Genomic DNA, 72,089 nt, shown 5'->3' with positions numbered 1-72,089 from the left:
AATAACAGAAAAATAATTATGTTTGCATGTTCTGTTTTCCACAGCCTTGCACCGCCTCTTCTCCCTCGTCCCCTCTCCGTTCCACAGACGCCTTTATCCAGAGCCCGAGCGCTTAGAAAGCCGACTTCCTGCAGACAACTCAGACATTTCATTTATTTTATCAAGTTATGAATTCTGTTTGACTTCAGTAGTGGTATGAGAGCACCACAGGCTGCCGGAAACATTAGCGCCTTGTATGGGGGTAATGCCATTGGAGGAAAATGGTTTCTCATTTTAGGGAGGATCTTTTTGACATTAGTGACTCTCCACTTTTAGGAAGACTTCGGCATATTATGAAAATCGTATAATTGCGTTAACCCACTGTCATCCACTTCAGTGTACTTGAGAAGCAGATGTGAAGCAACTGTGGTCATTGCAACATCTTGCAAAATTTACATGCAACGGTGAAAGTTCAAATACCAGATGTATTCAGCACTACGTGCTCTAAGCCAAAATCACAAAAATCAACGGGTGACCAAATGTACTATCATGCGCAAAAGTATCCGAACGACTTGAATTGTGATCCGCATGATTTGCATGCAACCAGTATAACGTAGCTGACTAGCGGGTCCTCTAATCGCTTTTCGGTACAGTCGTTCGACTTTACAAAATGGATACCACGAGGGACCACTAGACAACACTGCTATTTAAGGCAATCAGTGCGATGTAACATCACACCATGATGCTGCAAAAACTAGAAAAACACGTTATTAGAGATGAGTTGGTCCCTGACGCTTGTACAGGTTACAATGATTTTCAAAAGCGTTACCATCTCATTAGAGACTGAAACAACTAACAATGGCACATAAACTATGTAGCAATCTTTAAACAAAGTAAATGTTTGCATGAACAAGATATTCTGAGACAATGTCTGGACTAATAAAGTTCTATGAGATTTCAAAGTATTTTTCCTCTGTATAAGGTTTTCCCTCACCTGCTAAATGACCCAGTGACGATTGGTTTTTGCATAAACTGGTCGTTAAAGGAACTAGTTAAAGAAAACGCGATAAACAACGGTAAACGCTCTATAGAAACCGCAATATTAATGGAGTATAATCAGCAATGTCACTGTAGTAATTATTTAAGAAAAATTCCTTGCCCACACGTTTGAACCGTAAATGGCATGACGAAATCTTTTGTTCTGGATCTGAACAGAAACCGATCAGACGTAGCCACTACTAACTAAAATACTCTTTGGCACCTGCTCTGGACGTGATCAAGGCAACGATCATCAATGCTGACTAGCAGTAAAGAGTCATGAAATATAAAGGTTTTCAACAGTATTAGTTGACATATATGATACTGTCCTCTTCACCCTCAGACCTTTCACTACTCGTTTGTAAAACTTGTCGTTTAACAGACTTTTCCTTTCCCTTTTCCATTTTCTTATGTTGTTTTACCTTTCCCTTTTTCTTTATTTTTTCTCACTTTTTCATTGTTGATGTTCACTTTCCTTTTATATCTTTGCTCTTCTGCTATGGTTTGTTTTACTGGAGTATAGGTTAAAATAGCGGTTTTTCTAAAACGTCACTTAACTAACTACACGATAGGTTATACCAACGACGAATGTAGTCTGTATTATTCTGAAAGTATGAGTGTCCAGAAAAAGTGTAGTGATATATTTAATTTGTTAATATGTATTGCTGCCACGTTCACGCCAATGTTTTTCGACGTTACGAACTCTTCCACGCACAAAGCACTCCTGGCTAGCTTCCACTTTCGTTTCACGTACATTGTTCTCAGCTACTGGCTGTGGACTGACCATCGTGTTGTGCAGTGGATCAATGGCTTCTGTTTCTCAATGCCCACATACCTCCCTGTAGCGGCTTTTGGGACAGAATTGTGGAACAGCGTCTCATTAAACAAGCAACTGGCGACTAGAGAGGTCAATAGGTACTGGAAAACCTTGTTCTGTCCGTTTGCATTAACACAAGAGGATAAATTTCATGTTTATTTTCGTACTAGGATATCCTCTTTTCAGTATCTGTCGATGAATCATAAAAATTACTGTACTGAATTGAAACAAATAAAAACAGTAACTTCTGCTATATCGCTGTAGACAAGAAAGTTCCTTGTGTTAACGATTTCTCAAGATACTTTCTTCTTTGTATGCTATTATTCTCCAAAATCTCGCTTCGCTATCTCGACCGGTTTATGCAACCTGGAGTTTACGTGCTACGTACGATCCACTTTCTCAAGATCAAAGACAGATAAAGACCTCCTTCCAACTACAAAGAAAAATTCAGTATGTTAGCTAAATTTCGTATGCAGCAACACATGCACCAAACGCAAAATGATTGTGACCCCTAATTTCCAATGCAAACTTTTCCAGTTTTACACAGTGTCTTAAGTAACTGTATGTATCGCAATAAGTACGACCATTAGCGAGATGGCGGTCACGTCACCATGGAACTGACACACGAAGTTACAAGTAACGCAAAAATAAATAATTTTACTGAATTGTTCCTGTAAAATAGTTTGAGATAAGTTACAGGGTTTCTGCTTCGATTCTGTCAGCGCTGTGCGTCGCCAACAGGTGCTGACACAGATGGCTTCCCGCCTCAATATCCGCAGGATCTGCTTGCATGTGAAAGTGAGAGGTGCCGGGGCTAGCAGTGTATTCAACACTAAATTCGTGTAGAATCTTCATATGGAAATGATGCTTTAAGCCCCCCTTTTCTAGCTCCGACTTTTGCTGTTGCACATGGATTAAGAAGAAATGCGAACTGACTGTAATCGACCCTGCAAGTGGAGTAGAAATGAGTTTGGCACCTGCAATAATTTATTTGGATAAAGCAAAGTTTCATTAACGTGGTGAGAAATGAAAGGAGTGCTGTACCGATCTACGGAATGAAAGTTCTGTCCAAAATAACAATTTGATTTATTGTGGCTAAACTAAAAATGTTAAACAAAACACATGAAACATTTACAATACGTCAAATTGGATACTCAAATAAATGCTCTGAAGGTGAAATTGACCGTAAACTAGCTTGTGACATTTATGACCAAGTGGAATGTGGAGCCAATTCCTTGCAACTCAAATCTTAAGAGAAACACCCACCCAACCCAACATTAATTGCTGTTACGGTAGTGAACTCAAACAATGAACACCCAAGACAGAACCACGTTAGGAAAGATGGGAAAATGCGCGCTCTGCTGAGCTCTGATTATCACATAGCAAAATTCCCTAATCTGCCGGTGCTGCGGGCATACATTACCAAGTTGTATTCTTAACTGCAAGCACACGATCTGGTGTACTGTAGGCGCACACGATCTGGTGTGCCGGAGGCGATGGCTGGTTGCTTCGACGTCCCGTCGTGATGATGATAATGTTGCGAGTATAGCCCGAAACAAATTATCCTGGTGTGATTGTTCCAGACTAAAGACTTCCTAGCAATACAAATGTGCCTCTGAGGGAGACGTAGAAGGCTCGCCACACAATCACTGATGGTACAGTGATTGATTTTAGCCAGCGAAGTCACACAGTAACTCCGATATAGTAAACTTTAGCCAAAACTGCTCAAGACGGGCAACATAGGCCACTTGTACGCTGAACACTCAAATGCCAACTGTACTCAAAAAGTTAGGTTGAAGTCGAAACTTCAGCATCTTCGTCAAACAGTTATAATTAAAATGAAATTATATTGCACAGCCAACGAAAGGCAGGCTGTCCAGAGCAGCGAGTCAGTGTTGTAACCTACTCCAACCAAAAGGCGAGAGCCGACTCCCTCAAGAGTGCCCATACAAGTCGAACACAGAACATTACCGCCCCCACAACAGAGGCCGTGGTTGAAAGCGCCAATCAGCAACTCGAAAACCGGCGGAAAATTCCACTCTATTGCCGAAACACTGCTATTCCACCAATGGAGATACTTGGCGACAGTTCCTGCGCCGATTTTCCTACGTCACGGAGATATTCCCTGTGCAAGCCAATCACAGTTATGATTTTGCAGAAAACGCGGGAATTTGCCCGCCAAGACTGCCTGGGAACACAAGTCATTCACACGCCTAGCTGGTAGCCCGTCAGAAAGTGTTGTCACTAAGTTTCTGCGAAGTAACGGAATCTCTAACCCCAGTCGCTCCTTCAGGCCTCTGGGGGCATGTTGCCCCCGCTCTTATGACAATGTCGGCGTCTGGACAGCGTCCACTCCATTCTCTGGCACCCGTCGGCATAACCCTTTCAAGACCAGCGGAACCGCCCTGTCACCGGACCACCCAGGTGACGATAGACGCTGCGTGGGAAATCCGCATGTGAATAGCAACTTTTCGCCGCATGCAATTAGAGAGGAAAATATTCATATCTCCTGAGTTCACAATACTAGCCTTGTAATGACCATACTCGGCTATACTTCCCCAAATCGAATTACTCAGAGTAAGATATAAATATGAGAGGGGGCAAGTCACTGTGTGCATCATAAAGACATGCCTCCTCTCAAAGGAACGTGCGCATTGAACTGCAGTCGTGTCATTTCACACATGCTATACGCGTCTCAGTCTACGCTTTGCCTAAGGGTCGTTGGATGAAGTCGAATACACGACTGGCAGAAGATTTAGGAGCGTGGCACTTTGCTTCTGCGTTGCACGCTCCGTGCTGATAGGGCCAACTATAAATACTGTCAAGTGTTGGCACATGCGGGAACGTGCGCGTCGCGCTGCAGAGTCGTGTCGTTTGACACGTGCTATAAGCGTCTCAGTCTAGACTTTACCTAAGGGTCGTTGGCTGAGGTCGAACAAACGACCCGCGGAAGATTTAGGAGCGCGGCGTCTTCGTTCTGCGTTGCGCGCTCTGTGCTGACATGGCCGACTACAGATACCGTCAAGTGTCGCCAACAGCGCCAGAGAAACATAAAGCAGCAGACTGCGATGCGCGGTTCCGGACTGCGACTTCTGCCGCTGGCGGCGCTGCTCGCATCGGCAGCGGCCGCTTTCTCCTACCGGGGGTGAGTCTCGTGTTGTTACTAGACGCTTAAGCCGTGCATCCGAACGTTGAGCGTGCCGAGTTTCTGACGTCATAGCGTGGAATAGCCCGTTCGGGAGTCTTTGCGAACGTGCAGAGCAATATCTGGCATGTCAGATATTCTGAGCATGCGTCTGAGCGCTGACCAACGCACAACGCCACCTACGTCACAGGCGCGCCATCTCCCTTCACTACTGTGTTGTAATGCGTCATATTGGCATTCATTTCAAGCCTATATGTATATATGCAGTTTCTGAGCACCAGCAAATTGAGAATAACTGAAAAACCCGTTGTTAGTTGTGTGATTCGTTCCAATAAAATAATGAGAAACATCGTATTCGTGGCAAAAGAACTGTTGTAACTTGCATATTATGAGAGTAGGCTATTTGAAGGCAGCGACACACTGAAGATCCACACAAAAAGCATTGCTCTTGGTACAATTTGTTATAATTTCAATTAGTAACTTAATTATCTACGATTAACGTTTTTATCAAGCGTTAAAACAATATGATTAATTATAAGAAGCGTGTTGTTGGTTTAGCGTAATAAGTATTTGTTGAGGCGGTGGTTCGCGTCTCAACACATCCAATTTTTTTTCCCTAACATTCGCGTTTTTATTAGGTTCTGATACTTTATTAATAGTTTAATATAAGTATATGCTATAAATATAAGTTCACCTTTCTTGAGGGGTGACTTTGTTTGATTGGCTTAATCTACAGGACAGCTTGCGCTACTTGTATAAAGATATTTTGCTCCTTTTTCTACTACGCTTCGTAATTCGCATATTGGAAAGGTTCTGCTACTGGGTAGGAACGGTGATCAAGTAGGACGGACCTTGGGGTTTTACTAAAATGTGGGAACCGCACGGGATTATCCGAGCGTTCTCAGGTGCTGCAGTCATGGACTGTGCGGCTGGTCCCGGCGGAGGTTCGAGTCCTCCCTCGGGCATGGGTGTGTGTGTTCGTCCTTAGGATAATTTAGGTTAAGTAGTGTGTAAGCTTAGGGACTGATGACCTTAGCAGTTCAGTCCCATAAGATTTCACATACATTTGAACATTTTTTTTAAAATGTGGGAATGATGAAATAATGTTTATCTTATGCGGATAAGTATTCCAAATTTGCACCGCACTGTTTGTAATGGAACTTTTATAAGCGTGTGTCCTTATTGATTAGACATGGTACTTTCCTTTTCGTGGACGATGGAGGAAATGTGCGTTTTAATAGAGCTAACAGACTTTTACGTGCGTCCGTTGAGTAAACAGTGTGATTTACGAACTAGAAACATACCTCAACTGCCGCTGGAGTGCGTTGCGATCGCGTACCCCACGTTGGGGCCCACGTACGGTATGCACAAGTTGCATCGTTCCTGAGCGTTCAGCAGCACGTTCAACTTGGCACGCTCAACGTTAACGTTCGACAATACGGTCCGTGTGCCGACGGCTTTACTGGGAGGTGGCGTCAGTGTCAACGTACGTACACTAGAAAGGGATGTCATTCTGGAGGTTACGCCCTAATTTGTCACAGACTCGTTACATCACTTGGCAGCCAGCGCTCGCGCAGTCGCGCAAGGCTGATGGGATTCCCACACAGTAAAACAATTTCTTCGCGTCTCTTCATTCGATTTTGTGTATCTCATTGGTAGTGTTAAAGGTGGACAAAAAGAATTAGTACTTGAAATATTCGAAAGGATATTTTAAGCGGCAAAATCACTCTCAACAACATTTTTCAATACCCATAGTTAGTTGCGCATGAATGCTTCTAATCCTTCCAGCTTAAGAATTGAATGTTTTACAGTTTTTTAAAAACTACTTTAGTTAAGACACATTTCGATAATATTACTATAGAGATGACAAATATTACCATCTGATGTTGATACAGAAAATTTGACTCGAAGTTGGTGAAGACGACGGAGTCCAGAGAGCATTTCTTTTCGTCGAGAACCTCTTCATTGCATCTCATTTGGCTCTGTTACATAAAAAAATGATGCGGATGAAAGTTCTCGTTTTTATGTACAAGTCAATGACTTTCTATTCGATCGTGGGAAATACTGATTCTACTAGTGCTGCTAATAATTCTATCATGCGTTTGCAAAGCGAAATATTTGTCCCTTGAAAAGATGCAAAAATAATCTCTAGATCTCATTTTGCAGCAAACTATTCGGACGATGGAAGAAGAAGCCTATCTTAAGAAAGGACACTTATCCAATGTTATTAAACTGTTAACTTTGCACCGACAAGGCATTTTGCTACTGTAATTAAATATCGATGCTTTTGTACTTGAATGTAATGTATCCCGCCAAGGACTTTAAAGTGTCGTGAGTAACGTCTTCACTGTAGCTCACTGCATCACTAAGATCCCAACCTGCAAGTAAATCTTCTTCAGCCGAAATATCGTCATGTGACGTGTCAGCTGCATTGTTAACACTAACTAGAAATAAAATTCTCGAACTCACCCAAAGTTCCTTTTGTAGAATTTTAATGTTTATTTTCTGCAGTGGAAACACCAAGGGACAAAGGTATATTCGTCGCATTGCCACCAAGTATTAGTAGGGGTACTTTGCTTTTCTCATCGAAGTGCGTGGGATGATTTTAAAATGCACCAAGCCCACGAATCCTGGAACAGAAACTTTCGAGGGAATCTTAATTCAGTCTGGCGATTCTTCCAGCATTTTTTTCACATCTGTGAAAAGTTCAAAACATGAATATCTTGATGTAACAAATCCTTTTTAAAACAGGAGGAGACTTTCTTTTCTGTACTCTCATATTCGAGTAAATTTCCAAAAACCTCTTCAGTGAATTTTCTTGGCTTCTGAGGATGAAGCCATAACCACTTCTCAGAGGTGCTTTCTATCTTGAGTGTACCTCCAGTTCAACACATGGAAAACATAGTTTATCAGTTCGATGAAGCCTCCTTCATGTCTTTATGGAGTAAACCCCACAGCTTGGGCAGTGTGACATGAAAATAGCTGTGCAACCATCCTGACGTTTTGGCATTCGCGTCGTCCTCTCATATTCGTGTGAGCTTCCAATATGTGATAGATGATCGAAAGATAACTTGTTTGGTGCCGCAGAATATATATTGCAGTCTTTGGAAATGCGGTACCGTTAGGCAAGCCAACGGCTTTGCCACAGTGATAACACCAGGTCCCGCCAGATCACCGAAGTTAAGCGCCATCGGACTGGGCTATCACTTGGATGGGTGACCGTCCGGTCTGCCGTGCCCTGTTGGCAAGCGGGGTGCCCCCAGCCCTTGTGAGGCAAACTGAGGAGCTACTTGACTGAAAAGTAGCGGCTACGGTCTTGTAAACTGACATACGGCGGGAGAGCGGTGTGATGACCACATGCTTCTCCGTATCGGCATCCAGGGACGCCTGTGACAAGAAGATCACACGCGGCCGGTCGGTACCGTTGGACCTTCATGGTCGTTTCCGAGGGAGTTTCGTTTCAGTTAGGCAAGGTGAGTCAGTTGTCAAGAAAATCATTTCTTAATACACTCCTGGAAATGGAAAAAAGAACACATTGACACCGGTGTGTCAGACCCACCATACTTCCTCCGGACACTGCGAGAGGGCTGTACAAGCAATGATCACACGCACGGCACAGCGGACACACCAGGAACCGCGGTGTTGGCCGTCGAATGGCGCTAGCTGCGCAGCATTTGTGCACCGCCGCCGTCAGTGTCAGCCAGTTTGCCGTGGCATACGGAGCTCCATCGCAGTCTTTAACACTGGTAGCATGACGCGACAGCGTGGACGTGAACCGTATGTGCAGTTGACGGACTTTGAGCGAGGGCGTATATTGGGCATGCGGGAGGCCGGGTGGACGTACCGCCGAATTGCTCAACACGTGGGGCGTGAGGTCTCCACAGTACATCGATGTTGTCGCCAGTGGTCGGCGGAAGGTGCACGTGCCCGTCGACCTGGGACCGGACCGCAGCGACGCACGGATGCACGCCAAGACCGTAGGATCCTACGCAGTGCCGTAGGGGACCGCACCGCCACTTCCCAGCAAATTAGGGACACTGTTGCTCCTGGGGTATCGGCGAGGACCATTCGCAACCGTCTCCATGAAGCTGGGCTACGGTCCCGCACACCGTTAGGCCGTCTTCCGCTCACGCCCCAACATCGTGCAGCCCGCCTCCAGTGGTGTCGCGACAGGCGTGAATGGAGGGACTAATGGAGACGTGTCGTCTTCAGCGATGAGAGTCGCTTCTGCCTTGGTGCCAATGATGGTCGTATGCGTGTTTGGCGCCGTGCAGGTGAGCGCCACAATCAGGATTGCATACGACCAAGGCACACAGGGTCAACACCCGGCATCATGGTGTGGGGAGCGATCTCCTACACTGGCCGTACACCACTGGTCATCGTCGAGGGGACACTGAATAGTGCACGGTACATCCAAACCGTCATCGAACCCATCGTTCTACCATTCCTAGACCGGCAAGGGAACTTGCTGTTCCAACAGGACAATGCACGTCCGCATGTATCCCGTGCCACCCAACGTGCTCTAGAAGGTGTAAGTCAACTACCCTGGCCAGCAAGATCTCCGGATCTGTCCCCCATTGAGCATGTTTGGGACTGGATGAAGCGTCGTCTCACGCGGTCTGCACGTCCAGCACGAACGCTGGTCCAACTGAGGCGCCAGGTGGAAATGGAATGGCAAGCCGTTCCACAGGACTACATCCAGCATCTCTACGATCGTCTCCATGGGAGAATAGCAGCCTGCATTGCTGCGAAAGGTGGATATACACTGTACTAGTGCCGACATTGTGCATGCTCTGTTGCCTTTGTCTATGTGCCTGTGGTTCTGTCAGTGTGATCATGTGATGTATCTGACCCCAGGAATGTGTCAATAAAGTTTCCCCTTCCTGGGACAATGAATTCACGGTGTTCTTAAAAAAAATGGCTCTGAGCACTATGGGACTCAACTGCTGAGGTCATTAGTCCCCTAGAACTTAGAACTAGTTAAACCTACCTAACCTAAGGACATCACAAACATCCATGCCCGAGGCAGGATACGAACCTGCGACCGTAGCGGTCTTGCGGTTCCAGACTGCAGCGCCTTTAACCGCACGGCCACTTCGGCCGGCCGGTGTTCTTATTTCAATTTCCAGGAGTGTAATTGTAGTAAACGGGTACGTGGTAATAAAAAACCTTATTTTCCCTGTATTCTCCACAGTGTTCGAAAAATGCTTGTTAGTTGTGGATTCACCAAACTGTTCCCACATCTTTGAATTTTTCGTTCCGATGTCGCAAATAATCGCTAACACACGAACCGTAACACAAGTAAGTTGTTTTAATGACTGTTTGTAACAAACTGCTTGTCATTGTGACATCAAAACCGTGATACATTGGCTGTTTTCACTTGAAAATGAGATTCTTATCATGTGAACTCGAATGCTCTTGTGTAGTCTAAGTGTGACATCGTTAGGTGAATTGTAGCTCACATGTCTATCATCAAAGCTTAGGAGAGCCATGACCTCAAGTGGTGTAAACATTGAGAGCTTAGGCCTGATTAAATCCAGTACTTTCTTTAAAATGCGTTCTTGTCACTTCAGTTGCTTTGTCCACTTTTGGAATGTTGACCGACAGGGCAAAGGATAGTTCTTTCTTCTTGAGTAAGCATATTTTTTTGGAGACAAAACACACAAAGTAGTCATTCCCAATGTCCTCCGAACTACACTTTACACGTTTTTTTTTTCTTTTTTTCTTCATAGGACCGAATTTGCCCATAGGTGTAACACTGGGACAGTACACTCCCAATGTCCTTATTTTCTCTTTCTATATTCTTACTAGCAGGTCGCCAGCCGGTGTGGCCGAGCGGTTCTAGGCGCCTCAGTCTGGAACCGCGCGACCGCTACAGTCGCAGTTTCGAATCCTGCCTCGGGAATGGATGTGTGTGATGTCCTTAGGTTAGTTAGGTTTAAGTAGTTCTAAGTCTAGGGAACTGATGACCTCAGATGTTAAGTCCCATAGTGCTCAGAGGAAATTGATCCATTTTGAACTAGCAGGGCAGATGTTGTGAGATGCACATTCCGTTTCTTAGCTTTCCTCACAGCTTTCTTCTCTGTTTCAGTAAAGCATTTCTGCTCTTTTAATAGCCATTTCTTTCTTCCACTCCTTAATTCCTTGCTCTTTGCTTAAAACGATCGGATCAGAAGGAGTTTTTGTGTCACTTGATGTGTCCAGTTCTGTTTTCTTGGAAGGTAAAACTTCCATTGTTTGGGAGCCCTCTACCACACTTTTCTAATGTTACTACGACATTCTCCTTCTCTTACGTCGTCTTCTGTGTGGTCAGATTCTGCAGCACCAGCTTATTTCCATGCCAGGTACTTTCTGAGAGGGAACTGCATCTACCGTCAGCAACTTTCTTGTAGGCAAACCCAACAAATCATTTCGCTTATCCTGTTTGTAATTCTGTGAACGAAAATGTTCAGAACCTATACTCAGGTTTTTAATATTCGCCTTCTCCTCATGCTTACGAGATAACCATTCAGGTTGGAATTCCAAGTCCTTGGTAATCGTGTGGTACAAGAACGCCCTCAGAAATGGCTCTGAGCACTATGGGACTCAACTGCTGAGGTCATTAGTCCCCTAGAACTCATAACTAGTTAAACCTAACTAACCTAAGGACATCACACACATCCATGCCCGAGGCAGGATTCGAACCTGCGACCGTAGCGGTCTCGCGGTTCCAGACTGCAGCGCCAGAACCGCGCGGCCACTTCGGCCGGCAGAACGCCCTCAGTTTTATGCTCAGAGATGCTGCACTCAGCAACAGCTCAGTAAGCGTGTTTTCGCTCAGTTCACTTGGAAAATACTGTGACGAACTCACGAGATTAGAAAAGATATCATTTCGTACCGGAATACGCCACACGCTACGGACTACAATCAAGGAAACGAAAACACAAAGCTACCAACACTGGCATTGAGTCCTGAGGGCAGCGTGCAGCAGCTGGCCAGCGGCGCCATGCCTCGCCGGGCAGTGCGAGGGAGTCCGGAGTTCAGCCCCCCCATGTCAGTATGACGCGTGCTTGTCCAGCACATTTGATGACTGCTGTGGAGTTCCATGTCTGCATCGAGTTTTACGGAAGTAATGTACGTGAAGGGGGAAATAACGTTGCTTCTACTGATTAACGCACCGTGATCGTGTTGATACGTGTTTGTAACGGAGAAGAAGTGTTACTTAAAGATTAGAATAATAATAAAAATATGGCGTGTGACGAGGGCCTCCCTTCGAGTAGACCGCTCGCCTGGTGCAAGTCTTTCGATTTGACGCCACTTCGGCGACTTGCGCGTCGTTGGGGATGAAACGATGATGATTAGGAGAACACAACACCCAGTCCCTGAGCGGAGAAAATCTCCGACCCACCCGGGAATCGAACCCGGGCCCTTAGGATTGACAGTCTGTCGCTCTGACCACGCAGCTACCGGGGGCGGACAGTTAAAGCTTAGAATCAAATGTCAGTTAATATCTTCGGTAACTGTCTGGAGTAAGTCCTGAGATAAGAGGCAACTGTCACAAGACAGAAAGAAAACCACGTAGTTGATACGTCAGTAATCATAAAGGTTTTGTTGTCATTATCGAATTAATTGTACTGTACATTACAGGCAGTATTTTAAAGAAATGCGTCTTTTCTGTTCTGAATATTATGCTTTTTATTTTACTTATGCGCCAAGACACGGTTTGCTCTATTCCCAAGGCATCTCTGGTGCGTGTCAGATCAGCATCTAATTACCATCTGGGAAACTGGTTGAAAGCTTGCAGTTTTCTTTTGGTCATTCCGTTTTTGAAACACACCACTGTGACTGGCATTTTCTGTGTCTAGAAATAGAAAATGGCAGCTACACTAAACTGCTGAATTATGTTACATGTCGTCAGTAACAAGTCTTTTCAATCACCTGAAAACGTAGCCTACCACAGAAGTGAATGAAGGAGCTAAAAAGTGACTAGAATCAACTATCCATTATAACATGTTTTGTAGCCATTTTTATATGAACATTGAGCAATAAAGTTGATATTATACGTATTGTGTGGATTAGGTGCATAACATGATTATACACGGTTATAATGCATTTTCTGTGTAATATCACGCTCAAGAAAGACGCAATCATTTTATATTATATTTATTGAGATAGAATTACTGTCATTTATTAATTATAAGTTCTTACTTTCGTGTAATGTAAATAAGTGGCTTAAGTATATTTGACTCCGCTTTTCTTGCTGTAAGGGTCGAGCGCCAGGTGATAAAAATCTTTAAGCAGTTACAAAATATTTCTCAATTAAAGTAATTTTGGTGTTACGCATTCCAGGAAATAAACACACAGTAGACAGAATTCGCAGTTAACTATCAAACAGATGGATGTAAAGGTTTTTTCTTCGTCCAGAATAATTTATCAAACGTGAGTTGCCCTCTTTTACAAATAAGCGAATCAAATGTCTCCCACCGCATGGGGTGGCACAGTGGTGAACACACTGGACTCGCATTTGGAAAGTGTACGGTTCAATCCCGCGACCAGCCATCGTGATTTAGGTTTTCTGTGATTTCACTAAATCGCTTAGGGCAAATACTGGGATGGTTCCTTTGAGAAGCACGCGGCCGCTCTCCTTCTCCATCATTATCTCTTCCGAGCTTGTGTTCCGTCTCTAATGACCTCATTGTCGACAGGTCGCCAATTAATAATCGCCTCTGCCTTTCAAATGACTCCCAGAAAAGTTTACATAATATTGCTTGCCCTCCATACCTGAGTAACGAAATACTCTATTAAGTACACCGACTCCAGAAACACCTGAAACTGCTTATGCAAAAAAAGAATTCAGGCAATTTGTTTCAAAGAATACACTGCAATCTGATTAAAAAAACGAATTTCCTCACATAACTCTAGCACTTTATTTGCAAGTGAATGTATGAAACCACTTATATTAACGCTTCATTGTCCACCCCCAGTAGCTGAGTGGACGCCGGCACGGTAACTCAGCGTGTTCGGTCAGATGGTTAACTGCCCTTTGCAATAAAAAAATAGTTAATGGATCAACGACGAACTAAAACGGGTGTTTTGCGACGTCCGCCACGAGCAGATGCAACGAACGAAAACGAGCAAAATGAGATTTAAAAAAAATGGTCAACGCGGCAAAACGTCAATCCTAAGGGCCCGGGTTCGATTCCCGGTTGTGTCAGAGATTTTCTCCGCTCAGGGACTGCTTGTTCTGTTGTCCTAATCATCATCATTTCATCCCCATCGACGCGCAAGTCACCGAAGTGGCGTCACATCGAAAGACTTACGCCCAGCGAAGGGTCTACTCGACGGGAGGCCCTCGTCACACGACATTCACATTTTTTAGCGCACCATTTATAACATTCATTATTATGTTAATTCCGCTATTTTCGAAGTTAATGTGGGTGTTGTTTAGAGGATCCTCCGTACAATCTGTTCGCCCATAGTTCCTGTCATGCTCACAAACTCACTCACTGTATTTATATAACACTGAAATTTTAATCTCCAGTTTTCTACTCCATTTGCGAGAACATTCTGTTGGCACTCACCTACTTAGGGAGAAACGATCATCACGATAAAATAAGATAAATGAGGGCACGCACAAAAAAATTTAAGTGCTCGTTTTTCCCGCACACCGTACGAGAGTACAATGGTACAGACACAGCTAGAAGGTGGTTCAGTGAACCCTCTGACAGGCACTCGTTGTGGATATCGGATTAATCACGTAGACGTAGGTGTAGGTGAGTGACGTGTTTACGACAGTGTATATTCATAGCCCGTAAATAAAAACAACGAAATCCAATACGGTGTCTCCAAAGTTATTCCTTTGTAGACAGCTGTCGATTTACGTGTTCGCGTCGAATGTTATGGAAGACACGTCATTCTGACGTCATTTACCAGTAATCTAGGAGTGATGCATACTTGTCTCGAGTCTTGCTGGCGTACGCAACTGCTCTTCTATTTTTAAGTTATTTTAACACATTTTTTGTCCCATAAAATGACGTAGCCAGTAAAGTCTGTTTATTTATCTACAAAATCGTAGCGTTACTCCTTTATGACGTATTACGTGATGATCACAGCACCTCGGAGGTGAGATGCAAAACTTTGAGTGCGTTAATAGGTATTTTACCAGATGCGTAAGAAGCGTCACGAAACCCACTACGCGCCGAAGTGACACATCGGAAGATGACAAGTCGGGTCGGTCTTTTTGCCATACAAGGTGTAGACAGAAATACGTAAGCCTTACAAACACGACACGTCGCCCTGCCTAATATGGTATAAGAAACCAGTTGGCACAAAGCAGCTTCCCGTCGTCTCGGAATGGATAAATACAATATTTTCAAGGGTATCTTACGCCATTCTTCCTGAAAAATAGTGGCAAATTCAGATAACGATGATTGAGGTGGATAGCGTTCAGGCATCCTTCTCTCCTAATCAGGCCACAAAGGTTCATAAATACTGAGATCTGGCGACTGTGGTGGTTCGTCGTCACCCTGGACGATGCGAACTGTGTGAACCTGGCAGGGGTCCTGTCTTCTTGGACCACGGCGCCGCTATTTCGACGCACCAGATCAGCCAAAATGGTAACTTAATCGTTGGCAGTATTACGAGCATGCAGCGTAACCTTAGGGCGGAAGCGATACCACTCCACGGCTGCCATGGCTCCAGAGTCCAGGTGCTATGGCTTCGGTAGCATGTCTTTCTGTTGGGGCTACTTGCATCACTGATGGGTGGTTTGGGAATTCCAGGCTTCCCTGCTTTTGGAGCTCCCTTCGTGTTGGTTTGGCACTGACAGGACTCACAAGTGCGACATTCAGTTTTGCAGTGACTTTTGCAGCTGTAATTCGCTTATTTTATATTGTGTATAAAACATAACTGGTCTCCATACTGCATCCACTGCATTGTCAACCAATATGTTAATGTTAAAAGTAATAGTGGATATTCAAAAACTAATATAATATGCCTGGGGGTAGTTTAATCATGTTTTCATTCTGGCGACTAGTACACAATACATACTTTTGCTCTTCTAACGCAAGTGAAAGAGGACAAAAATTATTTCCGTAAGTCGCATTGAAATGCTGGAGCAGTAAGGGGTTGGGTGACGAGGGACGGGTGAACAGGGGGAGGGGGAGGGGCAGTTGTAATCCGTAGCAGCTTTTGTTTTTATTATTTGGCCGGAAATTGTATTTAGTGGTAACACCGGTTCCCGTCAGATCGCGGCAGTTAAGCGCTGTCGGGCTGGGCTAGCACTTGGATGGGTGCACATCCGGTCTGCCGAGCGATGTTGGCAAGCGGGGTGCACTCGGCCCTTGTGAGGCACACTGAGGAGCTACTTGATTGAGAAGTAGCGGCTGCGGTCTCGTAAACTGACATGCTGCCAGGAGAGCGGTGTGGTCACCCTCAGCCCCTCCATATCCGCAACGAGTGGCGCCTGTGGGCTGGAGATGACATGGCGGCCGGTCGGTATCGCTGGGCCTCCCAAGGCCTGTTCGGACGGAGAAGAGTTTTCTTAAATTGTAATTAGAGGGAGGACCAAATTGTACACTTTCCTCTCTCTGACATTCCACGTGAACTTTATGGTTCAAATGGTTCAAATGGATCCGAGCAATATGGGACTTAACATCTGAGGTCACCAGTCCCCTAGAACTTATAACTGCTTAAACCTAACTAACCTAAGGACATCATACACATCCATATCCGAGGCAGGATTCGAACCTGCGACCGTAGCGGTCGCGCTGTTTCAGAATGGAGCGCCGGCAACCGCTCGGGTACCGTACTCTCTCCACAGTTTATTTACACAAGCTGTTCGTTGGGGATTATCGGGCTCAGTCTGATGTTCCACGCAGCGCCACACTGAACACCGAAAGTCCTGACTCGTTAGCACTTGGAAAGAAAAAGAAAGCATATTCATGGAGTACAGCATTCGCTGAGGCATTACCAAAGCAGAATACGGCATCGCTGGATACAGGAAACGCCGATAGCAGTGTACATGAAACAACCGGCTGCACCACTTCTCCAAGATAAATTCTTTGTAGCTGAAGTTGCACAAGCGACCTGCAATTGGTTTTCCTTTCATTAACTTTTTTGAACATTACGTTTTATAGGATTTTCATTTGTACACATTTACTAATTATAATTACGTAAAAAATGTAGTACCCGGGATGGTATTGCCTTGGAAGGATTTTTGAGAGTATTTAGGTTCAACGCCTAAAGACGAAAAGTTCGGTTTCTTTATGGTAGGGTGAAATTTGACGGTACCAAGTACGAGTACCTTCGACTTCTGTTTTATTTTTTTAAGACTAAACTTAGCAAGAAAAATACATACTTAAGCGACAAAAAAGGAGTGGCGTCTTTAAAGAAATTTAAAAATACAAATTAAAAAGCCATAAAGCGGCTGCGCCGTATTGCGTCCCTGTTTGACGACATAAATTTTCAGTATGCCTTAAATGTAATTTCCCCCCTCAATGCCGTGAACGACACGTGGTTTGCTTTCCACGTTAAAGTATGGGACACCTTTGTCCAGTTCGATGACAGTGACAGAGCAGGGCCACGCAAATCGCCGAAGTGGCGTCCTGCCGAACGACTTGCACCCAGCGATCGTGCCACACGCGTTTCCATTTATTTATTTATTTTCTTTTGCTGTTCCGTCTTGCTTCTTGAACTATTCCATATGAAGTGAGGCTATAAAATAACGGGACTATTGCTGTAAAACATTTTGTTTCAGAACCATACATACAGTTATTGTCTCCTTCAATACAGTGCACTCCTCTATCCCTGCAACGTTCCATGCGAGTTTCCCATTGATTGGAAACAGTGCTGGAAGTCTTACCCTGTGAGCTCCCTGATGACGCATACTGTTTTTCCTTTCATGTCCGTGACACTCTCTCCCCTATTTCTCGATAATTACAAAACGTGCTGCCCTTCTTTGAGTATTCTCGGTGTACTCCGTTAATCTTACCTGGTACGGACCCCGTACAGTGTAGCAGTACTCCAAAAGAGGACGGACAACCGTTGTGTACGCAGTCTCTTTAGTAGATCTGTTGCATCGTCTAAGTGTTCACGCAATAAATCGCAGTCTTTGGTTCGCCTTCCCCACAACATTTTCTATGGGTCCTTTCGTTTTTAAGTTGTCCGTACTTGCCGGCCGAAGTGGCCGTGCGGTTAAAGGCGCTGCAGTCTGGAACCGCAAGACCGCTACGGTCGCAGGTTCGAATCCTGCCTCGGGCATGGATGTTTGTGATGTCCTTAGGTTAGTTAGGTTTAACTAGTTCTAAGTTCTAGGGGACTAATGACCTCAGCAGTTGAGTCCCATAGTGCTCAGAGCCATTTTTTTGTCCGTACTTGTAATTACTGGGTATTTAGTTGAAGTTACGGGGTTTAGATTTCCTTGATTTATCCTGTAACCGAAGTTTAATAGATTCCTTTTAGCACTCATGCGGATGACCTCACACTTTTCATTATTTAAAGTCAACTGACAATTTTCGCACCATACATATAACTTATCTAAATTATTTTGCTATTGACTTTACTAGACGATAAAGGACAGCATCATCTGCAAACTAAACTAAGACGGCTGTTCACATTGTTTCCTAGATCGTTTATATACACTCCTGGAAATGGAAAAAAGAACACATTGACACCGGTGTGTCAGACCCACCATACTTCCTCCGGACACTACGAGAGGGCTGTACAAGCAATGATCACACGCACGGCACAGCGGACACACCAGGAACCGCGGTGTTGGCCGTCGAATGGCGCTAGCTGCGCAGCATTTGTGCACCGCCGCCGTCAGTGGCAGCCAGTTTGCCGTGGCATACGGAGCTCCATCGCAGTCTTTAACACTGGTAGCATGCCGCGACAGCGTGGACGTGAACCGTATGTGCAGTTGACGGACTTTGAGCGAGGGCGTATAGTGGGCATGCGGGAGGCCGGGTGGACGTACCGCCGAATTGCTCAACACGTGGGGCGTGAGGTCTCCACAGTACATCGATGTTGTCGCCAGTGGTCGGCGGAAGGTGCACGTGCCCGTCGACCTGGGACCGGACCGCAGCGACGCACGGATGCACGCCAAGACCGTAGGATCCTACGCATTGCCGTAGGGGACCGCACCGCCACTTCCCAGCAAATTAGGGACACTGTTGCTCCTGGGGTATCGGCGAGGACCATTCGCAACCGTCTCCATGAAGCTGGGCTACGGTCCCGCACACCGTTAGGCCGTCTTCCGCTCACGCCCCAACATCGTGCAGCCCGCCTCCAGTGGTGTCGCGACAGGCGTGAATGGAGGGACGAATGGAGACGTGTCGTCTTCAGCGATGAGAGTCGCTTCTGCCTTGGTGCCAATGATGGTCGTATGCGTGTTTGGCGCCGTGCAGGTGAGCGCCACAATCAGGACTGCATACGACCGAGGCACACAGGGCCAACACCCGGCATCATGGTGTGGGGAGCGATCTCCTACACTGGCCGTACACCACTGGTGATCGTCGAGGGGACACTGAATAGTGCACGGTACATCCAAACCGTCATCGAACCCATCGTTCTACCATTCCTAGACCGGCAAGGGAACAATGCACGTCCGCATGTATCCCGTGCCCCCCAACGTGCTCTAGAAGGTGTAAGTCAACTACCCTGGCCAGCAAGATCTCCGGATCTGTCCCCCATTGAAGCGTCGTCTCACGCGGTCTGCACGTCCAACACGAACGCTGGTCCAACTGAGGCGCCAGGTGGAAATGGCATGGCAAGCCGTTCCACAGGACTACATCCAGCATCTCTACGATCGTCTCCATGGGAGAATAGCAGCCTGCATTGCTGCGAAAGGTGGATATACACTGAACTAGTGCCGACATTGTGCATGCTCTGTTGCCTGTGTCTATGTGCCTGTGGTTCTGTCAGTGTGATCATGTGATGTATCTGACCCCAGGAATGTGTCAATAAAGTTTCCCCTTCCTGGGACAACGAATTCACGGTGTTCTTATTTCAATTTCCAGGAGTGTAGATAAGGAACAACAGAGCGCCTGTAACACTATCCTCGGGAACGCCAGAAACCTGTTTTACTCGACGACTTTCTGTCAAATGTGATGATCTAAGGCCTCTCAGACAGCAAACCACGAGTCCAGTCACATAACTGAGACGATATCCCATGAGCACGCAATTAGAATACAAACCGCTTGTGAAGTACGTTGTCAAATGCCTCTTGGAAGTCTAGAAAAAGGGAATCAATTTGAAATCCCCTGTCCATAGCACTCAGCGCTTCGCGTGAGTAAAGAGCTAGTTGTGTCTCACAAGAATGAAGTAATTTATTGGATTAGTCCTACTGCCTTTCTTCATTATTGGTGTGACCTGTGCAAGTTTGCAGTCTTTCGATATTGATCTTTCGTAGAGGGAGCGGTTGTATGTGATTTTTAAGTATGGAGCTACCGCGTCAGCATACTGTGAAAGGAATCTAATTGGTATATCATCTGGACTGGAAGACTTGCTTTTATTAAGTGATTTAAGTTGCTTTTCTGCTCCGAAATATCCACTGGTAAGTTCCTCAAGTTGGCAGCTGTTCTTGATTCGAATTCTGGAATAGTTACTTCGTCTTTTCTGAAGGAGTTTCGAAAGGCTGTGTTTAGCAGCTCTACTTTATCAGCACTGGCATCGTTAGTATTTCTATTGCTATCGCATAGTAAGGCATAACTGTGTCTTGCAGCTAGTACACTTTCCGTACTACCAGAATTTCTTAGGATTTTCTGCCAGATTTCGAGACAAAGGATCTTTGTGGAAACTATTGTAAGCATCTCGCGTTAAAGTCCGCGCTAAATTCGAGCTTCTGTAAGAGATCGCCAAACTTGGGCGGTTTTGATTTAGTATAAATTGGGCATGTTTTTCCGTTGTTTCTGCAGTAGCGTAACGACCTGTTTTGTGTACCATAGGGGATCAGCTCCATCCTTTCCTCGTTCGAGCATTTCTCGCTCTCGGTGCAGAACAAGAATTGGGCTTAGGTTTTAGGTCATAACAGAAAAACTACACTATTGGGCATTAAAATTGCTACACCTCGAAGATTACGTGCTACAGACGCGAAATTTAACCGACAGGAAGAAGATTCTGTGATATGCAAATGATTAGCTTTTCAGAGCATTCACACAAGGTTGGTGCCGGTGGCGACACCTACAACGTGCTGATACGAGGAAAGTTTCCAACCGATTTCTCATTCAGAAACAGCAGTTAACCGGCGTTGCCTGGTGAAACGTTGTTGTGATGCCTCGTGTAAGGAGGAGAAATGCGTACCATCACGTTTCAGACTTTGATAAAGGTCGGATTGTAGCCTATCGCGATTCCGTTTTATCGTATCGCGACATTACTGCTCGTGTTGGTCGAGATCCAATGACTGTTACTAGAATATTAAATCGGTGGATTCAGGAGAGTAATACGGAACGCCGTGCTGAATCCCAACGGCCTCGTATCACTAGCAGTCGAGATGACAGACATCTTATCCGCGTGGCTGTAACGGATCGTGCAGCTACGTCTCGATCCCTGAGTCAACAGATGGGGACGTTTGCAAGACAAGAACAATTTGCACGAACAGTTCGACGTAGGTTGCAGCAGCATGGACTATCAGCTCGGAGACCATGGCTGCGGTTACCCTTGACGCTGCATCACGGACAGGAGCGGCTGAGATGGTGTACTCAACGACGAACCTGGGTGCACGAACGGCAAAACGTCATTTTTTCGGATGAATCCAGGTTCTTTTTACAGCATCATGATGGTCGCATCCGTGTTTGGCGACATCGCGGTGAACGCACATTGGAAGCGTGTATTCGTCATCGCCATACAGGCGTATCACCCGACGTGATGGTACGGGATGCCATTGGTTACACGTCTATGTCACGTCTTGTTCTCATTGACGGCACTTTGAACAGTGCACGTTACACTTCAGACGTGTTACGACCAGTGGCTCTACCCTTCATTCGATCCCTGCGAAACCCTACATTTCAGCAGGATAATGCACGACCGCATGTTGCAGGTCCTGTACAGGCCTTTCTGAATACAGACAATGTTCGACTGCCGCCCTGGCCAGCACATTCTCCAGATCTCTCACCAATTGAAAACGTCTGGTCAATGGTGGCCGAGCAACTGGCTCGTCACAATACGTCAGTCACTTGTCTTGATGAACTGCGATATCGTGTTGAATCTACATGGGCAGCTGTACCTGTACACGCCATCCAAGCTCTGTTTGACTCAATGCCCAGGTATATCGAGGTCGGTATTGAGGCCAGAGGTGGTTGTTCTGGGTACTGATTTATCAGGATCTATGCACCCAAATTGCGTGAAAATGTAATGACATGTCAGTTCGAGTAAAATACATTTGTCGAATGAATACTTGTTTATCATCAGCATTTCTTCTTGGTGTAGCATTTTTAATGGCCAGTAGTGTAAGATTTGTCACCTGTTGTCACTCTTTCCATGAAATGATGATCATTTTCAGTAGTATTCAATTTGTACGTAAAAATATTTTCTTGTGCTTCTTTAATTTTCGATGGTGCGAATATTCAGCGTTATTTTCGCACACATTTTTCTCGTTTTACATTTGTTATAGAAAATTTACTTTATGCTTCTTTGTCAATTCCTACAGTTCGAGCAGTAGATGCAATACCCAACCGACGGTCAAGTCGAATCAGATTACCTACTTTTTCGATATTTTCGTCCGCTTTTGATGAAAAGCGAAATTGGTTATGTAAAATTTGCCTTGCGCTTTCTTTGTCAATTCCTACAGTTCCAGCAGTCGATGCAGTACCCAATAGACGGTCATGTCGAATCAGATTGCCTACTTCTTCGATATTTTCATCCGCTTTTGATTATAAGCGACCCGGCAGTAAGTCATCTTCAACGTCTGCTCGTCCGTTTTGGGAACGCTAGGCCTCTCAGAAATTGGGATACGTGATAGTCTTCGCTATACACTCTTTTTAGTAATAGATAAGTTTCAGTATCAGTTTTTCCTAGTTTCATTTAAAAATTCACGACGTTCGTTGTTAGTACACTTATCATTTCTCCGGCAAATTAAAATAACAGCACTTATACAAACGAAGTCTACCCCCACAGGGACTTATCTACAGACACTAGAGATGCCGCTTCTACTGAGGTTTCAGGCTTCACAGCTATTGGTCGTTCACCTTTGGCGCATTAGTGCTGAGAGCCATTTGAACCATTTGAAGTACGGTCCCTCAATTGAGGGTATTGCGAGCATTTTACAGATACCATCACTAATGACGCTCCACTTTCTTACCTTCGTCAAAGACATAGTCGGTGGCGATTCCGTTCAGCCATGTAACTGTATGGTATTTCGCTGGGGCAGGTAAAGGTCGTCCGGACAGAAGAAGGTCAGAGTTTCAGTCACGTCCTTTGTGATGCGGAGGTAACAAGCTAAGACCTTCTGTGTCAATCGCCAAACGTCGGACGACGACACGCAGGTGAAGCCGTGTTCGTCGATGTCCAGGAGGCGATCGTCCGGGGGCAAGCGGGGAAGTCCATTAATCCGATAGCATAGAGCTGGTGTCTCATCGCGTATTTTTTGTTGGTAATTTGACACTATGTCACGCATACGGTAGTGGGCTGAAAATGGTGGTTTGCCGTTTTCCACACTCATGACTAAAGGACAGTGGGATATTTGGTTTCTACCCCATTATGCAGAACTCCCCACGGAAGGGTGGTGTTAAAATCCTTTGCCTCTGGCAAGCATGTTGTGAGGAGATCCAAGATCACACGCCCGTATTCGAGAATGAACATCGATTCATGGGAGAGCTGTGTCACGATGTTGCCACAGACACCAATAGACCTCCCTTGAGGCAAGTTTGTTGGCTGCTACGTCATTTCGACATGTTACTCATACAGAGGACAGCTGCTCGTGCCCAGATATTAACCAGTTCCAGTCCTCCATCGGGCTGGGGGAGTACCAGAACATAATTGAAAAAAAAAAAAAAGTGTTCTGTGGATAAGGAACAACTGAAGGCCGCCTGAAGGTCGATCTATCACAGCTGGTAGGTGGCGGACCTGCGTCACATGATTGAGTTTTGAGTCCATGCAGAGGTTAAGGTATTCCACATGTTGCAGCTTGTTCAAGTGTCAGAGCAGGTTCTGCTACACCATCACGTATGCGGTCCGTATTTCAACAACCATACTTTTCTGTTACCGTTCTGTACATATCCTTCATCAACGTGGCCCCAGATATCTGAGTTCAGTAACTGGCAGGAGGGGCGACCGTGCCTGGTCCGAGACTGCACCCGATATCTGGTGCCTACGACTACTTAATGTTCATGAGACTGCACGCAGCCTGTCTGTATTGCTCGATCCAGTGTGGTATGCTGTGTATTTCATCAGTGGAACAAACCAGTAGTAACAGCTTGTCAACGAATGTTCTATAGCGGGACTAATGACAGATAGCCTTCAGTTGAGATCCCGAGGAGTGGCTCGAGGGCGATTTCAGAAAGGTATGTGGGGACTGCCTTGTCGTAGAGCCTATTAGACCCATAGTCCACCCGTTTCCTGGACGTGAGCGATGGCTTCTGCCAAAAGGCAATTTGAATCTGGGGGGAAATCCAGTATGTGCATCACCTGTAGGAGGAAGTTACGATGCACTCCATCAAAGGCACGATCGAAAAGATGGATGTATGGAGACCATTGCAGCTTTCAGGTTTTATGCCGAAGTGATTGCTATTAACTCCCTGCAGTCGCCAGCGGCCATTTTTATATTGGCATCTCGCCACTGTGACATCTAATCTGCAGCAATGAGCTTCGGCAATGTCATCTTAATGTGGCTTGACAAAAGCCTTGTGAAGGTCTAGCAGTTGGCGGTCAACATTGTAGGTGTCCAATAGTTGTTGACTGATTCCCCTTCTGCTGGCTTCAGTGCTGGTATGAGAATTCTTTCGGAGAAAGCAGTTGATACAGTACAGTCCGGGAACATGAGTTCTCGGGAAATTGTAACCCTGCAGGTCATCATGAAGTCACAGAAGGTCCGATAAAACTCGATTGTTAAGCCATCAGGTACTATAGACTTATTGACCACATCCTTGTCCAAGGCATCCCTCACCTATTTAGGCGAGACTTCCCTTGTTAATTCCCACACGGTTATGATGTTGATAGTGCGCATCACCTACTGTAACACTTCCTTAGTGGCTTTGTTGTCTACGGTTATGTCCCGGTACAGATAACGAAAATGATTCTGCATGGCATTCACTATGTTTGCCTATGTTGTGCAGGAGCGACTGCCTCGCATTATAAGGTGTGTCATTAACTGTCGGCGATGTTGGCACATGATCATCGCACTGAGGTGCATGGTTAGTACCTCTGTGGCCGTTAGGTCGTGTCGTCATGTGCGATGTATGCTAAATCGCGCTACACCAATAATAGTACATGCGCCTTGATTCAGTGTTTTGCTTGTTGTCTTTTTGGCAGTGCGGGTAAAGCATCGAGGTCCTTGAGTGGTGCATTGTAAAAATCCAGGGTCTGTTGGTGCATGCAGCTGTGTTCTTGCCAAAGTGCATAAGTATCTTGTGGATTGCTGGATTAGTACAGAGCCAACATGCCAAAGTCGATGGGTGTTGTTTGCAGTTGGCTAACGTTGCGGCCAATGTCAGTCTCGAACTCGAGTCTCGGTCTAGCACACAGTTTTAATCTTCCAGGAAGTTTCATGTACATTGCTTGTGTGTTGATGGTGGAGACAAGCGGACGTCGCTAGTGAAGGCACATCCCAATGCCCACGGCCTTCGCAGTGTCCAGTAACACCTCAGAAGGCCCTTGATCAGGGTCCTGCCTGGTCTCGACGTCCTCGAATCACGATGTGTGCGAGTAAGTCTTTTCATACACGACAAGGTCATAGTGACTGATGGGAACGGACCGAGCAGCTTTGCAACCTGCACTGGGAACTTTCTGGTGATCACTGGTCACTACAGAGGACTGGCAGATGAACCCTGGCCATCCGGCTGTCCATTCTGCAAGGGTAGAGTCTGTATCAGTGGTGTCAGCCGTGTGATTGGTAACCTGTCGTATCACTTCTTCTTCCTCTTGGGACTGGAAGATGCTGTGTTCTGACATAGTCCTGTTGCATTGCTTTCGGCGTTTTGGTGAATGGTGTTTTCATGTGTGGCCTCTGATGTCAGTCGATGGTACTGACTCAAGCTTCATTGACACAAGGCCTTCATTTGGTATGATAAGCGAATCGCTTGCCATTCTGCTGCTGCTGGTGCCTGCAGTTTTCAGTGGCATCAATGGCTTTATATGGAGTTCTGCCATTGGTCAGGCTGACTGACCAGGCATGAGCTCACGGCAGCCTGTTCCACAATAGCAATGTCAGTCTGTTGTGTATGGACAAGCAGAGATGTCACGATTACTGCCGCATAAATCATTGATATGATCATCGGCGTCAGTAGAGCTATCACATTCTGCAGTGAAAGTTGTGTGATCCAATGAAATGAAACGAATTGAAATGTCATTTGGCTAGGGCCTACCGTCATGTAACTTGGTCGCCTGGTGCTAGTCTTTTTAGTTGACGCAATTTCGACGACTTGCGTATCGATGGGGATGGTATGATGGTGATGAAGACAACACAACACCCAGTCCCTGAGCAGAGTAAATCTCCAACCCAGCTGGGAATCGAACCGGGCCTCTTTGCGTGGCGTTCCATCACGCTGACCACTTAGCTATCAAGGCGGACTGTGATCCAATACCGGAGTTACTCAGAACATATGTGATCTTTCTTGCTGGAACACACTTTTGGGCTGATCATCATAAGTAATTATGGCTCAGCAGCTTCCTGTCTGGAGGTACGATGGTATGTATTGTCAGAGCTCAATGTGGACTTGGTAATCTCTGTTGAGGACTGTATATGTCTTCAACTGTGTCCACTTTTCTGCCACGTGTTCTTGTACTGTGGGGTAGGGCTGAGGCGACGCTATGACGTCTGCCATCGGGAATTCGAAGGGTACGTTGAATATATGTATAGTCCACAGTCCTAGTCCAGCATAGTCAACATCGACGCTGTATAAAGGCACATTTGCATGCCGAGCGTGAGTTTCCGCGGAAACGCGAAATATTAATTGAATAAATAATCAGTGACTAATAAATAAAGCCTATGGCACACAACTGCAGCGCTGTGTCGCTGATAAAGACAAAAGAATAATTACGTTACTCTTATGTTTGATTAAGAGAGGGAGAGCTCAGGTAGAAGTGGTGCGAGAAGCACGTATTTTATTTTATTGTCTGGCACACCGCCATATTTTCATGTTATAGAAGAATACTGCGAGTTGCAACCACACTAGGCACTCGATTCTGTAATGAATTTATATTTATAAAAGTAAGTAGGATTATGAACTGTAGGCTATTTCATTGAATATATCTGATTTAACTAACTGTGTAACTTTCTTATGTTTAGTAGACAATCACCTCTGTACAACGTATTGGCATGGCTGCCAAATCATTGTAATATTGAGATCAGATCATGAGTCCGTACCTACCGCAGCAGTCTTTGGAAACGATTTAATTACGAAGTCCGATTATTTCAGTTTTATTTCACGGTCAACTACGAGTTACATTGCCTTTTCCAAATAGCCATTGTCAAGCGTCTGATACCGAATAATTAAACGTCCACGTTCCAGATAAGCAAAATATCAATTACAACCAATCACCATCATACAGATAGAATAATTAATATTTTATTCCCATTTTATATTATTATATTTATTTTATATTGGCGACTGCGTGTCGGACTTGTTATTTTGTCATTTGTTACATTGTTCTTTTTGTTTCATGTCAAAAATCAACTTTCTGGACCTGGACGTGAATGTATGAGAGATAATGAAAATCTGAAGATATTATCCAATTCTAAAGTTTTGCCGGAAGACGCAATGCAGCTTCCAGCAAAATAAGGTAAGACGCAGCATCTTTGCATTAGCAGGCTTGACCAGACGTATAATTCAGTGTATTAGCTTTTCAGTAAATTCTGTAGTGTCTCTTTCGCGCATAACAGTTTTCAGTAACAAATTTCATTCTTAGTACTTTTCCCTAAACAATAACGTATCCAACAATACCAATACACGAGTGTACAATATGGCCGACTTCTGTACGATATGATGTAACATGGCCAGCAGCCATTACCAATAATCTCAAATTCAGTTTATATTTTTAAATTAACGGACAGCCATTGTTGCTACGAGCGATTCATGCTCAACTGCATTTCATTTTAAAATCAGTGTCAAATATTTTCTTGAAACATAAATCACGTGTGGCATGGTAATGACTAGAAATCAATACGCAAAAATGGAACAGCAAAGACGTACTATTCAGACACAATCCGACTCGGACGAGAGACAAATGTTAGAAAATGACTTTACGACAGCAACCGGTAGTGACGATTTATCAAACATTGACGCAAGTGTTGACGGAAATTTTGACAATAGGCCGTCCACCACAAAAATTTCAAAGTCTCAGTCAGAGCCCATGTTAATGCATGACGTCACGTCTAATGACGCGGCGGGGGCACAGACGTTGCAAACGGTAAACATTGCCGACATGTTACAAATGATAATAAAACAGAACGCCGAAAACATGGCAACCTTACAGACACAAAATGACGAAATTAAATCTGACCTCATAGCACTCAAGACGAGTAATGACACTTTATGTAAACGTGTGGAACTTATAGACGCCACACTGACCAAACAGATGATTGAACTCAGTACTAAATTTTCCCAGCTTAATACGACACAAGAAAAGACTACAACTGACGTAGCACTTTTACAGACACAAGTAAAAAATCTTAATGTCACGTGTGAAGTTCTTACTGAACAAATTCAAACATATCCTTCAGTACACGACAACCTTGAAAAACGAATTACTGACGTACAGAATAAATTTGACAATGTTGAACAACACCTGACTGACATCTTACAATTTGATGCCACAGCTCATTTACAAAACATTAATAAAGAATTTCATGATTGGGTAGAGAACAAAGACAAACATTTTGATAGATGCCTACGTGAAAATTTACCAACAATAGTACACGACTCCGTAGCGCAATACATTACTAATAACAAACAGCTGATCAGTGATGCAGTACAATCCGTCACTGCACCCATCAGACAATTCACCGATCGACCACAGTCTGAATGTAACGAAAATATCAGTCAAAATGTACAGTTTAGGAACCAATATACATTCGAGTATGACACACACATACCGCACACGACAAACACACAAGAACAAAACACACCACAACTACAACACATACCACGATGTACAAACACAAACACAAGCTATTATCATGGTAAACCACAGCAACATTATCGTAATTACTCGCCAGCTGAACATAGCAGTAATTACAGTGGAATAAATCCATATCACAATGCGAAGGAAGAAGAAAGCTTAATGAAACACAGGCAATTTCAGATTTTTATCCCAGAAAAACGAACCATTCATCCGGTGATTTTTCTTAAATCTTTTAGTAACGAATTTCCACGCACTTGGAGTGACCGGAAAAAGATTTCATATATTGTCGGTTACATCCAAGGCGATGCAGCTGTCTGGGCATACAGTCAAGCTGACGTATGTACCACGTACAGTGAGTTTGAGCGTGCTTTTCTGAACAAATTCTGGACGCAATCCGTCCAGGAGCGACTCAGAAGACAAATTCTAGAACCTGAAACTTTTAACAGTAAAAATGGCAACTTACGCAGATATTTTGAAAAATACTTGAACATGGGACACTTTTTAGACGAACCAGTCGCAACACGCGATATACTCCGTGCGTTGAAGGCCAAATTGCCTTTCAACATTAAAGAAAAACTCCTACATATCCCGGATGACGATTCAGATTATTTTTTAACAGCTTTAGATTCGGTTGACATGTTACTTGAAGATCAGCGCTTCGCGCGGCAAAACAGCAGCCACAATGTTTACACTAGTGGAATGCAAAACATGCAGGCTTGACAACTCAATTCTGGCGCACCCACAGTTGGATACGCGGTACAACAAAAACAGCAAACTCACATGCCGTCTCAATACGGAAATCAGAATCAACACGCGTATTCCAATACAAACAATAGTTACAACAGTAATAACACTTCATGCGGCAATCCATACAAAAGGCATCGCGGTAATAACTACAACGGTAACAACGGATACATAGGCAACAACAAAAACACAAATAGAAATAGAAATAATAATAACTACGAGCCAAGACAGCGTCAAGGCTGGACTCGTAACGATCAGTACTTTCATTCAAACACTGCTTTACCACAGCAGCCACCAGGACAAAATTGGAGCATACCTTATGACCGACAGGTAAGTTATAATGCGCAACAGCAACAACAACCGCAAAAGTTTGGAGATCACAATAGGCAATATCCGAATGTGAATATAATAGAAATGACACCTGACCCACAACCTCAATCTGTGTCAGTAACTAGTACAAATGCTAATCCAACAAACTAGAAACAGTCACTTCTATGCCCCAGGTCGTGGCTGAGGAATTCTTGGGGGCGACTTCAATGTTAATCAGTTATTTGACACCACAGTTGAACATCAGAATAATGATATGCCGAATAATTCTAAACAAAAATTACCTGTTTTATTTATAAGATACAACCACAATAACAATATATCAGATGAACTTTTACAAGACAGTACACAATGTCGTTCAAACACAAATGAAATTGTTTTAGCATCTACCACTGGTGTAGTAGGTGGGATTCCAACTACTATTATTCTAGATACAGGTGCAGCTGTGAGCGTTTTGTCTTTTAATTTCTATAAAAAGATGTGTGAATTGGAACCTGTGCCTGAGTTTCCTGCCCAAAACTGTAAAATAACTACTGCACTAGGTAATAAGTCATGTAGGGTTACGAAGCAAGTTTTTGTAAACATTAAAATAGGTAATGGAACCGTACAATGGCCATTCCTGGTTGTACAAAACTTTGTGACAAATTGCATATTAGGAATAGATATTATGAGCGAGAAGGACTGCATTATAGACTTCTCCAAAGGTAAATGTATTTTAAATGATAAAGGCAGTGTAATTATTATTGATTTGGACAGGAGAACTCTAAAGCATGACAACACTGTACAGGGTACAAGGTTCAGTTAGTACTTGACAATGACATTCAAGACACGCAAACACATTCATTTGACACAGAGCTAATGGACTTGAAAACATTGCTTGATCATAAGATAAATGAAGCTACAGCTCTCAGTGCACATGAACGTATAAAACTACAGGAAGTGTTATCCAAATATTTACAAGTTTTTGCCAAACGAATAGGTGTTATCAACACGTATGCGTACAAGATTGAAGTTAAGCCTCACAAGATCTTCTACCACAAGACATATAACGTACCGTTATCTCAACGACCTGCTGTGTGGCAAGAATTAAAACAAATGTTAGACTGGAAGGTCATTGAACCATCCACCTCACCTTACTGTAGTCCTCTACTTGTTGTCAAAAAATCAAATGAAAGCATCAGGTTAGTGTTAGACGCACGAGCAATTAATGAAATAATTTTACCAGTTCACACAAAACCCGAAAATTTAGAAGAGCAATTACAGAAATTTCTAGATGCAAAGTATTTTTCCACAATAGATCTCGCTAATTCATTTTGGCAGGTGGGTATCACTCCTGATTCTCGGAAATATACTGCATTTATGTTCGGGGGGCGAACCTATCAGTTTTGTGTTCTACCTTTCGGACTGAATGTCAGTTCTGGGGTATTCATTACAGCCCTGGATACCGTGCTTGGCGATGGTTTAGTTGAGACAGTCACACACTATGTTGATGATATACTGATAGCTACACAATCTTGGAATGAACACCTTGACACACTTCAAAGAATTTTAGAAAAATTTGCACAAGCTGGAGTCACAGCCAATCTTAGAAAATCAAAGTTTGGTTGCAGTGAGATAAAATATTTAGGACATATCATTAATTCACAGGGCATACGTCCTGATCCCAGTAAATTAGATGCTATCAGAAACTTTCCTAGTCCTCGAACTAAAAAGCAGTTAAAATCATTCCTTGGGCTATGTTCATTTTTCAGACGTTTTTTGCCACAACCACTTTTGAACAGTAAACATCTGCTAAATCTACTCAGAAAGAATCAAGTTTGGATCTGGTCGGAACAGTGCCAGAATGACTTTAATACAATTAAACATGCTTTAGTGAATGCAAACTTATTGAGCCATCCAGATTTCAATTCAGATTTTTGTATGACTTGTGACGTTTCACGTACTGGTTTGGGCTGTTGCTTATTTCAAGTTGTAAAGAATAAAGATAAGGAACAGATAAGAATTATTGGGTTTGCGAGTCGTACTCTATCTGAATGTGAGCGTACATACTCCACTACTGAGTTAGAAACACTTTCCATAGTATGGGCATTCAAGAAATTCAATTATTACTTATTTGGAAAACATACAGTAATTTATACCGACCACCAGGCACTGACATTTTTGTTAACTTGTAAACTTGTACATCCTAGACTATCACGATGGGCAGTTACACTTCAGAACTACTCTTTTGAAATTAAGTACATAAAAGGTAAGGACAACACCATTGCCGACGCTTTGTCTAGACTTCCACAAGGTATGAATGAAACCAACAGTGACTTAGAAAATATAAATGACTACAGGATTCTCTTAATGTAAGACAAGCAGTATCACCAATATTATATTGATATGTGCAGAAACATGGCTAAATTACAAAAATCTGAACCTCACTGGTATAAGATAATAACATTCCTGGTAGAAAAACACAATCATCCTTTGACTAAGTATTACAAGTTACACAATGAGGTGTTATTTTATCGCCGACATCCAAGTGCTACTAACTGGTGTGTATGCATTCCCAAAGAGTCTGAACGTAATCTAATTTGGCACACACACTTAGTTTGGGGTCATTATGGGACGAAGAAGTGTTTAGCAAAGCTCAGCACATACTGTTATTTTAGCAATATGAGAAGAAAAAATTTCAGGGAACTGAAAATATGTGTCATATGTCAAAAATCAAAACCACAGAATTTATCCACAAAGACAGATTTACATTCTATTTTACCCAGTAAACCCCTGGAAATTCTGTGTACTGACATCAGTGGACCGCATCCAGCAAGCTCTGGAGGCGTCAAATATATCTTGGCTTTTTACGATATATTTTCTAAACATGTAACACTTTATGCTTTAAAATCCGCCACTGCAAGTGCTATAATACGAAGATTCTCAAGTGATTACCTGACGCACGTGGGAAAACCAAAAGCAATTCTGTCAGATAATGCAGCATACTACTCTGGGTACAAATGGAGAAATTTCTTGAAGGACAATAACATTAAAAGTATATTTATTTCAAAGTTTAGTCCACAATGTAACGCGACTGAGAGACTTTTCCGAGAATTAAACCGATTCATGAGGACCTATATTTCATCAAAACATACTAATTGGGTGTCCTACCTAAGTCTTTTCGAAGACGTACACAATAACTTAAATATTTACGATACAAATTACACACCTAACGAGATCATGTTCAATTGCAAACAGAACGATCAGTGGATAGAACCATTACCTAAGTTGTCAGACAAGGAAATCACACCTGAACAGAAAATAAAAGAAGTTTTGACTACGCTGACACATCACGCACAGATACGAAACAAACATCACAGAAACATAATAAAAAGAAAACAAAAATTCGAGGTAGGAATGCTTGTACTACTTCGTACTCATCATAAATCTGTAGCACTCAAACGACGCAACGCTAAGTGGCGTCTGCTATATGAAGGACCTTATATAATTGTTAACATACCGCATCCTGGTGCGTATTTGTTACAACATCGTAGAACTAACAAAATAATTGGGCTATACGCACACCAAGATCTTAGAGCATTTCATGCGGAATAATGTCAAAGTCATATCCATCAAAACATTGCTAAGCAACTCCAAAAACTCTGTTGCTACAACATAGATAGTAAGTAGTATAGAAATTTTCATTTCAGCGGTTCCAGTGACGCAGTTGAAGGCAGAAGAACTTTTCTTTCAGCGCGCGCCACCACCTGGAAGACGGAATATTGAAATAAAATTTATGTTTACGTAGCAGTGAATGATATATTAATTTTTTCACGGAACATTTATGACTGTAGGTATCACTGACTTGGTATGACACCTGACGAACCGACAGACGTCATCTGTGAAGCGATCTTTTACTTTGAGAAATAGATTAGACGCACATCTCTCAACACGAAAAGCATCTATCAGTAGTCCAGGCCACACAGACACTATACACACACGCACAAAACGCGAGGAATCAAACATTTTCTCTCTTACTATTTTGAATATTTATTGAGTAGTGAAAATGCCTGGTCTTGCCTACTGATGTAATGAATGTTGTGTCTAACCAATCTTAATTTCAGATGACATCACAAAAAACATCGATAAAATCCCAGCAAAACCGTTAAAGAGGACGTAAATATCTGCAATTCATGTAATCAAATGTGACACAATGTGATAATTTATAGCTATGTAATAATGATGTAAACATGTTTATGTGCAACTGTATTATGTTTATGCTAAGAGAATATGTGACGTGTGTATGTATGATTACTTATATTATTTTTTCTTCTCTTTCAATGATGTATAATGTAACTGTTACTATGTAAAAGAAATTTGAACAAAACAAGTGCCAAAAAGACATTGCATAGTGAACCATTGTTCACGGACATTAATGAACATTACTAACTCTGCAACTACGCAGAAACCTATGTGAAAGAAACTGTTAATGACATTCATTATGCATCGTACCTATGTAAACGCGATGAACCATTTCTTTGATTAATAACTACGAACATTTAGGTGAGCTATATTCAGCAAAAAAAAAACTGAAAATGTGAAGTGCATAATTCGTGCATCGTCTAGTGACAATACTACAGTACCTAACTTCAAGATGTTAACTGGATTAAACGGACACAAAGTGCCTGTCCAGAAAACAACACGACGGGTGGAAGAATTTTGGTTGGAACTTCAGGGAATGAAATGTTCTCGAAATGTGACGGACACTCTTACCTGAACTGTCCAAGGATCGACGCCAGCTATGTGCCGTCCGAGGTTCTGCAACCAAGCTTCCACGGAATGTAAAAAACGAACTGCACGTGGACCAATTACTAACGGGTCACGTCAGATCTGTAATAAACAATGTTTTTTTCTGTCACAACGAACTGCATCACAACGACTATAATGGAAATGGAAATGGACACGCTTATGTTTTAATCACGTTGTTATACAATGATGATACTAACCTGTGAAAAAAAATTATTGTGCAGCAGATGAATATGAACTGTAATAACGACACGATGTGTATAGGTCGACGCACCTGAAACATACGGACATTTTTCTTTGAAGTATTTCAAAACAATACTATGCAACTAAGAAGATTCAACAATCTGAGTTGTATTGTGATATAACAAATATTGTAAATTTAAAACTAAGTTACCTGTCATAGAATGTAGTCTTCATATGTAATCTTGGTAGAATATTTTCTTTGTGCAACGACTAAGATACGCGCGCACACGAACAATATGAACTGCAATACTGTGCCGCGTGATCTAACTGTATGATATAACGGCACTGCCGGAGTCACACAGACGCTTCTGCGCATGCGCGCACTCTATCTGCCAACATAAGAACTTTTACGGCACACCCGTGTCATTCAAATTTTGTATATAATATGTATAATGTGTGTAATGTAAGTCATGTGAATAGTTGTAGATAACTTACATTTTCTTGTGCCTTTAGGTGAATTTCTCGCCTGCAGGTGTGTCCTTTCGCCTCGCAATTCAGGGGGCAATATAAAGGCACATTTGCATGCCGAGCGTGAGTTTCCGCGGAAACGCGAAATATTAATTGAATAAATAATCAGTGACTAATAAATAAAGCCTATGGCACACAACTGCAGCGCTGTGTCGCTGATAAAGACAAAAGAATAATTACGTTACTCTTATGTTTGATTAAGAGAAGGGAGAGCTCAGGTAGAAGTGGTGCGAGAAGCACGTATTTTATTTTATTGTCTGGCACACCGCCATATTTTCATGTTATAGAAGAATACTGCGAGTTGCAACCACACTAGGCACTCGATTCTGTAATGAATTTATATTTATAAAAGTAAGTAGGATTATGAACTGTCGGCTATTTCATTGAATATATCTGATTTAACTAACTGTGTAACTTTTTTATGTTTAGTAGACAATCACCTCTGTACGACGTATTGGCATGGCTGGCAAATCATTGTAATATTGAGATCAGATCATGAGTCCGTACCTACCGCAGCAGTCTTTGGAAACGATTTAATTACGAAGTCCGATTTTTTCAGTTTTATTTCACGGTCAACTAGGAGTAACATTGCCTTTTCCAAATAGCCATTGTCAAGCGTCTGATACCGAATAATTAAACGTCCACGTTCCAGATAAGCAAAATATCAATTACAACCAATCACCATCATACAGATAGAATAATTAATATTTTATTCTCATTTTATATTTTTATATTTATTTTATAGCTGCCAACATTTCCGTCCATTTGGCACAAGTGCAGTCTTGCTTCAACACTCAAAGAACTTTGAAACATGTAGCGTCGTTACTAAGTTTGATATAGACTGTAGTATTTACGATCGAAAAGTGGATGCCAATAATATCGGCAACAAGGATCTCGGTCTTCTTTAAAAAGAGCTCTACTTCGAGTACTTTTCGTCTAGAATAGTCGTTTCGATACGCAAATTTCAGTGCTGATTTCGTGTACTGATTCGCCATGATCTTGTCGCGTTATGGAGTCACGTTGGTGTCGGGCTGAGGATGCTATACTTGCCGACTCTTGGCGGCGCCAGATGCTGCGGTGGCAGTAGCAAGTGTAGCAGCGTCCAATATCGGCGGCCATGCAGAAGTTCCGTTGGTGATGGTCCGTCTCGTGGATGAAAGCGATAGGAGGCAAGAAAGAGATGCAGTGCCTGTTCCTGTGAGGGTTGTACGAAACTCGGCCATCTGTTGTCTAAAGGTTCTGCAAAGTCAATATGCACTCGATGCCATGGCGATTGCATCTTAGACCAAGCTGAGAATGTAGTGCAATTGCGCTAACTGTTTAGTGCGAACAATTCCCAAATGTCCTTGGTGGAGCAATCGCAACGCATCTTTTTCAGCACTTTGGAAAATAAATATACGCAATTGTCCACTGTCATTTTGAACTAGAATCACATTCTGTTGAACTAAGAGGTTATGCCGACGTGCAAAATATCGGCGCACAACTGAGTTCTGGATACTGTCCAATGAACGAGGCCAAGATGTACGAACATAATGCAACAAAATCTTGAGATCTTGGTCCGCTTCCATGGCCTGTGCAATTTTTCTGTAGTGCAAGGGAAAAGATTCCAGCAACGCTGAGTTCTGCGCATCGATTTGGCAACAGGATGTGGCAGATGCATCAAAATCAGAGTTTGGGCGAATGTGAAGGTAAGAAAGGGCGTCTGCATTGCCATCATTTGCCGTGAATATGTACACAACTTCATACTGATACTGCGAAGGCAACAAATCCCAACGATGCAATTTTTGAGCAGCGCTTGTAGGAACCGGCTTTGACAGATGGAACTAGGACTGCAAAGGCTTGTCATCAGTCACTAAATAGAACTTGCGAACATACAAATAGCGATGCAACTTGGTCACACCATACACAATAGAGAGAGCCTCTTTTTCAATTTGGGAATAATTGCACTGAGTTTGAGTTAACAAGTTTGAGGCAAAAGCAATGGGTCTGTCTTGTGCACCAATTCTAAGCAAGCACAGCGCCAATTCCGTTGGAAGAAGTGTCGACCTGCAAAACTACTAGCTTGGCAGGGTCAAAATACACTGAACATGTGTCACTGAGCAAAGCATTTTTGAGTTTCTGAAATGCGTCTTCACAGTCTTTAGTCCACACAAAAGGTATGTTTTTGTGACTCAAGCGATTCAATGGAGCGGCATTCGGTATTAACCGTCTTGCCTAGTACTGGCTGCACTTCAGACACATTGCGGGCAACAGGCAGGTCACGGTTTGCAAGCAAATGAGATTCTACGGGGTGCACTACCTGACTCTATCGCATGACCTAAGTGCTTTAGTAAAGTTTGAAAAAAGTCACATTTTTCGAGACGACACTTGAGTCCTGCTTCTGACAACACTCGAAAAAGAGCACGCAAATTGGCAATGTTTTCCTCCGGGTTCGATCTGAGACGACAATATCGTCAAGGTCATTTGAACAAAAAGAACTTTAGCAGTCAGATGTTACAAGTAACGTTGAAAAATTGCGCGTGAAGAAGTACTTCCGGATGAACTATTGTCAGTGGGTTGACTGTATACTTCTACATTTACACCTGCATTTACATGGATACTCTGCAAATCACATTGAAGTGCCTGGCAGAGGGTTCATCCACCCACCTTCACAATTCTCTATTATTCCTGTGGTGTCACCGCTAGACATCACACTTGCTAGGTGGTAGCTTTAAATCGGCCGCGGTCCATTAGTACATGTCGGACCCGCGTGTCGCCACTGTCAGGATCGCAGACCGAGCGCCACCACAAGGCAGGTCTCGAGAGACGTACTAGCACTCGCCCCAGTTGTACGACGACGTTGCTAGCGACTACACGGACGAAGCCTTTCTCTCATTTGCCGAGAGACAGAATAGCCTTCAGCTAAGTCCATGGCTACGACCTAGCAAGGCGCCATTTGTAACATTGCATGTATCTAAAGAGTCTCACTTGTATCGCCACAATCTCCAGATGGCTCATCAAGAACGATGTATACAATGAGGGATTAAAAGTTAAGTATTCAAGGAGCTACGTACTTTTCTTTATAGCATTCATTACGAATCCTGTTTCAGACCTCACTCCATCCTTCGTGAGTTAGCGCGTGCATCTTGGCCACCTCTTTCAATTAGTGTACGTAGTGTTGGCAAGTCTGCCGACACTACAATTCCAATCTCGTATAGCGCGCGAAAAGAATGAACACCTATATCTTTCCATACGAGCTCGGATTTCCCTTATTTTATCGTGGTGATCGTTCCTCCCTATGTAGGTCGGTGTCAACAAATATTTTCGCATTCGGAGGAGAAAGTTGGTGATTGGAATATCGTGAGAAGATTCCGTCGCAACTAAACACGCCTATCTTTCAATGATTTGCGGCCCAAATCCAGTATCATTTTCCTGACACTTTCTCCCATTTTTCGCGATAATACAAAACGTGCTGCCTCTCTTTGAACTTTTTCGTTGTACTCCGTCAGTCCTATCTGGTAAGGATCCCACACCGCGCAGTAGTATTCTAAAAGAGAACGGACAAGCGTAGTGTAGGTAGTCTCCTTAGTAGGTGTGTTACATTTTCTAAGTGTCCTGCCAATAAAACACAGTCTTTGGTTAGCCTTCCCCACAACATATTCTACATGTTCCTTCCAATTAAAGTCGTTCGTAATTGTAATACCTAGGTATTTAGTTGAATTTACGGCTTTTACATTAGACTGATTTATCGTATAATCGAAGTTTAACGAGTTCCTTTTACCACTCATGTGGATGACCTCACACTTTTCGATATTTAGGGTCGACTGCTACTTTCCGCACCATTCAGATATTTTTGTAAACTGTTTTGTAGTTTGTTTTGATCTTCTGATGACTTTATTAGTCGATAAACGACAGCGTCACCTGCAAACAACCGAAGACGGGTAGTCATATTGTCACCCAAATCGTTTATATAGATAAGGAACATCAAGGGACCTGTAACACTACCTTTGGGAACGCCAGAAATCACTTCGGTTTTACTCGATGACTTTCCATCAATTACTGCGAACTTTGACCTCTCTGACAGGCAATCGCAAATCCAGTCACATAACTGAGACGATATTTCATAAGCACGCAATTTCACTACGAGCCGTTTGGGTGGTACAGCGTCAAAAGCATTCCGGAAATCCAGAACTACGGAATCGATCTGATATCCCCTGTCAATAGCACTCAACACTTCGTGTGAATAAAGAGCTAGTTGTTTTTCACAGGAACGATGTTTTCTAAACCCATGTTGACTGTGTGTCAATAGACCGTTTCTTCGAGGTAATTCATAATGTTAGAACACAATATACGTTCTACAACCTTGCTGCATATCGACGTTAACGATATGGGTCTGTAATTTAGTGGATTACTCCTACTACCTTTCTTGAATATTGGTGTGACCTGTGCAACTTTCTAGTCTTTGGGTACGGATCTTCTGTCGAGCGAACGGTTGTATATGATTGTTAAGTATGTAGCTAATGCATTAACATAATCCGAAAGGAGCCTAATTGGTATACAGTCCGGACCAGAAGACTTGCTTTTATTAAGTGATTTAAGTTGCTTCACTACTCCGGGGATATTTACTTCTAGGTTACTCACGTTGGCAGCTGTTCTCGATTCGAATTCAGGAATATTTACTTCGTCTTCTGTTGTGAAGGCATTTCGGATGGCTTTGTTTAGTAACTCTGCTTTGGCAGCACTGCCTTCGGTAGTATCTCTATTGCTATCGCTGAGACAAGGCATTGATTGTTTATTGCCGCTAACATACTTCACATACGACCAGGATCTCTTTAGATTTTCTGCCAGGTTTTGTTGTGGAAACTGTTATAGGCATCTCGCATTGAAGTCGGCGCTAAATTTCGAGCTTCTGTAAAAGATCGCTAATCTTGGGGATTTTGCGTCTGTTTAAATTGGCATGTTTGTTTCGTTGTTTCTGCAACAGTGTTCTAAGCCGTTTTGTTTACCAAGGAGCGTCAGCTCCGTCGTTTGTTAATTATTTCGTATAAATGAATTGCTGCCGATACTATTTCTTTGAATTTAAGGCACGTCTGGTCTACAGTTATATTATTAATTTGGAATGAATGGAGATTGTCTCTCAGGAAGGCGACAAGTGAATTTTTATCTGCTTTTTTGAATAGGTATATTTTTCGTTAATTTGTCGAGGATTTGGGGATTACAATATTCAGTCTCGCTACGACAGCCCTGTGTTCACTAGCACCTGAATCGGTTTTGATGCTCATTATTAACTCAGGATTATTTGTTGATAAGAGGTCAAAGTCAACACAAATGCGGATGCGATCAGAAGCCTTAGGCAACAAAACCAGAAGACTCGCCCATTGACTACTTTGAGTTCGAGCAATTACACAATTATATTGCAATTCCTTCAGTTCGTTGGCTACTTTGTCTCTTAAAGCAACTGCAAAATAGAGGGCCCGAAAAAGCTTTGTCTTCCAATGTAACATGCGTTACGAAATTATTTCCTTATCCCATTTCTTTTGAAAATAGTTCAGGAAACACTTTAAGCAAGCTAGCTACACTGTCTTTTGGATCACAAGCCTATATGAAAAGTATGTTGTCGTGGACGGTAAGGCCAAACAAAGCAAAGGCATCTAAACCGAACATATTGTCACTGTCTCATGATTTAAACACAAAAAAATTCACTGTCCTCGTGTGAGATTTGTAACTGGCAGGCAAACTATACTGTCCAAGCCCTAGTATTTCCTGTCCGTTCTGAGCAGTGAGGCGCTTGATATATTTAGAGAGGCGTGGTGAGCGTAACTGTTCGTACGTGGCACTATTTAACAAAGTTACCTGTGTCCAACTGAGAGTTCACACGACGACCAACAGTTCGTCGTGAGATAAACAGTTTGTTAGAATGTGGTCGAACAGCACTAGGAAGTGAATGAGGCACAACCTTGATCTTAATTTTGTCAAAACCTGTTGTAGGTTTGGAAAACACAACATTCATTGCATGTGACGAGCCTGTTTTTTCTGGGAGTGAGCAAAATCAACGCATTTGTGCAATTTCAAACAAGCTGCTAGGACATCGCCTTGTTTTCCACACGTGTAGACGTTGCGTTACGTGTGGGCAATCCTGTCTTTCATGGCGAGCAAAACATCTGGGACAAGACTTCACTAAATTTACAGGCTTGTTTACCTGTCTACATGGCTATCCACGCTGCTGTGAGCGCGCTCCTTGTTGACGCTGCTTGGGGCGGTCGCGAGTTTAAGAGACGACCCGACCCAACTAATCGGTGCCTGGTCATACTTATCGGCTGCTATGGCACCCGAATCATATTGGTCTAAGGTTTGCAATGTTTGGGGAAGTCATGGGTCACAGTACTTTAAGAACTGCTCTCGTATGCTACGATTTGGAACGTGGAACGTTAGGACATCCCTAATCATTAAGTCACTGTAAATGTTGCCACAACTACACATTAATTTAGACTTCCTAGTCATGCACGTTAATTCTGTGTACCACTGACGGTACGTCTGTTCCTGCTTTCTCTGCAAGCAAAAAAAGCTTCTGTTACATTCATTACATTGGCCGTCTGCAGCTAAAACTCGGGGGCAGGGGGTGGAGAGGGCGGGTAGCCATTGTTTACACAAATACGTTATAGCAAAGAGCAAGCAAAGCCTCTGAAAAGAGGAATTTGAAAAGTTCTGCGACACACCTCCTGTAATAAATGCAAGAACGCAACAAAAAATTAGCAAACATTTGAATACGATCACCCCTGCAATCTGAATCACAAGAGAAACAAGCAAATTGACTTACTCTCTTCGACAGGTTTTTGTGTCGTTTCGTTGTCACTGTAGGCTTGCCACGGGAAACAAGGAGAGGATGATGTTTAGCGGCCGGTATCCTCTACTACACACATCAAAAAAGTTTTGCATCATATCAGTTCCCAGAACTCCCGAAGATAGACGTTGACTGTAGATATTGTATCACAGACACAGTCCCTTTGACTGTTCAGAGACATCACTAAACCCGCACAAAGATGTAAACAACCATTCATGAGCAGCGCTATTAGACGGAGGGGGGTGCGACAGCCGATCGGTTCCAGTCATTCTCCCAGGAAAGAGGCACACGGCTCGTGTTGCCTGTAGTTCAGCCATACCGCGGTTCGATCGCCTCCGCATTGTTATTTTCTGCCAGGAAGGGCTCTCAACAAGGGAAGTGACGAAGCGGCTCCGAGTGAACCAAAGCGATATCGTTCGGACATGGAGGATATACAGAGATACAGGAACTTTTGATTACATGCCTCGATCAGGCTGCCCAAGGGCTGCTACTGCAGTAGAAGACCGCTACCTGCAGATTACGGCTCGGAGAAACCCTGACAGCAACGCCTCCATGTTGAATAATGCTTTTCGTGCAGCTACAGGACGTCGTGTTACGACTCAAACTGTACACAATAGTCTGCATGATGCGCAACTTCACTCCCGACGTCCATGGCGAGGTTCACCTTTGCAACCACGACACCATACAGCGTGGTTTAGATGGGCCCAACAACATGCCGAATGGACCGCTCATGTTTGACATCACGTTCTCTTCACAGATGTGTGTCGGATATGCCTTCAACCAGACTATCGTTGGAGACATGTTTGGAGGCAAGCCGGTTAGGCTCAACGCCTTAGATATACTTATCACTGATTATCTCTCTAGACACGTATTTTGGAGCGCTCTGCTATACACAACTTTTGTTGGAAACATCAGAAATTAACTGTGATGTCACGCAATCTAGTAATGTTATGGTGGTTTGACTGGAGGTTTGTTTATAGCTATATGGTATTTATTTTACAAACATATCTTTGGCTAGAATTCTCTATGATGACGTTGACATCGCATCACTATTTCTATCAGTGTTTCTAACACTACGACGTCACTCATGCTAATAACTGAGTGGTGCATTAGAATGATAAGTAAATCGAGACCATGCTGCATTGTCACCAGTTGAGATCACGTGTAATCGGCGCGATGTGGTGAGTCACTACGCTGTGGCACAACGTCGAGAGCATTGATTCAGAACATGTGTAATTGGGTAAAATGTGTAAAATTGTGGAAGACACGAAAGTGGTTGACACATTTGGGAAGAATGAGAGCACCTGTATATATGCCTTGCTGTGACCTCTGATAGTGCCTCGAATGATTTAATTATCATTTGTTGTTAACAAATAAGCAAAATGAATTGACTTAACGTATTTTGTTATTAATAAATGGAGGCAGACTACAACCTCTCCCTATGGTGCCGAGCTTCAGAGTCTCCCAGTTCTAAAAGGTGAAGATAGCGACATGTGCTTCAATAGCAATGGTAACTCATTCAGGCAGGCACTGCATTGTGATTGGCTGACAACATCACGACCTCGATGTGACACGACTGGACACGATGCTCGTCTAATTGGGTACAGTGTGTGAAATTGAGGGAAATGGGTGAAAAATAAATAAAATTTGGGAAGGGTGAGAGTACTTACATATCTGCCTGTGTGGAGGCCTCTGTTAGTGCCTCTAACAACGTACGTACTATTTCTCCCATTGCCGCCCAGTACCTAGTTCCAGAGTGTCCCAGTTATAAAAGACGGAGTTGAGATGGTGTGCTTCAATAGCAATGACAACTAATTCGACCACATACTGCATTCTGGTTGCCTGAGAACATCACAACTTTGACGTGACGTCAGGAGACTTGGGGCGGACCGCGCGCCATTGGATAACATACGAAAAATTGTGGAAAATCTGGAAATAAATTGAAAATAAGTGAAAAATACATTAAAATTGAGGAAAACACGAATAATATGAAAAATAATGTAGAATTGTGTCGGCCTGCGTGTGGTCTCTGCTAGTGTTTCGAATGACGTCTTATTAAACTGGTATTAGCAAATAGTCCTCAGCTGACGTTGCTTAACGCTATTTGTTATAGACACAAATGGACACAGTGTGGCCCACTTCCTATGGTGCTCAGCTGAAGAGTGATCCCACCCACTCAAGTGTCCCAGTTATAAAAGATGAAGGTGTGGTGGTGGTGCTTGATCCTTACTGGTCTAACAAAGAGGGGAGTGGAAGGGCAGAGGGGTAGGAGGGGAGGGGTTGGTTATTCTGCTGGGTTTCTCTGTGGTTTACCAAGGGTCAATGAGTTGGGGGATCAAGTAATTCAAGTATGTAACTTGACACCAGATGTGTTACACGACGCAGGATGTTATAGGGTTGGTATCTATTGGTATCTGGAAGATAATGCCGACACTTATCCCATGCACCAGGACCACAAAAATGATTATATTCAACAACGTTCCTGGGTGCATTGCGTGTTCCAACCTATCGCCATAAGAAAGTACATTGTTAAAGATGGATGTTTTGTGGTCCAGGTGTTATGGTGTGGGGAACATGGTGCTTCAAGGGCGTATTGCACTCCAGATCCTTTAACCCAGTACACTCACTGGTCATAGTTACTTTGACACTATACTTCATCCCCATAACCGCCATTTGAAAGGAGGACTCGGCATTGACTTCATTCTTGTGGCTGCCAGTGTGCCTGCCATTTCCCCCAAACTGAATCTCTATGAGCACGTGTGGGATGCATGGAAGAGAGGTATTGCAGCATGTGAACATACACCAACGATCATCCAGCAGTGGCAAAGACGCTCATGGTGGAATGAATCGCCTTACCAGATCTCTTTACCAAGCTTGCGGAAAGCATGGGAGGAAGTAGCAGAGCATGCATTGCCATCCACGGTGATCACATGTATCGCGTTTTGTAATATCCTAGCGACTATAATAAATCGCAGTGACTTGCGTATTATTGTTGATGTTGTGTCCCTTAGTTCAAAGATTGGTTCAATGCCACTCTCCATGCTACTCTATCCTGTGCAAGACTGCTCATCTCCAAGTAACTACTGCAACCCACATCCCTCTCAATCTGCTGAGTGTACTCACCTCTTGGTATCCCGCTGAGATTTTTGCTCTCCATGCTTCCGCCCAATCCTAGATTGGTGATCCCTTGATGCCTCAGAATATGTCCTATCAACCGATCCCTTCCTCCAGTCAAGTTGTGCCACAAATTCCTCTTCTCCCCAGTTCTGTTCAGTACCTCCTCATTAGGTACATGATCTACCTATCTAATCTTCACCACTCTTCTGTAGTATCACTTTTCAAAAGCTTCTGTTCTCTTCCTGTCCAAACAGTTTATCATCCATGTTTTACTTCCATACATGGCTACACTCCATGCAAATTCTTTCAGAAAAGACTTCCTGAGACATAAACATACACTTGATGTTAGCAAATTTCTCTTCTTCAGAAACACCTTCCTTGCCATTGTCAGTCTACATTCTATGTTCTCTATGCTTCGCTCTTTGAATAAACCTGTCATTTCTGATCATCTAATCACTTTTTTTAGTTACTTTCTGTTCTATACTGTAGCTGTTTCATCTGACTATGTTACTTGGCAGTGTCACATCAAGCGAAAGCTACTATCGTCCTCACATTTTGCATACCAGTGTGCACAGAGGTGACAAAAGTCATAGAATAGCAAAATGTACGTGTACAGATGACTGTAGTATCGCGTACACAAGGTGTAAAGGAGCAATGCATTGACGAAGGTGTTATTTGTACTCAGATGATTTATGTGAAAAGGTTTTCGACCTTGAATGCGTAATTGCAGCTGGAGCTAGACGCATGGGACAGTCCATTTCCGAAATCGTCAAAGAATCCATTATTACGGAATCCACAGTGTCATGAGTTTGTGGAGTACTCTCGTCATGGTAAACGCAGTGGCCGATTGCCTTCACTTACTGACCAAGAGCAGCGGCGTTTGAGTAGAGATGTCAGTGGTAACAGACAAGCAACACTGCCTGCTATAACCGCAGAAATCAATGTGGCACGTAAGACGAACGTATCCATTAGGACTACAGCGCGGAATTTGAATTTAATGGGCTGTGGTCATATCAGCCGGCCAGTGTGGCCGAGCGGTTCTAGGTGCTTCAGTCTTGAACCGCGAGACCACTACGGTCGCAGGTTCGAATCCTGCCTCGGGGATGGATGTGTGTGATGTCCTTAGGTTAGATAGGTTTAAGTAGTTCTAAGTTCTAGGGGACTGATGACCTCAGATGTTAAGTCCCATAGTGCTCAGAGCCATTTGAACCATTTTGAGCTAACAGCACAACAGGGCCTGCAGCTCCTCAACTAGTTTCGTACCTATAACACCCGTCCTCTATACGACTGGAAAACCGTGGCCTAGTCAGATGAGTCCAATTCCAATTCGTAAGAGCTGATGGTAGGGTTCAAGTGTGGCACGAGAGCCGTTGAAGCCATGGACCCAAGTTGTCAACAAGGCACTGTGCAAGTTGGTGGTGTCTCCATAGTAGTGTGGGCTGTGTTTACATGGAATGGACCGGGTCTTCTCGTCAATCTGAACCGATCATTGACTGGAAATCGTTATGTTCGGCTACTTGGAGACCGTTTCCAGCCATTCGTGCACTTCATCTTCCAAACAAAGATGACAATTTTATAGATGACAATGCTCCATGTCACCATGCCACAACTGTTCGTTATTTGCTTGCCTGAAGAACATTCTAGACTATTCGAGCAAGTGGTTTGGCCACCCAGATAGCCTCACATGGATCCCATCGAACATATATGGGAGATAACGCACAAACTTCTGTACTAACACTTTCACAGCTATGGACGGCTACAGAGGCAGCACGACTCAGTATTTCTGCAGAGGACATCCAGTGACTTGTTGAGTCCATGCCAGATCGAGCTGATGGTCTGTACCAGGCATAAGGAGGTTCAATGTTAGGATGACTTTCGTCACCTCGGTGTTGTACGAATCCTATTTCTGCCATTTACATACATGCTGCCATGTCAATAGCTGCCGGCTTCGTGAAAAACATTTTGGAACGTCCAAATGAACTGGTGCGACATGTGTTTGTCTGCAGATATGAGGTGTATAGGCTGTTGGCCACAGAGGAGCAGCTGCCTGCAGTGGCGCGCCTCAGGCACAACGCCAGGCTGGACTTCTGGTCACGGGCGCTGGTGGCTGGCCAGCCAGTGGATGTGATGGTGCCACCCAGCCTGATTCACGGCTTTCACCGGTACCTCGATCAACACGGCGTTCTGTATCACTTACTTGTCACAGATGCTGAGAAGTGAGTATGCTGCCAGCAAATCCTGTGATGCCTTTTCCCGGCGGGATCAGGGATTTTCACCTGGCCTCAGATGACTGGGTGTTGTTGTGTCGTCTTCATCATCATCATTCATCCCCATTATGGTCGGAGGTAGGAAATGGCAAGCCACCTCAATTAGGACCTTCCCTAGTACGGCGGTGAGCGTCTCCGGCATCTTTCCCCTACATTCTGTTAGGAAGCCTATATATAAAGGGTGGTCCATTGATAGTGACCGGGCCAAATATCTCACGAAATAAGCAACAAACGAAAAAACTGCAAAGAACGAAACTCGTCTAGCTTCAAGGGGAAACAAGATGGGGCTGTGGGTCGCCCGCTAGATGGCGCTGCCATAGGTCAAACGGGTATCAACCGAGTTTTTTTAAATAGGAACTCCCATTTTTATTACATATTCGTGAAGTACGTAAAGCAATATGAATGTTTTAGTTGGACCACTTTTTTGGCTTTGTGATAGATGGCGCTGTAATAGTGACAAACGTATAAGTACATGGTATCACGTAATATTCCGCCAGTGCGGACGGTATTTCCTTCGTGATATATTACCCGTGTTAAAATGAAACTTTTACCTCTTGCGGAAAAGGTCGATATCGTGTTGATGTATGGCTATTGTGATCAAAATGCCCAACGGGAGTGTGCTATGTATGGTGCTCGCTATCCTGGACGACATCATCCAAGTGTCCGGACCGTTCGCCGGATAGTTACGTTATTTAAGGAAACAGGAAGTGTTCAGCCACATGTGAAACATCAACCACGACCTCCAACAAATGATGATGCCCAAGTAAGTGTTTTAGCTGCTGTCGAGGCTAATCCGCACATCAGTAGGAGACTAACTGGACGAGAATCGGGACTCTCAAAAACGTCGGTGTTGAGAATGCTACATCAACATCGACTGTACCCGTACCATATTTCTGTGCACCAGGAATTGCGTGGCAACGACTCTGAACGTCGTGAACAGTTCTGCCCCTGGACACAAGAGAAATTAGGGGAAGATGACAGATTTTATTCACGCGTTCCATTTAGCGACGAAGCGTCATTCTCCAACAGCGGTAACGTAAACCGGCATAATATGGACCATTGTTCAACGGCAAATCCACGATGGCAGCGACAAGTGGAACATCAGCGACCTTGGCGTGTAAATGTATGGTGCGGCATTATGGGAGGAAAATTAATTGGCTCCCATTTTATCGATGGTAATGTAAATGGAGCAATGTATGCTGATTTCCTACGTAATGTTCTACCGATGTTACTACAAGACGTTTCACTGCATGACAGAATGGCGATGTACTTCCAACATGATGGATGTCCGGCACATTGGTCGCAAGCGGTTGACGCGGTATTGAATAGCATATTTCATGACAGGTGGATTGGTCGTCGAAGCACCATACCATGGCCCGCACGTTCACCGGATCTGACGTTCCCGAATTTCTTTCTGTGGGGAAAGTTGAAGGATATTTGCCATCGTGATCCACCGACAACGCCTGACAACATGCGTCAGGGCATTGTCAATGCATGTGCGAACATTACCGAAGGCGAACTACTCGCTGTTGAGAGGAATGTCGTTATTGGTATTGCCAAAGGCATTGAGGTTGACGGACATCATTTTGAGAATTTATTGCATTAATGCGGTATTTACAGGCAATCACGGTGTAACAGCATGCGTTCTCAGAAAAGATAAGTTCACAATGGTACATGTATCAGATTGGAACAAATGAAATTAAATTTTCAAACGTACCTACTTTCTGTATTTTAATTTAAAAAACCTACCTGCTACCAACTGTTCGTCTAAAATTGTGAGCCATATGTTTGTGACTATTACAGCGCCATCTATCACAAAGACAAAAAACTGGTTCATCTAAAAGATTCATATTTCGTTACGTACTGCTCGAATATGTATAAAAAATTGGGTCCCTATTTAAAAAACGCAATTGGTATCCGATTGACCTATGGCAGCGCGATCTAGCGGGCCAACCATATCCCCATGTGGTTTCCTCCTTCAAGCTGCTGGCAGAAAAGTTTCGTTCTTTATAGTTTTTTCGTTTGACGCTTATTTCGTAAAGATATTTGTCTTAGTCACGATCAATGGACCACACTGTATATATAGAGTGAATCACCTAAAGCTTCCATAGCAAATACAGGGTGTTTATAAATGAATATTGGGGTTTTAACGGTTTATAATATTTTTGGTATTGAACTTACAGTTATAAATGATTTGTCAAATGAAAGAGCAACTGAAACAGTTTTACCAAGAACCTTATAAAAGTTCGATGTGAGCACCATTTGTCACACGCCACACATCAAGTCTACAGCCGAGTTCTTCCCAAACGTTGATAAGTGTGTCTTCAGTGATTGTAGCAACAGCTTCTTCAATATGGTTTCTTAATTCAGGGAGGTCTGCTGGTAGTGGAGGCACGCACACACGATCTTTGATGAATCCTGAAAGGAAAAAATCGCATGGCGTTAGGTCGGGTGAACGTGGAGGCCACGCAAAGCAAGCCCTTTCATTGGGCCCCTTGCGGGCTATCCCGCACCTGGGTACCGTGAAGTTCAACCAATCGCGTACTTCCCTATGCCAGTGTGGTGGCGCACCACCTTGCTGGAAAATGAAGTTCTCTGTCTCATCTTCTTGCAACTGAGGGATGAGCTATTGCTCTAGTGTATCAAGGTAAGAAGTGCCAGTTACAGTAGGTTCACCAACCAAGAAAGGCCCATAAACTTTCCACTGAGATATGGCACAAAATACAGTCACTTTATGGGAATCTCGTTGCACTTGTACCACCTCGTGAGGGTTTTATGAGCCCCAGATGCGCACATTGTGAGTGTTAACACGTCCACTAAGGTGAAACGTCGATTCATCACTGAAGACAATATGATCCAGAAAATCGTCATCGTCATGAAACAACATTTCGTTTGCAAAGTTGGCGCGTATTCCATGGTCTGCCAGCTTTAGAGCCTGCAATAAATGTAAACGGTATGGACGTAGTTGTACACGTTTTCTGAGATCTTTTCAAACAGTCGACACGGGAACGTGTAATTCACGACTAGCCTTCCAGACTGATTTCTTTGGGCTACAAGTGAACGACTCTCTCGCTTGCTGAACAGTCTCTTCACTAACTCTTAGTCGTCCTGTGCTCTCCCCCTTACAAAGGCAGACGGTATCTTCAAATTAATGATGCCATCTACGAATGTTATTATCACTTGCAGGATCACAGCCCAACTTCAGCCAGAACGCATGTTGCAAAGTAACTACAGGTTCGGTCTTTGCAAACTCCAAAACACAAAATGCTTTCTGTTCAATAGTCGCCATCTTCTCTGCTACCACTGTCTAGCGGATTGCGGCGGAAACATTGCGCGCTGCGCATGCGCACTAGTGCCAAACACAACTGTTTGAGTTGCTCTTTCATTTGACATATCGTTTATAACTGTAAATTTAATGTAATAAATATTACGAAGCGGTAAAACCCCGATATTCATTTATAAACACACTGTATTACAGGACTGGAAAGTGCTATTGATGTTTTCATAGATTGGAGTGGTAGTTAATAACTTATATTGTTAGCCAACGCGCGACCGCTACGGTCGCAGGTTCGAATCCTGACTCGGGCACGGATGTGTGTGATGTTCTTAGGTTAGTTAGGTTTAAGTGGTTGTAAGTTCTAGGGGACTGATGACCTTAGCTGTTAAGTCCCATAGTGCTCAGAGCCATTTGAACCATTTTTTTTTTTGTTAGCCAACAGATATACTGTAATATCACTTACAAAGTGTATTTTCTGTGCAAACAGAGACTTTTGTAAATGGAACAATGGCCATTGACATTAAGAACCTAAATTAGAGTACATTATAATGTCAGTGGTGTTTGTTGCAGGTTTCTATTGCGAATCGTTTACGAAAAATATTTTGCCAAGTTAACAAACTGACACTTGTTTGTATGATTCAACCTGCGTTGTTACCAGGTACGATTCTGTTACGATCGTTTACGATGTGTTTGTGCTTTCCTTGAGTGGTTCACAACTTGCTAGATGGTTAGTGTGTGACAATCCAAGCAGTAGATAGTGAGTGGGCGATGGGATTTATCAATGCAGAAAATTGCAACACGTTCACGAGGAAGTGGCATGAGTCAGGCAAGTGTCCAATACATTTTCCATTGATATAGGTTCTATTTGTATCACATCGGCCTCCATCAAGAACTGCAAGGGAATGATTATGAGAACCGTGTTAACTTCTGCACGTGGCCATTAAGACGGGATTCTCCACATGTATCATGTCTCCTGTTTAGTGATGAAGCCACAGTTACCAATCATGATGAGGTACACCACAGAAGGATGCACAGTTCCCGTTGGCTTCATACATAGAGTGTAAACGTGTGGTGTGGGATAGTGAATCATCAGCTCATACGTCCTTTTCCATGGCAGAAGACTGTACATGCACAAGTAACACAGCCTCCTAACAGCCTCCTAACAGACGATCATTCATGGATGCTAGGAGATGTTCCTCTGCAGACTAAAAGGAACCTGTGCTATCTACACTATGGATCTCCAGCCCACAGTGCATGAAGTACTACAGCATGTCTTCACGAACTGTTTCCAAATCGATGCAGAGGACCTGTACCTTGGCCAGTCTCTTCCACGGACATTTTTCTGTGTGAAAAGCCGGAAGACGCTGTATACAAGGATAGATCAACTACACCCAATGATACGCAACGACAAATTACTGCAGCCGACCTCGAGGAAGATCAGTTTGGATTCCGTAGAAGTGTTGGAAAACGTGAGGCTATACTGACCCTACGACTTATCTTAGAAGAAAGATTGAGGAAAGGCAAACCTGCATTTCTAGCATTTGTAGACTTGGAGAAAGCTTTTGACAATATTGATTGGAATACTCTCTTTCAAATTCTGAAGCTGGCAAGGTAAAATACAGGGAGCGAAAGGCTATTTACAATTTGTACAGAAATCAGATGGCAGTTATAAGAGTAGAGGGGTATGAAAGGGAAACAGTGATTGGGAAGGGAGTAAGACAGGGTTGTAGCCTATCCCCGAGGTTATTCAATCTGTATATTGAGCAAGCAATAAAGGAAACAAAAGAAAAGTTCGGAGTAGGTATTAAAATCCATGGAGAGGAAATAAATCTTTGATGTTCGCCGATGACATTGTAATTCTGTCAGAGGCAGCAAAGGACTTGAAAGAGCAGTTGAACGGAATGGACAGTGTCTTGACAGGAGGATATAAGATGAACATCAACAAAAACAAAATGAGGATAATGGAATGTAGTCGAATTAAGTCGGGTGATGTTGAGGGAATTAGATTAGGAAATGAGACACTTAACGTAGTAAAGGAGTTTTGCTATTTGGGGATCAAAATAACTGATTATGGTCGAAGTAGAGAGGATATAAAATGTAGACTGGCAATGGCAAGGAAAGCGTTTCTGAAGAAGAGAAATTTGTTAACATCGAGTATAGATTTAAATGTCAGGAAGTCGTTTCTGAAAGTATTTGTATTTAGTGTAGCCGTGTATGGAAGCGAAACGTGGACGATAAATAGTTTAGACAAGAAGAGAATAGAAGCTTTCGAAATGTGGTGCTACAGAAGAATGCTGAAGATTAAATGGGTAATCACATAACTAATGAGGAGTTATTGAATAGAATTGGGGAGAAGAGGAGCTTGTGGCACAACTTGACTAGTAGAAGGGATCGGTTGGTAGGACATATTCTGAGACATCGAGTGATCACCAATTTAGCATTGGAGGGCAGCATGGAGGGTAAAAATCGTAGCGGGAGACCAAGAGATGAACACACTAAGCAGATTCAGAAGGATGTAGACTGCAGCAGGTACTGGGAGATGAAGAACTTAGCACAGGATAGAGCAGCATGGGGAGCTGCATCAAACCAGTCTCAGGACTGAAGACCACAACAACATCACTTGTAAATTTGTGCTCAAATGCTAATATGAGTGCAGCAGTCATTCCATACAAGACTGGATATGTACAATGCTCCTCCTGGTGCTCATTTTAAACTCAACGTGTCACACTCAACTGTCTGATTGCCGGTCACAATCACCATAAGTAGTATACGCACTTTCATTGTTCTGTAGTGTGTGCTACCACAGGTATTGTACAACTCTGCAAAAGATGATACCTCATGAACTACTCGCACTAGAATCCTTCAACAAAGACCATTGACATTCTGATTAACCCTACTGCAAGTTTGTTAGTGTCAAGAGCCATTGACTCACTTAAAGAAGTATATCTCTGCCCAAGAAATACACTTTCTAATTATTGTTACAATCTGTTGATTGGTTAACAATAGAAGCCCCTGACTACCAACCCATTCTGCGAAAACCGCACACGAATAGCATTTTCCATTTCCGCAATATTTGCGGTGCAAGTTTTAGGTAATTCAAAATATACAGGGTGAGTCACCCAACGTTACTGCTGGATATATTTCGTAAACCACATCAAATACTGACGAACCGATTCCACAGACCGAACGTGAGGAGAGGGGCTAGTGTAATTGTTTAATACAAACCATACAAAAATGCACGGAAGTATGTTTTTTAACACAAACCTACGTTTCTTTAAATGGAACCACGTTAGTGTTGTTAGCAAATCTGAACATATAAACAAATACGTAATCAGTGCCGTTTGTTGCATTGTAATATGTTAATTACATCCGGAGATATTGTAACCTAAAGTTGACGCTTGAAACCTCCGACGTTCAGTTGCGTGTTGTAGCAAACACGGGCATAAATTGGCCAGCCCGTTCTCCTGATCTTACACCTCTGGACTTCTTTCTGTGGGGTACGTTAAAGGAGAATGTGTACGGTGATGTGCCTACAACCCCAGAGGATATGAAACAACGTATTGTGGCAGCCTGCGGCGACATTACACCAGATGTACTGCGGCGTGTACGACATTCATTACGCCAGAGATTGCAATTGTGTGCAGCAAATGATGGCCACCACATTGAACATCTATTGGCCTGACATGTCGGGACACACTCTATTCCACTCCGTAATTGAAAACGGAAACCACGTGTGTACGTGTACCTCACCCCTCATGGTAATGTACATGTGCGTCAGTGAAAAAGACCAATAGAAAGGTGTTAGCTTGTGGACGTAACGTGCTGTTCCAGTCTCTTCTGTACCTATGGTCCATCACCGTTCCCTTTGGATCCCTACGTAATTCGGTGCTCTCCGATACACACGATCGAACAACAGAGGAGTGGTACTCAGGTGTCAACTGTAGGTTACAATATCTCCGGATGTAATTAACATTTTACAATGCAACAAAGGCAATGATTACGTATTTGTTTATATGTTCAGATGTGCTAACAACACTAACGGGGTTCCATTTAAAAAAACGTAGGTTTGTGTTAAAAAACATACTTCCGTGCATTTTTTTATGGTTTGTATTAACCAATTACACTAGCCCCTCTCCTCACGTTCGGTCTGTGCAATCGATTCGTCAGTATTTGATGTGGTTTACGAAATATATCCAGCGGTAATGTTAGGTGTCTCACCCTGTATATACGAGGCCTGTTTAAAAACGTATCCGATCTTAGATTTCCCCGCGAAAAATAGAGACTATAGCGCGGCGTCACTGTACATAGTAAAGGAGCAGACATTTATGCGCATGCATGAATTTTGTCCCCGCTTTCCAGCGCCTCAGTCGCTGCCTGCCGGTCGCTGAGTGATGTGCCACGCAACGTGTTCGTCGGATTACGGATTCTCTCAAGATGACTGAACGTGTTGAGCAAAGATACTGCATCAATTTCTTTTTTCAGAAACTTGGTGATTCCCAAAGCGAAACAATTTGCAAGATTAAGCAGGTGTTTGGAGAAGATGCGATGGGTGTAACACAAATTAAGGAGTGGTTCAACAGATTCAAAAATGGCCGCACATCAGAAGAGAGTGACCAGCGCTCTGGCAGGCCTGAAACTGCTCGGGGTGCACGTGTTGTTGAGAGGGTGCAAAATTTGGTGCTGGCAGATCGTCGTTTGACCGCGCAGGAGATTGCCCAAGAGGCTGGAGTGAGTGAAGATTCCGCACATGCAATTTTGCATTATGATCTGAACATGCACCGAGTGGCTGCGAAATTCGTGTCCAAGTTGTTGTCGCTGGAACAAAAAGACCTCCGTTCTGACGTTGCACCACAAGCGCTGATCCTGGGTTTCTGAACACCGTGATAACTGGAGATGTCCCCTGAGTGTACGGGTACGACCCGGAAACAAAACGACATTCGTCACAGTGGAAGCATCCAGAGGCTCCAAGGCCGAAGAAAGTGCGGCAGGTGCGAAGCAAAATCCAAGTGATGATGACGACTGTCTTCTTTGATGTCCGTGGAATTGTGCATCACGAATACACACCGGAAGGATAAACATTGACAAACGAGTACTATCAACATTTTCTCTGGCGACTCTGTGACGCAGTTCGACGCAAAAGACCAGACATATGGATGAGGAAAAACTGGCAACTGCCTTACAACAACGCCCCCGCACATTCATCCCATTTTATCCAAAATTTCTTGGCCAGACAATGAAGTACAGCCGTTCGCCAACCTCCCTACTCTCCAGACTCTCCTTGCGACTTCTCGTTGTTTCCAAAACTGAAGAAGCCGCTGAAAGGATCCCGTTTTGAGAGTCGAGAAGAGATAATGCGGAATACGACGACGGAGCTGAACACCATTTGAAAAGAAAACTTCCAGAGGTGTATACAGCAGTGGAAGGATCGGTGGGCTGTGTGTGTGTGGAAGCACAAGGGCCTACTTTGAAGGGGATTAAGGTGAGTACTGTATGCAAAATATGTCACGAATACAGTTAGTCATAAGGAAGTAAAAAATTAATACGTCATACTTCATGTGGCAGTTTTACTACATAACAGAAAAATTGTAGTAAGCAGTAAACTATTTTCTTTTCATCATTTCTAGGAATTATCAACGAGAAAAATATTCGAAAAAGCTTCAAATTATGTGTAACGTTTGTTGCAAGTGTCTAATTGCTCTTATTCTTGAAGGCTCATCTTAATTCCATCCAACAATTTCAGTCAAATTTCATACACATATTAGTTACAATCTGTGGGGTAAGAGCAACCGGCCTGCTATTGGCGTGAGCTTGATAACGTGGAGAGATAAGGGGCCAGGAGATGATGGACAGATAGCAAGGAGAAAGGAGGAAATAGGCACAGATAGGGGGAAGGAGAACATGGATAGGGAGAGGGTGAGGGGGAAATGGACAGAAAAAGAAGACGAGGAGGTGGATAGAGAGAGGGACAGGAGGAGGTAGGCAGAGAGTGGGGCGTTTGTAGAAAGTGGACAGAGAGATGGGGTGAAGCAGATAGACAGAGATGGAGTGATGGAGGAGATGGACAGGCAGAGGATGGAGGAGGAGCTGGAGTATTAGAAGACTGTAATAAACACATACCCAGGCAACTCTCAGTTAGTCATCTACATTAAAAAAACTGCTATGGTTGAAAAGGCACATGTGTACTGAAAGCGACCAGAAAAAAAGAAAATAACCCATTTTCATCACATTGATCACTATTTTTATCAGTAAATTGTGCAGAATCTTGATTCGAAGTTTTAACAGAACTGATGAAACAAATTAGTTAACGTTTTCAGTAACTACATTGCTTGAAAGTGATCTTCAAAATAAATGTGTAAGTGTAGCATACCGTTCTGAAGTGGTATATAGCTCTGTTAACAGTGTGTCTGCTTAGAAGGTAAAATGTAGCTGCATTTTCACATAATTTCCGCTTATGTCGCATCAGTTTCAAAATTAAAACTTCTTGTAAGCCCATAAGTGACGTCTATTAGCACAGGATGATGTGTGACGATGTATGTATAGTAAAACGTGCACTAGCAAACATGTGACACGTGATATCTGTGATACCGATATCAGTGTATGGAAAACCAGCCATGGTCTGTGTATTCATACCGGCGGTGTAAGCCTTTTCTTTTATGTAACCAGTCGTGCAATATATGACTGGTATATATTATTAAAGTATATTATTAATGTGCAGTGATCTTTGACTCGGATGACAGAATATATTGTGCCACGTTCTCGGTAGGGATCGATCGTTCTAGCCAGCTTCCACCACTGCAGCACTGCTCGATCACTTTTCCGTAGACCATAACCTGGGACAGCGGCAGAAGACTGCACGCAACATCTTGATACACGATAGGCCAGCTACAAGTGGCAGCATTGGGCGATACGCTGGGGTGTCCTGCTATGAACAACGAACTCCAGTTGCAAGATGGCTACGGGAACCGTCCAACTGCTTCTGTAAAACTGCTTCCATAAACCGTAGATTATTTTAGCTTGAGAGTAAGAGAAGTCCGAACAAGACGCAGCCAGGACAAAAGCACCACAAGCCCAAAGATGCGAGCTGGCGCCAGTGCCGTTGAGACTCGCCACTTGCGCTAGTTCCACTAGCGCCACGGGCGGCGCTGAATTTGACGATATCGACTTCACCTCGGCCAGTTACCGTCCGAGCACAATCCGCCGGTGACCGGACGACAACGGCCAGCAGCCTACTAGGAAGATAGAAAAGCAGCTCTCACCCACTTGATTATACACCATCGTCCAACGCTTCGACTAGGAACGTCGTTTAGTGAACGCTTAGAAGTGAACAGACAGTTATTATAAATTGCATTTGCGATGTAGTGTGAGGTTTACCTACGATTCTTTGCACTTAGCAGTTGAGGACCTTTATTGCAGTATCTTAGACGAAGTGTTGCAGACTACATTATTCGACAAGTCATAAAGATAAGTAAATCTTTTAACTCATTTATGTGACTTTGTTACCAAATTGTTGGAGAGTTGTAGAACCTTTGTCTCCTATCCTGTTACTTCACCCTTGGGCATAGCTCTGTAATAGTGGCAGGGAGAAAATGCCTTAGCGGTGTACTGCACCGGAAGCCTTTTCACGAAGTCTCAAACTCGCCCTACCGTAACAGCACTAGCGACGAGGCCTTTATCAAACTGCCGACGATGCCTTACAGAACTGTGCATGATATTTGCAATGGGAGGAATCTTTACGGGGAACTATGAAGATCGACAGACAAATTCTTGTAATATACTCGGATGACCAGAGCTACATGAGCTACGTTGTACAATATTACCAATGTATTAAATCCAGGGGTTTCTTATGTGACCCAAAACTTTCAGCAGGCAATAAGTGCTGTAGAATCACTTACGAATGTCTGTATGGAAAAATGAGTGAATTACTTCGATACGTGTCTGTTGTGTAATGGTAACTTCTTTCGCTGATGGCCTGAACTACTGTGGATGCCGATTATGGCCCCAGGTACTCATTACTTATTAAATGACTCAACTACAGCCCTATCACCTCTTCTGTGTCCTAAATTTTATATGTAGTCTTTGTACCGCATCTCAAAGTATATCTTTAAAATGTTGCCACAGTACTTGATCTTTAAGTATTTACACGTCTGTCTCAGTATACTACACATATTAAATTGCTGATAAAAGACGTTGAACAATTATGAAATTTTATTGGTATTTGAATGTTGGGAACGTAATGGATCAGAAACCAGTGTAAATGCCAAGACTTTCGGTTAATGTAAATGCTCTGCATAAATAAAGCACACGAAATTGTTGAAAAAAAAACGTTAAACGCTTTGTCAAACAATTTGTCTGAAAATAATATAGAGTAGAGAAAACTTTGAGGCACCTCATTTGCTTTACATGATTTCCAGCATCATTAAAAGGCACATCAAATGTTTCTATGATCTACTTTATTTCTTTTAGACATATCATTTTACAAAAAAACTGACCAATTCCTTTCTCTTTTTTTTCTTTTAAAGTTTTATTCAGAGAGGACGATCTTACTGACACCTCATTTGCCCATCTAGCGTCCTATGTTCTCTAAATGCCCTATGTTTACTACTTGAATCAAAAGGAGCCAGTTTGACAGTTAAATACTCCACCAAAGTATCTTTTTAAGCGGAAAATAGCAAGGCCTTGAAGAGATCAACTTTTTGACACTTTATTAACATAGCTGTTCGGCTAATATTTCAATTTTCCTTGATCTCACTAAGTTTTTCTTAATTATCCAAATTATTCTCAAGTGATTAAATACATATTTGCTTAACTAGACCTCAAGCTGTCTTTCCACTTCTCACTCTTCGTTTGGCTATGAAATTTTCGGACAGAAACCAGTTATGCAATTTATATGGAGTACTATTTTCGCTTCGTTCAAACATTTGGCCAAAACGTTTTGAGTATTAATCGTATGAAAAAATATGTGCCCTTTGTGTGCTGTCATTTTTAAAAAACCTTCGTTTCCATATCTTCAACCGTTAATGATATGACGATTTTTACGAACACATGATCGCGATGTGCGAGGAAGGAAGTGGAGGGCCGCATGCGATCCGTCCACCAGATATAAAACCAAAATCTCGAGAATGAAAAGAGAAATATCTCTCTGCTCCCAGCTTCAAATACGATTTTGATATGTTGGTTGCCATTCATATGCAAAAATGTATAGCCTTCAATGAATTATACACAAAATATATTTGCAATACATTTTTACTCCTGAAAATACAATTCGATGGAGTCATTTTCTTTGTTTCGTGCAGTATGGTTGGCATGACGAATAATGAAAAGGAATTCAGTCCTTTATCTAGCGACGATATCAAGCTGTAAGAAGTGAAGAACCAAATTTTTCACAGAATGGTAGTCTTCAAATCGAATGGCAATTATTCCACAGCAGCAGGCGCGCCCACTCCAGGGCTAATCTGAGAAGACTCGTAGCTGGTGCGGCGATATTTCAACACATCAGAACTCAAACGTCTTCTGATGCACAAAGCAGGCTACCAGCAGTGGCGTGGATGTTGGCAACACAGGACATTTCCGTAGTCATAGATGGAGATAGTGAAGGGAGACGAAAATTTAATAGTCATAGGGGACTGGAATTCTATAGTAAGAAAAGAAAGACAAGGAAAAGTAGTAGGTGAATATGAAATGGGGGGTAAAGAATGAAAGAGGGAGCCGCCTGGTAGAATTTTGCGCAGAGCATAACTTAATCATAGCTAACACTTGGTTTAAGAATCATGAAAGAAGGTTGCATGCGTAGAAGAGGCCTGGAGACAATGGAATACTTCAGGTAGATTATACAATGGTAATACAGATATTTAGGAACCAAGTTTTAAATTATAAGACATTTCCAGGGGAAGATGTGGATTCTGACCACAATTTATTGCTGAAGAAACTGCAGAAAGGTGGGAATTTAAGGATATGGAATCTGGATACACTGAACGAACCAGAGGTTGTAAGGAGTATCAGAGAGGGAGGATTAGGGAACAATTGACAAGAACGGGGGAAAAGAAATACAGTAGAACAAGAATGGGTAGCTTTGAGAGATGAAATAGTGAAGGCAGGAGAGGAACAAGATGGTAAAAAGACGATGACTGGTATAAATCCTTGGGTAACATAAGATATATTGAATCTAATTTATGAAAAGAGCAAATATAAAAACGCAGTAAATGAAGCAGGCAAAAGGAATACAAACGTCTCAAAAACGAGATCTGTGGTGTCACCGCCAGACACCACACTTGCTAGGTGGTAGCCTTTAAATCGGCCGCGGTCCGTTAGTATACGTCGGACCCGCGTGTCGCCACTATCAGTGATTGCAGATTGAGCGCCGCCACACGGCAGGTCTAGAGAGACTTCCTAGCACTCGCCCCAGTTGTACAGCCGACTTTGCTAGCGATGGTTCACTGACAAAATACGCTCTCATTTACTGTGACGATAGTTAGCATAGCCTTCAGCTACGTCATTTGCTACGACCTAGCAAGGCGCCATGTTCAGTTACTATTGATATTGTAAATATTGTACAGACAAGAGCTACGTTCAACATTAATGGATTAAAGTTAAGTATTCCACCATCTGCGTCCGTTTTTCTAAGTTCTAATTTCCATTGTCCTGTTCCAGACCTCACGCCAGCCTGCGTGAGCTTAAACGCGTGCCTTTCGGCTTCCTCTAACCTTAGTGGGTTGGTCTCCTGCCAATCCACAACAAGATCGACAGGAAGTGCTAAAGGGCTAAATGCGGATTGCTAGATGACAAGTGTAAGGATGTAGGCATATATCAATAGGGTTAAGATAGATACTGCCTACAGAAAAATGAAAGAGATCTTTGGAGAAAAGAGAATCATTTGTATGCAGATCAAAAGGTCAGATGGAAAGCAGAAAGGTGGAAGCAGAATATAGAGCAGAGGTTCCCAAACTGGTGGGTGCGCCCCGGTGGGGGGTGGGGGGGGGAGGGGGGGGGCGGGGGGGGGGCGTGATGATGTTGCAAGTGGGGCGCGGGTGGAGTTAGCGGTATAAACCTGATTTTTTTTTTAATATCGATATTTTAATAAAAATGAATGTGCAGGTATGAATGATAGATTATGGTGCTAAATGCAATCGTTTGGCGTCCCACTTCCCGCAATCCTATCTCAATAACCTATCCTAGAACATACAGCTTTTGAAGATCACGTTTAGAATGTCACACACAGACACTCTCAAAATTACTAAGGCGATATGCGTTAATTCTAATATGACAGATTTGTAAACAACTTACTTCTGACAATTGGAAAACAGAATGTCAGGTATTAACTATTCCGTACATTTGTACACATGAACTGAACGTAATCACGACTTCTAGCCGTAGTAGGCTATGTTCATCAGAGTAATAATCACTTATACTGCATAACTGCAAAAATGCAGTTTTATTACCCTGTCAACCCGCGGATCCCCATGTGATGCGATTACAGCGACTTTAACAGACTGTATACGCTTCAAATGAACTGGCGGGTTCGTAATTTGTACGTCAGGGTTATGCCCTTTGTCACCAGAAAAATGTGCACGACGTGAATGCGAAACTAGTATAAGTGTTCCTTCTGAGCAGAGTACTACATGCCGTTCTGGAAACATTGCCGTGAGTGCTAACAATGAAACATAACCCAGCTAGGTACACAATCAAGTCCATTAGTGAGGCTATTTTGTTTTTTCGAACGGTCAGTACTACAGCTCTTTCATTCGGATTACTTATCTGACCAAACAGTTTTTTTTCTGCCTTTTTGAAATACGGCATAATTTCGTTTGAAATTAGTGTACGTTCTTTGCTGCGACAATGACTTCTTTTGGTTCGAGTACAGAGATAACTGCTTGGCACTGTGCACAGTTTCCAGCGATGTGTGAGGTGTATCCATGACCTTACTTAATTACTGTGAAATTTGACAACCAATTCATTGATGTTATCTCAAAACTTATAACGTTTCGTTTATAAGTAACGAAAGATAGGGGCACCAAAACGATTTTCGCCTAAAACCCCGGGCTGCACTGCTCAGAACAGCATCACAGAACATGTAGCAAATTCTTAGGGTGCCTCTGCGCTGTTTCCGCCCTAATCCGGGAAAAGCCCGTTTATCCCAGCAAGGGCCCTGCTCGGCCACTAGGCCGCAGACAGACAGTGCACTGACTACCTGCTGGGGTTCCCCGTTCTTCGCCCCATTCCTCACAGGCAGTCATCTGAGGTGCCGACAGATGACAATAGCTTTCCTTTATTTCAGTTGGTTGAATGCAGTTGTTGACACATCTGATGTATTGGATTTTGCTGAAATCGCGTTGGATTTTTCACAGTTGTGCCTCAGTAAAATCAGTGTCAGTGCGAAATTATACTGTTAACTTCTTGTTTTCTCTTTACTTCACCATGAGTGTCGTGAAAAAACGTAAATTTGATTATATCAAATACGGTTTTGCTTCTATGCAAAAAAATGGTGTTGACCAGCTGCAATGTGTTATTTGCTATGAGCTATTGAGTAATGATTCCATGAGACCTTCTCGTCTGGAACGCCATTTGTGGGCAAAGCGTGATGCATTGAAAGAGAAGCCGAAGGAATATTTTGCTGCAAAATGTGATAATTCGAAACGAATTAATATGGACACTGCGGGATCCTTCGCTCAGACATCAGAAAAAGTACCGGAAGCCTCGTATGAGTTATCGCTACTTATTTCAAGGACCAAGAAAAGTCATATTATCGGAGAGACACTAGTCAAACCCTGTTTGTTGTAAGCTGCTGATATTGTTCTTGGGTCAGAAAGTAAACAAAAACTTTCACAAATACCGCTTTCTGACAATAATGTGTAATGTCGGATTGATGATATGGCCGAAGACATACAAAATCAATTACTTACGGCCGTCAAACAATAGCAGTTTTTCGCAATACATTTAGACGAGATTACCGACGTTGTGAATTGTTGCCAACTGCTAGCTTTCGTTCGCTATATAGAAAATGAAGCAGTTAAAGAAGAGTTGCTGTTTTCTACAGAGTTAAAGACAACTTCAAAAGCAATTCAAGTAATGGCAGCCATCTCTGAATTCTTTTGTAAAAATGAGTTATCATGGCAGAAACTGATAGGCGTATGCACAGACGGCGCCCCATCAATGCTTGGATGTCGCTCAGGATTCGTGCAGATGGTCAGAGAAAAAAACTTTAGTGTTACTGCTATCCACTGTATAATACACAGTCAAGCATTGGCAGCTAAGACACTTCCAAAGGAACTCAATGATGTCTTGAAATTGTGCATCAAAATCGTGAATCATATTAAAAAGAGTGCGTTAAATTCCAGGGTATTTACGGCTCTTTGTGAAGACTTGGGAGCAGAGTATAAAACACTTTTATTTCATACAGAAGTACGCTGGCTCTCAAAAGGAAATATGCTAGGAAGATTATTTGAACTTCGAGACGAAGTGATGCAGTTATTGGAAAATAACAAACTGAATTGTATGTGGAATTTAGGAAGCCCGGTGTTCATGTTGCATTGGCTTATCTGTCAGATATTTTTGAATCTTTAAACACACTGAATTTGAAATTACAAGGTGGAGAGTCAAACATAATTTTTCATCGAGATGCCATCAAAGCGTTTACTGATAAGTTGCAACTACGGAAACGTAAAATCTTAGCCTGCAATTATTCCTGATTTCCCAGATTGTTTGGAATCCTGGAAGAAGCCCGATTTCACAACGATTTTAAGGATACTGATACTAAGAGTAAAATATCTAACCATTTGCAGCACCTCACTGATGAATTCTAACGATACTTCCCTAATAGTTGTGACGATAAAATTTATTATAGGTTAGCGACGGATCCATTTCACGTTGACGTGGATGTGTTGCCAGACAGACTACAAGAGGAAGTCTTAGAAATTAAAAATGATTCTGCAGCGAAGTATGATTTGAGAAGATAGATAACCCTTTATTTTGGGTCAAATATCTCACGGTGTATCCCAGCACAACAGAACAAGCACTGAAACTGTATTTACCATTTTCAAGCACTCATTTGTGAGAAAGAGCATTTTCAGCGGTAGTGGCTATAAAAAATAAACTTAGAAGCAAACTCAATATTGCCAATGATTTACGTTGCGCAGTTTCTACTATTCTGCCCAGAATTCAAAATATTGTAAAAGATGTGCAAGCTCGTCCTTCACATTGATTTATTTGTTTGTTTCTTGCCATATGTGTGTGGAAATAATATTTTTATAATGAATACGTCACATTGTAAGAGAACTTGTTATTTTTCTCTTAACTGTCCTTACATGTAGGTAATACCGTAAAATTATAAAAAACTATTTCGAAGGAACAATATAAAATAAACATAGTGAATCTGATTTAAATATAAATACTGCGTGTGATCCTTATGGATTCTGATGTTACGTGTTGTATGTTATTTCAACTAATAATAGTATTTCTTCTGGATGAAGACACAGCGAAAGTTTATCCTAGATATGGCAAACGAAGAGTAGTCCTAAAATCGTATACTGGTGAAGAAATGGTGTGCTGCAAGGGAATGTAATCAAGGTAGGGAAGTTGTTTTATTCATATTTTTTAAAATTCTGTGTAGTTTGCAAATTTATTTGGTAAAACTTTTTTTTATTTTTTGTCTGATTCTGAGAACTGGGCGTTTGTCGCCGTTCGGTAACTGTCGTCGTTGACATAAATGCCAAACTCTGCGCAATGACAATGGGGAGCGCTATAGGCGTACAAATCAGTGATGTTCGTTAACACCGTGACTGAGTGACTATTTTTTATAATGAGTGAAAGTAATAAGCTACACTCAAAATAATGGCCCGCATCCACTAATCTGCAAAGGTCGCAAATATTTTTCCTTGTTTACCAAGGACTTTATTTACTTTAGGAGTGGCTTATAATCACTAGACTAGACTCGTGACGTAATAACTGCGACTCGATACATTAACAGACCCCATGTTACATGACGTCACCATCACAAATTTTTCAATAGTTTCTTGGTAATTAATAAAAATCGCTAAATTTTTAGGGGGAGGGGGGAGGGGCACGGCAGTTTTCTTTTCGGCAGAAGGGGGACGTGACAAACAAAAGTTTTGGAACCTCTGATATAGAGGGACCATACAAGGACGATGTACTTGAGGGCAATATTGTGGGAACTGAAGAGGACGTAGATGAAGCTGAAATTGAAGATACGATAATGCGTGAAGAATTTCACAGAGCACAGAAAGACCTATGTCTAAACAAGGCCCCGGGAGTAGACAACATTTCATTAGAACTACTGATAGCCTCAGGAGAGCCAGCCATGGCAAAACTCTACCATCTAGTGAACAAGGTGCATGGGACAGGCGAAATACCCTCTGACTTCAGCAAGAATATGATAATCCCATCCCAAAGAAAGCAGGTGTTAACAGGTGTGAAAATTACCGAACTGTCAGTAAGTCACGACTGCAGAATACTAACACGATTTCTGTACGGACGAATGAAAAACTGGTGGAAACCGACCTTGGGGAAGATCAGTTTGGATTCCGTAGAAATGTAGGAACACGCGAGGCAATACTGACCCTGTGACTTATCTTAGAAGATAGACTTAGGAAAAGCAAACCTACGTTTCTTGCATTTGCAGACTTAGTGAAAGCTTTCGATAGTGTTGACTGGAATAGTGTTGACAGTCTCTTCGGGTTTGCTGCCGGATCCTAAAATCAACTTGACTCGATATTTTGGCGACCCAACTGGTCGCCATCTTCAGAAAAATGCTGCTTCTGCTGATGAGTCCCGCTGAGAACTGACGCCAGGTTGCAAATCGACGTCCTATATTGGCACCGTTCAGTACACGGCGCATGCGCCGCCCATCACGGCAAATGGCTCTGAGCACTATGGGACTTAATATCTGAGGTCATCAGTCCCCTAGAACTTAGAACTACTTAAACCTAACTAACCTAAGGACATCACACACCCCCATGCCCGAGGCAGGATTCGAACCTGCGACCGTAGCAGTCGCGCGGTTCCGGACTGAAGCGCCTAGAACCGCTCGGCTACCGTGGCCAGCGCCCATCACGGTTTCTGCCTTCCAAGACAGGGAGGTGGCGCCGCCCTTAGTGAAACACTGCTGGCAACGATATATCGCAATCAAGGCCGCACCGAAGAACGTTCAGTTTTGATGCGAGATAATACAGGATTCCACGTCTTGCTAAGAGGAAACCCATTGTCTCTGTTGATTAAATTATCAGCCAACCTAATTCCAATCGCCTCTTTATAGACACTGTTCCAAAAACCGGAAATGTTGGCAACTACCACAGTTTGATCAATTTTCATACTGTGTCCCTCATTTAGGCAGTGTTCTGCTACTGCCGATTTGTCCGGCTGTTGTAGCCTCGTACGACGGCGATGTTCCACACACCTGTCATGCACTGTGCGAATAGAACGGCCAATGTAAGCTTTCCCACATTGACACGGAATTTTGTACACACCAAGTTCCCTAACCCCAAATCATCTTTCACAGAGCCGAGCAGAGCTCTAATCTTAGAAGGTGGAAGCAATACACTCTTCATGTTAAAATTCCTTAAAATTCGTCCAATCTTAAACGATAAGCCTCCAGCATAAAGAAGAAAGGCCACAGATCTATGTTCCTCTTCATTCACCTCGGGAGATGGTCCAAACTCCATAGCCCGACGAATCTGCTTCTCGGTGTATCCATTTTCCTTAAAAACAGTCATCAAATGCTCAAGTTCTTGGGTTAAACTGTCTGCGTCGGAAATGGCATATGCTCTCCGTACCAAAGTCCTAAGGACGCCACTGCGTTGGTGTGGTGGATGACAACTCTTAGGATGCGGATACCAATCTCTGTGTGTCGGCTTTCGGTGAACACTGTGACTGGATGAATCTCTTTCAAATTCTGAAGGTGGCAGGGTCAAATACAGGGAGCGAAAAGCTATTTAAAATTTGTTCAGAAACCGGATGACAGTTATAAGAGTCAAGGGAAGCACTGGTTGAGAAGAGAGTGAAACAGGGCTGTAGCCCATCCCTGATGTTATTCATTCTGTATACTGAGCAAGCAGTAAAGGAAACAAAAGAAAAATTTGTAGCAGGAATTAAAATCCATGGAGAAAAAATCTTTGGGGTTTCCTGACGACATTGTAATTATATTAGAGACAGCAAAGGACCTGGAGGAGCAGTTGAACGAAATGGAAGTGTCTTGAAAGGAGCTTGTAAGGTGAACATCAACAAAAGCAGAACGAGGATAATGGAATTTAGTCAAATTAAATGAGGTGAAACTGAGGGAATTAGATTAGGAAATAACAAACTTAAAGTACTAAATGAGTTTTGCTATTCGGACAGCAAAATATCTGATGGTGGTCGAAGTAGAGAGGATATAAAAAGTTGACTTGAAATGGCTATGAGATCGATTCTGAAACAGAGACATTTGTTAATATCGAATAAAGATTTGTCAGGATGGTTTTTCTGACAGTATTTGTGTATATGAAAGTGAAACATGGACGATAAATAGTTTAGAACAGAAGGGAATAGATGCTTTCGATATGTGGCGTTACAGAAGAATACTGAAGATTAGATGGGTAGATCACGTAGATAATGAGGAGGTAATGAGGGGAATTGGGGAGAAGAGGAAAAAGTTGACTAGAAGAAGGGATCGGTTGGTAGAACATGTTGTGAGGCATCAAGGGCTCACCAATTTAGTATTGGAGGGCAGCGTGAAAGGTAAAAATTGTAGAGGGAGACCATGAAATGAATACACTAAGCACATTCAGATGGATGTAGGTTTCAGTAGTTACTTGGAGATGAAGCATCTTGCACAAGATGGAGTAGCATGGAGAACTGCATCAAATCAGTCTCTGGACTGAAGACCACAACAACAACAACAGTCGCGATCATGTTCTGTCAGCTAAAGCTGTCACGTAGTGTTGATCACTTAGGCTGTAACTTCCAGAAACAACAGCGGTGGCCTTCGGCGCACAAACTGTTCGTCTCATGCGGCGCATTGGAAGTCCGCCGGTTATGGCATGAATCGGTTCCGGTAAGATTATCAAACGGCTTTCTTATCTGAGGGTGGTGGTCAAATGAACTGCTGAAATATTGTGTCAAGGTGAGTGTGTGATTCAGCTGCACACCCAACAAGAGTATTAACAGCTAATGCGCTGGGAAGTTTACCAAGTTGCAACCAGGTTTCAACTACTACGTCTTTTTCTAAATTTATTTCCATTCCTGTACATCCACTTCTGTGAAAATGGATGTTTGGACGATGGTCAGCAGTGCTTAGCAGAATCATGATGCTCTTAACCTCAGTTAATTTCTGTAGTATTTGTCGTCTTGCGTGACGACATGTGGTCTCAATCCAACACAGTTCTCTCGATATTTTTGTTGTTTCCAATTGTTTTTCCTTTAAGATATGTTCAGTGTAACTTCTTACATCCCCTCGAGAGCATTTTCGAATACTGCAGCATAATCTATCAATGTAGTAATACTATGAAAAGGTGGCATCAAAGAATGGAAATCACTGGTGTATAACTTCTCTATTCTGACATCCTCCACGTTTTGCGAAGCGAGATGTACAAGCAATGAAAACAGCAGCGGTGAACATATCCAGCGCACTTTACCTGCAAAACCACGGTGCAGTCACAAATATGTTCCGAGCAGGCGTGTCACGACAGTTGTCAAGATAAAGTTAGGCACAGGTGTTAACTTACAGACTTCTGTAGGGTCGACGTGGCAGCACTTTGTACACGGTAAATATCCAGGAAGCGACGAACAAATGAATCACCCGATAGTGATAATGCACCAAATACGTTGCACGTCAACATCAGCTGTGGGAATACAAAGTTAGAATGAAGGTACCACAGTCAACAAATGTTTAAACCGTAAAGAGTCGGAACAACAGTGAATTTGACTGCATAATAGCACGTTAACTGAAAGTAGCGCACTTGAATCTCTGGCACATCCATGTGAGCGAGAAACTCTAAAGCCAAGGTCTCTCTTTCTGGCAGATCAACGGGAAGCAACTCGTGAACGTGGGTAATTTTTAACGGAGAGCAAAGAAGGATGTTACGTAGCATTTTACGCACCGTGCTCACGGGTATGCCCAATGTTCGGGGAATATTCCGTGCACTACACGTTTGTACACCACTACTCGTCTCCTCCTGCATTGCAGCGGCCACTGCTTCCACTGACGTTGAATCAATTCGTTTCCTCCCTCTACCAGGTTGCACATTAAAAGAACCCGTCTTTACGAATATGCAAATCATTTTCCGCAGATCCATGGCAGTCACTAGACCGACGCCTTTTTTCAAACCCTTCAGTATCAGGAACTTCTGCAGAGCAACCTGTACACAGTCATCATTTTTGTAATAAAGCTTTACAAGCAGACCGCGATCCTGCATTGAGAGAGTGATGGCGAACGTCATAGAGGCGAAAGGAGGAACAGCCGTGAACCCGGCGTGTTTATAGCAACTTCAATGGCTCGTGCGCATGGCTGGCGTTTTCATTTACGTATTCTGACACATACATCGCCGTCTGTTGAACATTCACACTACTTTTTTCTTCTACCATGCGTTTTTCCCCTTTCCGATAATATTCCGTTGCAATTTGACGTAATTCTGACCAGTGGTGTTATTTCTGTAGTGTTTTGAAAGTTTAACTTTAATTATAATCACCCTGTACATGTACAAAATAATGTTATACTTTAGATTCAACTGTCTTAACGTACCCTAAAATACAGTTCTTAAGATTATAGCTGCCACACCTGTGAACATTTGTGAGACTAATATGTCAATGCTCAGTCAGCTCAATCATCTCCGCCAGCACCGCCTCCTTCCCGTTACCCAGTGTGGCTCTCGGCCGTCCTTATCTTCCGATGACCTTCTCCTTCACCTCACTCATCTCCTTTCCGAACAGCTTAATTCCCGTCGCTCCGCTTCCTCTCCCGGGACCTCGAACGTGCCTATGACCGTGTATGGCATTCCGGTCTCCTCTTCAAGCTCCAAACCTTCATCCTTCCCATTAACTACGTCCGTCTGATCGGCTCCTTTCTCTCCCAACGTCCTTCCTACATCACCATCCATAGCACGGATTCCTAGACCTTTTTTCCTCCACCGGTGTGCTCAAAGGCTCCGACCTCTCCCCCCATCTGTACCTTTTGTATACGGTGGACGTGCAGCCGCCGTCATCCTCCGTCCACCTTCTCAAGTTTGCCGATGACACCGCCTTCCTTGCCCTTACCCCCACCCTGCAGCATTCCCAACACCTTCTCCAATCCCATCTTGACCGGTTCACCGCTTGGTGCAACCAGTGGTTGCTTAAGGTCAATCCCTCCAGAACCCAGGCGATCATTGTAGGCAAAGCCACCCCTTCCTTCCGCCTCCTTGATTTCTATCTAACCATCTATGGCCGTCCTATCGCCCTCACCCCCACCCTTAAGTACCTTGGCGTCACCTTCGACCGTCGCCTCTCCTGGACCCCCCATCCCCAGACAATCCAAGCCAAAGCACACTCCTTTCTGGCCATACGTGGGGTGTGGACCCCTCCACCATGCTCCACACCTACAAATCCCTCATCCGCCCTACCCTCTGTTATGCCCATCCTGCCTGGATCTCCGCCCCCCCTACCTTTTACAAATCCCTTCAGATCCTTGAACGCCATGCTCTCCGTCTCGCCTATCGTATCCGTCTCCCCTCCCCCACGTGGATCCTGTACAACCTAAATCCGTTCCCCCACCTCCTCCTTTTCCTCGAACGGATACGGATCCTCTACACTTCCCGTAAACTCGATCCTCCTCACCCGCTTGTCTCACCCAT

The sequence above is a fragment of the Schistocerca nitens genome, chromosome 5, assembly GCF_023898315.1.
Source record: "Schistocerca nitens isolate TAMUIC-IGC-003100 chromosome 5, iqSchNite1.1, whole genome shotgun sequence".
Lineage (NCBI taxonomy): Eukaryota > Metazoa > Arthropoda > Insecta > Orthoptera > Acrididae > Schistocerca > Schistocerca nitens.
Note: the sequence above shows the minus strand (reverse complement) of the source record.